The sequence below is a fragment of the Eucalyptus grandis genome, chromosome 11 (genome assembly GCF_016545825.1).
Source record: "Eucalyptus grandis isolate ANBG69807.140 chromosome 11, ASM1654582v1, whole genome shotgun sequence".
In the NCBI taxonomy this organism is placed as follows: domain Eukaryota; kingdom Viridiplantae; phylum Streptophyta; class Magnoliopsida; order Myrtales; family Myrtaceae; genus Eucalyptus; species Eucalyptus grandis.
Genome location: NC_052622.1, coordinates 12056557 through 12125097, shown reverse-complemented (window position 1 = coordinate 12125097; position 68541 = coordinate 12056557). Strand labels below are relative to the sequence as shown.

The following is a 68541-nucleotide window of genomic DNA, read 5'->3' as shown; positions in this document are numbered from 1 at the left end:
TCTCTTTTTGAGGGTTCATTTTTGGCCGAGGGAGAAAGGGACCAAGCAAGGGAGAGCGACAGAGAGAGGGAAAGCAAAGAGGGGTTCTGGTTTTTCTGTAGATTTTGGGCTGAGAGAGAGATGAGCTCGAGCTCGAGGGAGAGAGACCGAGAAGGAGAGTTTCGTGCGACTGAGGGAGAGCGGGAGAGGTTCAGCCGTGCATGGGCTCGGTTAGAGAGTGAGATCGAGAGAGAGACCAAGGGAGTGAGAGAGTGAGTAGTCCGCTCCGTCTGTGTGAGAAAGAAGTACGAGACTTGCGTCGCCGGAGGCCAGCCCATCGACCACCGCCCGCCACAGCACTGCGCCGGCCCAGGTAGGCCTTTCCTCATCTATGCGTGCCTTCTTTTGGGCACGCGGGGTCTGAGTTCGCGGTCGTTCAGCTTATGTGAACTCCGGCCCTGCCGGTTCTTCGTTGACGTTGATGTGTATTCTGGTATGCTTGTTGTGTGCTAGTATACCTATAAAGAGTCTCGGTTCGGGCTTAAGCAGGGGTGAGCACTTGGGAACTGGAGAACCGAACCGGACCCTCTCGTTTTCTGCCTCTGCCCATCGCCGACGCCGCTTGCCTTCGACTCCGCCAACGACGCCGTTTGCCCTCAATGCCGCCACTGGACACCAGTTTCCCTGCACTCGTCTCGCCCTTGCCTCCTGCTCCCTCGACGCCATCACCCCTCGCTTGCCTCGTTGCTCAGCTGCTCACCCCACGCCACCAGTGGACGCCGCATGTCCTCTCGGTGGCACCTTCGTGCACATATAATCTTCTTAATACAACAGTATACACTTGATGAATGACAGGAAAATGTAAGGTTAGATATCAATATCTAACCCACTGCACATTCTGGAATTCCCACTATCATATGTCACTTTTTGTAGCCTTTCTTCTCTAATTGGCTTGTTAACAACTTTCCCATCGATTGATGAATAGGGTGCCCAACTTGCTGCTGACAAAGTGCAGCAACTTTAGCGGCTTGCCGAACTTTGGCTGAAGAACTCACAAAATCATGATTTCCAGCTCCTAGAATACTGGCATTTAAGGTTTCTCCTCCTTCACACTTTTAATGTTTAATTTGTCTTATGTTATTCACGTGATGAGATGCTCATATTGGTTTTCCTGTTCAATAGGAGGGAAGCTGTACATAGTGAATGAGAAGAATTCTGAATTAAGGGTGAGTTTTTTTTGGTGCTTTTAACTCTTTTACACACTCAAAATGTTTATTTTCTGAGTGTGTTATAGTAATTGAGTTTGGTGACCTGCTGGCTAACTCATTGGTTGCTACTAGCTCATATTATCATCAGTCATAGATGTCTTAGAAGTCATCAATGTGACAACTCGCTTACATGTATAAACATGTTGCATCAGATGTCCTTGAATGGCCAATAGAAAATGTTAATTCCGGGACAGCAGATTGATTAATGTTAAGCTGTGTTCTTGTTGTCTAAATATCTACTATTACACCAGCAAAATTTTTTTTGGCAAAAAAAGAATTAACTAGTGAAGCTTTTGTTGTACGTCAAATATGTACAGTAGATAAAGAACAGAGAGAGTCCTCATTGGTTTGGCGAGAACAGAGAGAGTCCTCATTGGTTTTGCAAAATCATTAGTGGAGAAGCCAACTGCCTACTCACAATACATTTACCGTAATTTTTCATTGCAGTTCAGAGAAAATCTTGTACTTCAATCTCTCTTCAACTTTCTCATATCCTAATTTGTCTGCTGCAATAATGCCTCGAGTTGTTCTTTTCGTGTGAAGTTAGAAATGGCTGCAAATAGTTTATAGTTATGATGACAATTAATATCTTTTACTTTAGCAAAAGATCAGACTTCGAGGTTTAAGATGACATGTTTATGCTTTTGCTGTCTAATTTGGATTAAAAATGTTTTGATAGGGTTCGGAGTCTATATCCATATTGGATGGTCTAATTGCTGGTAATACGGAGAAAATTCCTCCATCACCAGCCTGTGGCTATAGAGTAAGTCTTTATTATCTAGTTATCTACAAGATAGCCATTATAACTATTAGCTCTATATATTTCTTTTATCACTTATACATCTTTGGAAACTTTTCCCAAGAATGGGAAGAAATTTAGCTCAATGAAAGATTTTGTGGCAACAAACAAAGGTTCTCCTATCAAGAAAAGGGCAGAACTAAGTCTCTTTGCTGTGAGGTCTTTGTGAAAAGGAAGATAACATATCCGAGTTTCCGGATGAAGTGAAGCTCTAATTCTTTGATTAGTTTGCTATTTGATGCGGGTAAATCAATAATCAGATTATCAAATTTACTAGTCCATGAAATAATACTCATCCATTATAAAAAATTTATCGGTTCTTTTTTAAAATTATCTTATGATGATCCTTTCACTTCATTGTAATATTTGCAAGATATTTGCGAGAGGAAAGTTTCTTAGAAGAAAGATCGGTTACCGGTTCGAAACCACCGCTTTGCAACATTGTCGAGAGATTCATGCGGCTCCATCGGAAAGCTTTGTTACTAAAGTTCTTTGAAGTCATTGGAAGCTGTAAAATTATCCTAATGTTTATTAATTTTGTCATATTCCTTTTATTTAAGCTGAAATTATTCATTTATTTGTTTGAATTAGATATCAATTACATCGAAGTCATGGAGATTCAACCCTTTGACAATCTTTTCAATGATTTGGTGGTGGAGATTCTTTCTTTGGTGGCGACTAACTCTATGGAAGACTTTTTCAATGCAAAAATAAGGTAATATTTTAATATATCCCTTAAGTCTTTTTCAATAAACTATGGCTAATTGAGTTTCTTTCGACAATTTGGTTAATAAAATTTCAAAATGATTAATAATTTATTTTAATTAAATAAGAAAAATGTGTCTAAGCTTTTTAAGAGTACAAACATTTTCCTTATAAAATCTCATTCTTGTCAATATTTTGCCTCTATAGTTACAAGATGTTTAACAAATTAGCCGAAGATAACTCCATATATCGATAAATATCGCTAGACAAAATAGAGCTGGTGCTCGGAAGAGGTTAATGCCTTTGTTAAGAGGTACACTAAATGCGATAACGTGAATGCTTTATTTATATCAAGATTGGTAAGTGTTTGATTACATGATTTATTCATTTAATCTTTTTTTACATAATTTTCTTCAAAACTAGAAATTGAAGATCAATAATTCATATATATTGCATTATGAATATATAAGTCTCGTGAAGGTTGAGTCGGGAGTGAAGCTTCTGGAGAGAGTTGCAGAATTGGGGCACCTTGGGGCTTTCTATATCGTTGGCCTCCTTTTTGTGTGCGAGAGTGGCGAGTCGAAGAAGAAGGAAAGAGTTGGATTGCTTTGAAAAGTCTACTCTACGGGACGATTGGTAGAATGCCGCAAGAAGTATCTAATTAGCATTCACAGCATGTGGTGGAATAATAAAATGATCTTTAGAGAAGACCTTCCTCGTTATGATTGTGAGATACAAGTTAAACAGTGCAAGAGGAGGGGATGGATGCATGATATTGACTATTAAGAATTATTTTTATCTTTCTCCCACTCTCGTCTCTTTAAGCAAATCTCTGGTGGTGGTCAGTAGTTAGGCAAGGCATCTACAGGCGTTTGCAATACTTGTATAGAATCAAACCTCTAGTGGTGGTGGTCAGTTGCCTAACTACTACCATCACCAGAGGTTTGCTTAAAGAGACGAGAGTAGGAGAGATCAAAATAATTCTTAATAGTTGATATCACGCATCGATCCCCTCCTTTTGCAGTGTTCAACTTGTATCTCACAATCATAACGACAAAGGTCTTCTTTAAAGATCATTTTGTTATTTTATCACATGCCGCGAATGCTAATTAGATACTTCTTACGGCATTCTACCGGTCACCCTCGCACACAAGGAGGAGGCCAACGATATAGGAAGCTCCAAAGTGCCCAAATTATGCAGTTCTCTCCAAAAGCTTCATTCCCGACTCAACCTTCATGAGACTTATATATTCATCATGCAATATATAAGAGTTATTGATCTTCAATTTCTAGCTTAAAAGAAAATTATGTAAAAAAAGATTGGATGGATAAATCATGTAATTAAACACTTACCGATCTTGATATATATAGAGCATCCGCGTTATCGCATTTAGTGCACTTCTTAATAAATGCATTAACCTCTTATCGGTGCCAGTTTTATTTTGTCTAGCAATATTTGTCGATATATGAAGTCCTCTTCGGCTAATTTGTTAAACATCTTGTAACTATAGAGGCAAAATATTGACAAGAATGAGTTTTCACGAGGAAAATGTTTGTACTCTTAAAAAGGTTAGATACATTTTTTTTGTTTAATTAAAATGAATGGTTAATCATTTTGAAATTATATTATCCAAATTGTAGAAAGAAACCCAATTAGCCTGGATTTGTTGAAAAAGATTTAAGGGGTATATTAAAATATTACATTATTTTTGCATTGAAAATGTCTTCTATGGAGTTAGCCGTCACCAAAGAAAGAATCTTCACAACCAAATCATTGGAAAGATTGTGAAATGGTTGAATCTCCATGACTTCAATGTAATCGATATCTAATTTAAATAAATAAATGAACAATTTTAGCTTAAATAAAAGGGATATGACAAAATTAATAGACACTAGGAACTAATTGTCTTCGTATGAAAACTAATAAAATTTTAAATTCAAAAACTTTGAAATTAGAAAGAATAAGAGTTCATTGAGGGAAGCTAGGCTCTAACCAAATTGAGCCTTTCTCGCCCATCTTCTTAATGCAACCTTAAAATGAGGCTAGATGCTTATGTATTTAAGAATTTCTTAAGTTAGGTAAATATATGCTTCTATATTGGTTGTAATTTTTTATTTGAGCTTTGTTCCAAGGATAAGAAAATTCAAGACTGTTCCTTAAGTTTTATCATTAATGGATCCACAAGAGGTGGGACCCCAACCTTCTCCTCTGTCTTTTTATTTATTTATAAAAAATCATGAAATTCTAGTAAAAAGAAAATTCAAAATAATTTTCGTTTTTATTTTTTATATTTAAATTTCTAGATATTATATATATAGAATATATTATTTTTATATATGTATATATATGTATATATACACATAAATATAAATAACTGAATTAATATAAATAATATATATTAATTCAGTATTATTTATATTTACACGTGTATATAACATACATATATATACAAATATACATATATGTATGTATATATACACTTGTATGTATACATACATATGTATATATACACATATATAAATAATATTAAATTAATATTGTTGTTGAGGCAACCTCAAATGAAGTTCCTGGAGCCCTTCAGATCCATCACTATACCCCCACTATATACTCTAATATGGAAGAGCATGTTATAAAGTGTTACTATTGTATAACTCAATGATCATATAATTATTATATGATCATTGAGTTGGGTTAATGCAATTAACCACACTTGGCTTGAATATGAACCCAATCTAGGTGATATATAATTTACAAAATTATTAAAACTTCATGAACCAAAAATTTCGAAATGGTTGGACTTGTGAAGGGATTTAAGTATAAATTTTATAAGATACACGTACCTTATTTATCTCAACAGCGAAACCAAAGAAAAATAAAAAGGATAAGAGTATGGGTGATCTCCGTGTGCGCAGGTAATTTCTATGTTTTTTTTTTTTATTTGTTCAATTTCTTATTAGAACTTTTCTTTTTTTTTGGCTAATGTGGTCTCCAAAGAATATGCTTTTTTTTTTGGTTCAAATCGGTGATTGCATGAAAGAGTAAATGTAAATACTGACTAGTCTTGGTGTGGTTGTATTATTTGAATATCCTAACAATTAAGGCTGATTTATAAAATTTAATCTGAAAAATTATTGAGTATGTTATATTATTTACGAAATTGACTTCTCCCGATTTACTATGTAAGTACTATAAAAGTACACCGCCATAACAGTAGGTAATTCAAACCAGTGCAATCCTTAGGAAGATTCTCATCAAGGCTAGATGCTTTCCTTTTTTTCTCTTTTGCTTCTTTTTAAAATTAAAATCCATACGAGTAGCTCATATTTAAAGGCAAGTTCTTTATGGGTCGGTAAGTGATGCATGCTAAGTGATTAAGTGGTGTATGCCTAAGCGGGAAGTCTTAGAAAATTCCTAAAGATTTTTAGGTTTTAGCCGAAACAGTACCTTTAAGATTTAGGCTCCGCGATGGCAGAGAAAAAAGGGTAATTGTCGCTAGTTAATCACAATACCTTTAGGTAATAACAAATTTTATAAAATAATCATGACAAATCACTATAAAAAGAAAAGAGTAAAAATCTCATTCATTAACCACTAAACTTTTAAAAGGTAAGTATGATGAATTTTTATGAAAGAATCCTGGAAAATTATAACAAATTATGATTTGGAATTCGTTTCTCAAGATCATAGAACTCAGAAGGAACTGGTAAAAAAGTTAGGGTCCGTGTATTTTTGCTCTTGACAAAAAAGAAATCCTTTTTTCTTTTTTTTTGCCATTTCAAAAATAGATCTAAGAATTTTCAGAAATTATAAGCCATTTTTTCTACTCGCTAAATTAAATAAACCAAGTATGCTCCTTTAATAATTTAAGGTAAGGGTACGTGAGAACAAGACACAAATGGAGGATCCAAGTCTCAAGTTCGACAATTGTGAATTAAGAATTAAATTATTGATGATGAGATTTGCAATAAATCTAAAATTATTATTCGATGCATATACATTAGATAAAAAAGCTAATATATAATGGCAAAGGCACCTAGTTCATTTGGAATTGTCGATGTTCGTGCCCTGAACTCAAAGACATTATCCTAAGAGTTTTCATCGCTGGACTCATCTCGACCTATATTTTGGTGGCCCAAATTTGGAGCTTCTTCAACTTGGTGCAATCTGGTGGCTGCTCCGACCCTGGAAAGGAACGAGAAATAAGCTTGCCGCGAAGCGAACAATAAATTGTAAGATAATGCATATCGAAATATAACCTCTTAGCATATTTTTTGTAGTTTAATATCAACGGAAAACTTACTTCATTCTCATTCTGCTTTCTGAGTCTGATATGACAATCTAGGAACAAATAAAACAGGTAATTTCATTAGGACAATAATGAAACACACGAAACTGAACATCAGCTTTTCGTGATTCTACTAAGATGTGTAATCACTTTGTAGTTAGTAAAAGTTATCAGTACTTTTTAATGCTAATTATTGCCCTTTTTATGATTGTTGCTACTTTGTTGTCAATTAGGTGTTTCATGCGTGTTGGTAATATTTAACACTATGGCCTTGCATATACTATTACTTGCTTGTTCTTTAAAAACTTAACTGTTCTGGCTAAATCGAAATAAAGTTAACCTAGCAAGTATATGCCTTGATTGTTGTTGTCAATGGTTGACAAGCTTCTTGACTGTAGACAAATCTCGCATTAGTTTTTCTCCTCATCAGTACCTTTACTTAGTGACTCTATTCTTTCTAGTTGATGATCTTTCCAAATTAGAATGCTTTTCAACCAATCTTTATGGATTTGTTTACATCGAATCCTACTTATCTGTCTTCTGCACCTTTTCAGTTTGAGATCAAGCCCATACCTTTCACAGTCTCATTTTAACTCAGGAATGTCAACAGATGTTGTTCGTTGCCTCATCATGTCATCAAGCATGCAAAACTAGGCATTGAGATTCTTCTGATTTTGGATTCTGTCTGTCTTGTTCTACTGTAATTTCTTTGAACTGTAGAATCTCTTTGTATGCTTCTGCCTTTATAGTCTCTGCATATCAGTAGATTGTATTAATGATAACTATAACATCTGCTTTCTTGTAGTGGTTGCATTCTGTCTGAACAATAGTGAAGTTCACATTTACAGACTTTCAGAAGACAAGTGGGAGCAAGCGCAAGCGCAAGCGCATATTCTCCAAAAGGTCATTATTGCAGTACTTCATCCTTAAAGAGTAAGTGACTTTGAATTCAAATGACTGAAACAGAGGGACGACAATATACTAAACAGTATTTATGTGAACACAGAAATAAAAGTTATAAACTATATTTACCGAAAGATAAGCAAAATTGCATTTGTGTTATCTGATTTCTTGTCTTCAGCGTGGTAATTCTCCTGCCATGTTTGTTTTTCTCCAAAACTAAAGAAATAGGACCAGAAGACACTCTATTTTAGTTTTCCCACTTTCCTATTGCTTGTCTCTTCTATTGTTCTTTTCTCTCTCCAGTTTATTGTATTGATGACTTCTTTCTCCACAATGTCAACTGTCATTTCCAAACAGTGATTTGATGACCACATATGACCAGCAAGCCAGAGTTCTAACTTAATCTCCACATTGTCTTCTTTCCCCTTGGATGTCAAGGAAATGAGCTGGTGAATGATGATGCACCTTTGAAATTTGATGTTGCTTGTTTTATCTTGCTAACAAAGCTTATCTCATCGACTAACAGATATCCAGCATTTAATGAAAGATTCTAGCATGCACCTCACTGATGTGTGTTGCCTTGAACATATAATAAGTACATGATGATGGTTCATTTTGTTCTTATCTTTGCTTGAGAATTTAATTTTGCATTCTACATAACAAGATTGAATGACTGAATTTTATGTTATGCTAATTAATAGTTTAAATGAAGAATTTTGTTCTTGGTGCTCACAATGGGGAATGCAATGTCACAACATGACCAAATATTTCTGGAATAGACTGGAGTGCTGGGTCAAACAGAATAGTAACAGTGTCCATGATCGAAATTTGTGAGTAAAATTACCTAATTGGAACCACCTTGTGTTCTGCCTCCCTTTTGCATATTTTCGAGTATCTAATGCATTTTTTTGTTCTTATGTAGATATGTATGGAATCATGAAGGATCAGAGTGGGTACCTACCTTGGTTATGCTCAGGCTAAACCGAGCTGTGGTTTGCGTTCAATGGAGCCCAATCATTGAGTTTGAATACAGGATGATGTTGAATGTTGCCTGTCAAAGACTTCTTAGAGTATTTACATTGTATTGAAGAAGAATAAAATTCTGTTGCAATTGCTAGAAGAATTTGGTTCAGTCAATTGTTCTTAAAATGGCACTTGAGCTGTTAGACTCCAGGGAGCCATTTATAAATGTGAAGTACCAATAAGTTTCTGCATGAATTATAATTCCTCTAATGGGTTTATTCTTCATCTTTCATAATATAGTTAAAAAATTGTATATAGTTTTATCTTACTTGTTCAGACCTCGTAGTTTAGCTGGTTTGTGGTTCTTTTTTTCTCTATAAGTAAAGAGAAATTCACAATGAGCCTTCAAGGGTGGCGACCTATATAGAAAAAGAGCTGAAAGCCAAAAGAAAGTTGAATGTACTTCAAGTTTAACCTCTTCCTATGTTTCCAACTCCGTAAATGTCCTTCTAATCCTCTCTCCCCTCCTCCTTCACATGTTAGAGATATTTTCACTATGGACTGCTAATTTATTCTGCTTGATTTCCTCTTGTCAAATGGACTGGGTATGATGAGTTAAAATACTCTCATTGGTTTCTTCTTTTTCCTGCAGAAAACAAATTTGTTGTTGGAACAAGATGGTATTAGCTTCTATTTCCAGGTTTTTCCTCTTCATCGTTTTTTTTATTTTATTTTTCAGTCTTATGTTGTGTTGGACATGTATTCTTCTGATGTGCTTTTTAGTAAGTCATCACTGACTGATTAGGGATTTATGGGGGATATGTTTTCCAAACTTGGGGGACAAGTTGGTTGTGTTCACTGAATTATGATGAAAGCTTTTAAATTTGGGTATGAGCATTGGTCAAGCATTGTCTGCTTGAAGTTGACCTAGGTCGTTTCTGAGTATGCGATACTCATGGATGAGCCTTATGCAGTTGTGGAAGCACATAATTTTGGGTATGAGCATTGGCCAAGCATTGTCTACTTGAAGTTGACCTAGGTCGTTTCTGAGTATGCTGAGTATGCGATACTCATGGATGAGCCTTATGTAGTTGTGGAAACACATATGAATGGCAAAATGCAGAAGTTCACGGTACGGACTTTGAAGAGCAACAAATAGTATTCTGGCAGGGTTGATGCTGTTGTACTGCTCATGTCTTCGCTGCAGTTTGGAGTGCAAACTCCAATGGAGACTTTGAAACAGTGCTGTTGCTACATATATGAATCAAATATCCCTCTTGCAGTAACTCCAAGAGTTTAGCATTGTGGAAATGAAAACTGGATTAGAAATTAACTAGTTACTGACATGCTCTATAACTTCGTAAAGAAATGAGATGGTTACATATAAAAAAGACAGGAGATTAGTACACTTAGTTTCTGCTTTAGCTCTTCGGGGGCAGTTATTGATGTATGTTCTGTTGTAGGTGGGTCAGTAAACTCATTAGGAAAAGACACAATTCATCGGTGACAAGTGTTGCTTGGCATCCTACCAGTATGAGTATGTCCTCTTTCTCACATTTTTGTGGTGTTGGACACTTGCTACAAAGCTTTGTATCTTTTTACTGGCTGCATCCATGAATGCCTTTGTTATTTATGGTCATGCCTTCTGCTTACAATTTATTTGGATTACTAATAGTCACTCTGTCTGTTTGAGTGAGAGTTCATGAATTTTTTAGGGCAGAATATGATCTTATTCTCCATATACCTGCATTTGAAAGCTGTTAGGAATGGTAACCATTTTCAGCAGGAAATAGTTAAAAATGCGCAGTGCAGTGCTGGAGAAATAGACATGAAGACAGTAAAATTGAAATGGTTCACTAGTAAGATTGTTATTCCCTGATGAGGATTTTGTATGACACGATATAATTCTGAGAATAGACTTTGTGATTTGGAACGGGAAAAAGAGTTGATGAGCCTTCAGTTAGTCATTGATTTAGGCATTTTCTTAAGTTAATTCATGTAGTCAAATGCTATTTGAAAAGAGTTTGAGATAGGATTTGAGACTCAAAGCAGGACAAGGGGATAAAGATGTACATGCTGACTCTTCTCCTTTCCTTTTTAATATTTAGGGCTGGCACTTTGATATAAATTATCTATTTATCTTTAGGTCTTGGCATCAAAGTCCACATTTGGCTACTCTCAAATTGATTGAGTTCTTGCAAAGCGAAGATCCAACCATCATCACCTAAAGCTTCCTTGATATTTTTGGGCTCAATTTGAGACAAAAATCCATATTTGGGAATTGATCAATGTGAGGAACTAAGGCAACATGTCCATCTTCATTTCTGAACGAGGAACTGTTCCCATCTTTAGTCCAATGCCACTGAGTAAGAGTTCCATAGAATGGCTAGCATTAAAATCATTCCTTTTTTAGGACGTTATTCTGACAACAGTAGCTGTAGAAGCAATTGTTATAGAACTAGTAGGATTGCTGGCTTCCGCAGAGTCTGCTTCTACATAGTCTACATTTCCAAAAGCAGTTTCTCCAGATTCTGCATATATAGAATTTGCTTCTGCAACAACATGATCTTGGGCAGGGATTAGATTTCTCAAGGAATCATCAAAGGCGACAAGAATATACTCTTCAAGCGTTTTGGTTCTTTCGTTGTATAAACTAAATGCTTCACGTAAAATAGCATCGTCAAACCTTCCCACATGATCGCTAGCACTACTATCACGGAACGATTCAAAGTGCCGATGGCTTCTAATGCACGAAATGCTAAAGCCCATTCTCCTTTTGAACTTTTTAGTAAGTTTAGGAAATGCATGCAAAGCACCATTGTTATGAGCTAGGAAAAAAGAGCCAAGTAAATCTAAAATAAATCTAAACCTGCTTTTTCTTATGCAAGCAGTCTCCAAATGGAAATATTAACCTTGTTATAAAATAATTAAACTTGCTAAAGATTAAAAAAAGTTACACGTGTCATTTTCTGTCATTTTCCAAAATCTAGTTGTATGATTAACTTTTAAACCAGTAATGTACAGAATAAAACCCCTCCATTGGCTTTCTATTTACTATTTTAGGACGATGGAGGTGTCCCACTATATTTTTTTCATGGACTTAACATCCTAGTTGGCACAAAGATTTTATGAATAGCTTTCATTCATTTATATTGAGCTGTGGCTGCTTCTCTTTACATAGTTGAATAAACATCATATGAATAAAGTAAGACTTAGTAAAGTCATTGTTTAGGCTTAAATCTTTTACTATAAATCCAAAGATTTGGTTGTTGTGCACCAAGACGGTCCCATTGTACTTAGAAAAGTTACTAAGAATACCGAATATGCAGTGATATAAGCTATGGCACAGATTGCAGTGATGCATCGCTGCATTGTTGCCAAGGCAGTTGGAATTTCTTCCGCCTGATATGAATTGTGAGATTTGACACTCCAAAGGGACATTATTTGTTAGATGTTAAGCTTTGAGATGGATATGATATGCTATCTTGATACCTTTGGGAAGAACTTGCATATGGTCGAAACGTTGATCCTCTTGATTCTCATTCAAGCTATTTAGCCTGTAACTTTGACTTAACCAGGATTCCTATTGTTCATTGCACATTAGCGTCCCCACTATTACTATCTCTTTGACTTCCAAAACCAGAATTCCTAAACCTCTTTGTCCATAGTAGGCTAGATTATTGACTTGAGGAATAAGTTTGCAACCTTGTTTCGAGCAAACATCTTAGTAATCTCATATTGAGATCCTCACTTGATTGTATTCCTGAGGTACCTAGATAATGTTCCATCTCGTTTCTGGCAAGCTTGTAACTTCCCTCTTAGTTCAAATTCTCTAGCTACTGATTTTTGTGTGAAACGATTAAGTAGAGTTTGCCATAGATCCATGATGATACAAGTTGATTGGTTCATAGTTTTAGCTTCATGACCTTCAACCTCAATCTGCAATGTTCGAGTAGGTGGTGGAGTTTCACCGTTGATGAAGCCAAAAAGCTCTTGACTTGGTGCAAGAATCCGTGGAATTGTGCCTGCCAAAGAAGGAAGTTGTCTTCAGCTAACTTTATCGCGACAAAGTTGGAAATATTAACATGGGTTGGGAAAGGGTATTTCTGTGTTCAGGTAGGCTCGATACCACATGAAGATGAGTAGAATGAACAGAAGAAGAAGATGAAAATGAATGAAGAGTTTTGGATTCTCTCTTCTCTGTACGAAGGAAAGAAGAAACATTCATATGAGAGCTTATATCCCGCTTGCTCTGTTTCTCTTATTTATATTGCATGATCTAAACAAAGAAGAAACAAAACTAAAACATAGAACTAATGGAGAAAAGGTCAAACCAATTAAAGTTCTTAATCTGTTTATTCTGTTCCATTCATAATTGGACATGTGGAGTGGAAGTTGTGCCACCGACTCCATTCCTCCTAGTTGAACCAGTAACATCATGTACACATCATGTACACGTGTGGATCTTCATTGTAGTAGCAAAATCTTCATCCATTTTCTTTGATGAAACAGCAACATGGGACCATAAACCATAATTGGTCCCATCCAACTTTATTGAAATATGTGGAGTAGATGACTCATTCAGTGGTGTGGTGTTTGATTCTAGGTTTGATTCTGGCTGAAAATCTCATTCATCCCTCAAATCCTCCAAAATAGCAGTTGCATGATTAAAGGTCTCTCCTTGCCATATGAGGCACCGCATCATCTTGGTGTTGGAAGTAACTTTGGTTGGTAACAACTAACATTGGAGAGGCAGCATCACAATAATTGGAACAACTAGCTGTTAGGTCTCTTGTTGGTCCGATCAAATTTGATTTAGGTGGATTTCAGAATCTCCTAAGAACAAGTAGGAAGAAGAAAAGGAAAAGAAAAATGAGAACAATGAAGACATATTTCTAGGGGCAAATTTTCTTCTACTTTTTTTTCATCCTTGTACATGTATAAATTTATAATACAAAATATAAGAATAACAAAAGGATAAGGAGGATTATAATACGATTACAATTTTCTACTTTATCTTTGAGTATATTTAATTTTCCTATTTTCTCTCTAAGTATCTTTGATTGAATCAATTAAGATAAAGGTATCCATCTCCAACACTTAGCACTTCTTCATTCTTCTTTGGAACTCCTCGCCAATATTTCCTTTTCCCTAATTTTGTTGGATGAATAGGGAATGGAGTTTTATAATTTATGTTTCATGTTATGTGTTCAAACTTTTTATAGTCTATAATTGCATATAACTGTTATTTTTGGCAGTTAAGAATTTTGGTCGTTCATCTTTAATTTTGAATCTCACAACCCTATATGATTTTGTTTTAAAAAAGAACCTAAAAAAGGAAAAAAAAAAAAAAACAAGTTCTTGGGTAGACCTTGCAGTTGGATTGAAAAAATAGAGTAGGTTCTAGAACCAATTCCAAGTAATCAGGTAGGTTTTACGATTTAGGATTCAAAAATTGGGTTCCAGCTCTTAAACAAACTTACCGATCATGGAACCCATCACTCCTTTACCAAAGTTAGCCTTTAGGCATGATGTAAAGAATCCCTCTCTCTGCGTCAATGGAAGGAGCTTTCCTTTTATTATTAAAAAAAAAAAAAAACACATGATTTAGGAATAGTGAAGTTTTTATTTAAGTTCATTGTAAGTATTTAAATTTTAGGACAAACTAACAAAGATGACGGCGTGTCTTTAGCTTTCATGATTAATAATAATAACAAAGCTCAGAAATTATAATTTAATTGTCCTGCAATTAACTTATTCTTTTTGACTCAAGAGCACGATAAGAATTAGCCCGGAATCTGGAGAGGAACTAGCATAATTACAAAGTTGGGAAATTATAGTTTAATTTTCTTGCAATTAAGTTCTTCTTTTCGACTCAGGAGCAAGACAACAATTAGTTTGTCATGGTATCGATTTCAGTGTCACTAATCCAAATACTGAGCATCTATTATTTGGGAATGGATTTTAAAACTAAAGGACGAGATTATCTATTTTGATTTGATGAAACTAGAGGGTGTTTGTATTTATAAACAAATTTACTTTAGCTCATCCGACATTTCTGACCAAGCCACACGTTTATGCTAAATGTGGGAGGAACATGAGTTGGATGTACTTTTCTTAAACATGCACATGCTAAGAGAATGAGAATCGACGGCTTGACTTTAATTTAATTTCATGGATCTGGAAAAGAAGAATGAAAGAAAATGGAGGGGTGCTCGGGCCAGATAAAAAGAGGGCGAGGGGAGGAGAGGGAGGGGCGTCTTTTTAAAGAAAACCATATCACAGAGAGCGGAGGAAAACTGGAGAGAGGGAGACAGGCGATCTTGTTCTAAGAGTGACTGAAATTCACATTGCCCGTGCTCGCTCGACTGGAGGTACTCGGCCAAAAGGAGGTTCGGTCGTTGTTGCATTATTGCAGAAGAATGAGCATAAAAGCCCCGATCACCGTTGGTTGATTTTTAGCGAAGAGGTACAAAACACTCTTCCCGAAATCTTTGATTGTGAAAATTTTAAGTGAATGGACGTGAAACATGTCGTTTAGGGCTCCTATGATCACAAAATCTGGCTAACGTACTCTGAAGAAAAAGAAACAAGTCGCAGGGAAGAGAAAGGCCATCTGGAAAGAAGTAGGAAGAAAAAGAGATAATGCAGCAGAAAAGGACAAAAGAGTGAGGAAGACAAAAGGAGGAGAGAATAAAAGAAATTAAGAAAAACATTAACAAAAATTAAAAAGGTTGAAATTTTTCGATTTTTTTTTTTAATCTGAGGTTGGTTGGATCCGGGTAGACGGATCGGGTCACTGGGTCACATCAGGCAAAAGGTCCGAAATCATTCCCGAATATAATAATAATATTATTAATAAATGTATAAATAAAAAATTCAAAAAAATTCAAAAATTGGTAAAATATTTTAAAAATTTTAGAAAATTCGAAAATCAATAAATAATTAGATTTCAGAAAAGCTTTAAAAAATTAAAATTATTTTTTTAAATGGAAAGCGCATTTAAAATTTAAAAATTCGGAAAATTAAAAATTTGAAAATTTCTTAAAAATTTAGAAAATTCGAAATATTATTAAAATTTTTTAGAAGATTCAGAAAAATCTTTAAAAATTGGAAAATCAGAAACTAAAAAAATAATTTTAAAAATTTTAATTTAGAAAAAAATCAAAATAAATAAATAAATAAATTAGAAAATCGCTAAAAAAATTAAAATCTAAAAAAATCTGGTCTTTAAAAAATTATTAAATAATTCAATTTTTTTTAAAGTCCGAGAAAATGTTTGGGTCACGTATGGCTACACAAACAAACAAACAAAAACAAACAAACAAAGTGAACGCCCAACAATTTCTCCTCCCCCTCTTCCTTTTTTTTTTTTTCATTTCAAATCACTAGGGCCAAAATTATTTAAGAACAATGTTTCTTTTTATTTTGAAAAGGTTAATAAATATTTACATTAACATTAGGAATATCTTTTAAGTGATGATACTTTCATACTTATTATTTTATTTTAGGAGTAAATTTTCTTCGAAACATATTGCTTCCTTTCTAAAGAAATCTGGGAAAGAGTTTAGGGGCAATGCTAAATTCTCACCCGGTCAAAGCCCGCCTATTAATAGTGTAAGCTATTTTAAATAGTGATTTGTAAGCTATTTTATTTTAAATAGTGATTTGTAGGTATCTAATATTAAAAATGCGCATCTGGGGAGATTGAGGAGGAGCCAGGGAGAGCCAGCCAGTCGGAACCCATTTATATGCCAAAAAATGGTGTGTGATACCAAGTTTTTGTTGTAAAAAAAGTTTTAGAGTAACAACACCATTGGGAATAAGAATAAGGTAAAGATGTGAGTTTTCTTGGTGTCATAATTTTCTTTTGAGATAAATGTGTCTTGAGGTAAGGTATAATTTAAGGTTTTTGGTATTTGAACTAGACATGTACTATACTAAAATTAAGTATATAATGCCAGGCACACAAGGAAAAAGGAGACAGGGAAAAAGAAAAAGAAAGAGAGGCCATGTGAAAATACCACTCTAAGGGGTGGCAAATATTGGACTTACCAAAAGAGTGAATCACTCTTTGTTCAAGCCTGTTGCTCTTTTTTCATTTATTCTCTTTAGGCTTCTAAGTTAATAAATATCCTTAACTATGAAGACAAATCCATAAATGATAGACCAGGCTTCAGTCTTAGCCCAAGCCACAGCCAAGTCAAGTCAACGATTTCACCCTTCACCACAATCACATCACAAAAAAAAAAAAAAAAGGAAATGGAAATTCGACTTTTTGTCCTTCCAAAATTCGGGAAACATGGGAAACATAAAAAAGCCGGGCCAAGGAAATTCGACTTTTTGTCTTAGAAAATTCTGGAAAAAAAATAAAAGTCCAGAAGAAGAAAGCGGAACACAGGAGCTTTAGAAGTTGAATCGTTTGTCTCTCTCCTCCTCTCTCACTCTTTATCCTCCCTTCCTTTCACTTTCATAACCTTTCACTCTCATAGCCCAGGATATTTCCTAAAAATAAAATTTTCAATTAATAAATTCATATAATTGACCCCATACATTTTTAATAGGTTCCATTTTTTCCTAAATGCTTACCTGGAAAATTTGATTTAGCCTATGGAATTCCCTTCTTTTTATCCAAAAACACAATAATAGAAGTTTATAATCTAATTTATTTATTTTTAAAAATCCGAGTCTATTTTTTTTAAATCCATTATTAATTTCTTCTTTTTTTTTGTTTTTTAAAAATAAAAATAATTAAAATTTCCATTTTTTATAAATAATTAAAGATTCGTTTTTAATAATAAAAATAATTTAAAATTAAAAATATTATTAAAATGAGTAAAAAATAGTTTGTAGAAAATAATTTGTACGTAACATTTTAATTTTGAAAATATTTTTTAAGAAAAGGTTTTCAAAAACCAAGAAAAAACTCTTTTTCTTATAAAATTAATTTTTAAAAAATCTACTTTTTATCTTTATTTTGAAAATATCAAGTTTTTTTCCTCTAGCGACATAATTCCATTTCATAATTCCGTTTTTACTCGTACTCCTACTCGTACGGAGAGATACTCTCAGCTAGGAGAGAGAGGGTGGCAGAGAGCGGCGCACAAAGAGACAGGGAGAGGGGGAGGGGGACGCAGAGTTTGTGACGCAATGGTAGTGATAGGACATACATGTAGTTAATGGTTTTGGTTTGTATTGGAAAGCTTTTTGCTTTGCTATCCTGGCTCCTTTTGTCACCCATCTCTTGTTTGACTGATTGATGGGTTGATGATTACTTCTTGTCATGTTCATGTCCTCTATTCATGTCCTCCGTGGAACTCTTCAATATAGTATCACCATCTATCTATCACTAATGTATATATATTAGGGTGAAGATACTTAATTAGAAATTTTTGCAATTTCAATGACCACATGAGAAAAACAATACATTGGACTACCCATTATCATAATAAAATTCATATCATTTATAAAAGCTCAAATATTGTAAACACACTAATGTTGGCAACATTAAATGTGATCATGGGAGAGTTTTTTTTTCTTCTTTGTTGAAAATGAAAAGAAAAGCAAAACCAAGAAAGTTCTAGGCTTTTTGGGTTCTTCAATTAGCTAGTTCCATTTCATCAAGTTCATCCATCACATCAATCACAAAAAAAAAAAATACATTTTTCTAAGAAGTCTCACTTAGCTCTATTATAGTAACATTCATATTATTTAAATTTATAATTCCTGGGATATTATTTATAAAGTAAAATTCATATTATTTATAATTGCTCCGGTCATTATGCAAGGAGTTTTTTTTTTTTTTCTTTATTGAAAATGAAAAGAAAAGCAAAATGAAAAAGTGACTATGCCATTTGGGTTTCGGTCATAGCCGGAATTGTATTTTCAATTGTTACACTAATTATTTGTAACATCACCTTTCTGAAAATTTTCAGACTCCGATCAATATTTGATTGGGCCGGACGTGGCGGGAGCCGGCCCACCTTATATTTTCTGCGCCCCTCCACGAAAAAATTAAGTCATATAACAGGGATTCTCTCTTCCGCCCTCTGTCTCCATTATCTAACAATGAAAAAGGGGGTTTGTGTGGGATTAAGCTTCTCCGAACCTCTCTCCATAAGAATCTGCTGTTATCCGCTTCTCCAGTCATCGTCAGTGTCCTCATTTTGCTAATTCATCATGGCAATGGCAATGGCAATGTTGCGGTGGAGGATCGCAATCCAGAAATTGACAGCGCCTGCGCCTCGCCAATGGGCCGGTTCGGCCAGTAGCTCGCTCTCTCCTCTCCCCCCTCTTTTCTTCTGCCACAATCTTCCGCCCACGTTTCCTCCTTTCTCCTTCGCGACCCAGCTCCCCTCCACCGTTGCGCACTACTCTGGTGCGCCTGAGCCCAACCAGACGAGACATAGGTCTCAGGTGAGTGTTACGAAGGTTCTGAGCTCTAAAATTTGGATTTGGAATGAATTTGGAAGAGGAAAATGAAGCGAACTGACACTCGGAAAATTCAGTTGTTGCACTTGGGCTTGATAGACCTGTTTTGTTGCCCACAAAATGTGGCAGTGAAAGAGAATCCAACCCTAATTTGTCAGGGTATGGTATAATCTGTTCTCGTTCAATGCTTAAGCCAGTTACTTTTTCTATTCATGCTAATTGAGGATGGATTGGGGTTTTGCTTGCATCGTTTTATGCCTTAGAACTTTGGGTATTTTTAGATTCCGAAGGTGTGTCTTATATGAATTCTTTTCTTTGCAAATTTATTCTCACGCTTTATTGGCTTAGTGTTCCCTCCCCCAAGCAAAAAGTTTGGTGAACGTCACGAGCATTACGAATTAGTGGATGATGATAGTTTTTTATAGGTTGGGTGATACTTGTTTTGTTTGGACTCTACAACTCCCTTCACAATATCTTACCTCTTTATCCCATAGGTTTTATAGATTTTCTAGCTTAATGCTGTAATTCTAATTCGCATCTCCTCCTCTCCTCCTCCAGACATATATTTTGTGGCAGATTCTTGTAATGGAAGTCAATGTCTTGAGTGTACATTAAATGCTCTTTTGATCACTATCACGGGTGCTCTTTAATGGTCCATCCAAGGCGTATCCTTTACGTCATGTGCAGGCATAGGCATGTCTTTCTGCATGCAATCTGTTTCCAGTTTTGATCGCTATAACTTATGAGGTGTCTGGTTTAGACCAAATTTTATGTGGGCATTAATCTGTTTGCTACATCCTTTTGCATCTCTTTTTTTAACTTTTAACTTTTAACTTTTAACTGGACTCAACATATATCCATATATGGATCTCACTTCAGTTGTTTATTAGGATGCTAATGTGCCTGACCACTCTCCCCAACAAGAGTATTTTCATGGTCGGCTTCCATGAAAATCAATGTGAGGTGATTATCATGTAATAATTAGGAGGCCTAATCCATGCCAAGGAAATGCAGAATAATATCCTTTTAGACTCTACATATATCCCTATGGATCTCACTTGAGTTGTTTATTAGGTCGCTAATATGCGTGAGGAAGAACAAGAACAAGAGTATGTTGGTGGTTACCCAGTAAAGGTATTGCCTTCTTTTCCCTTCCATGCATCTATTCCATTGTTGATTTTATGGGCTTCAACGAAATCCTCCACGCATTTATTGCCAAGGAAATGCAGAACAATATACTTTTGAGCAGCAGAGACCACTTCATCAACTCACTTACGTTGTTGCATTTTTAGTTAGGAGTATTTTTAGGAGTTGATGACTTTTATGGAGTTGCCCTAGTCGCCATCTTGAATTGCAGTTTTTGGATGGTCTGGATATACAAAGCATTATTTCTCTACTTTACTTTAGTTTGCCCTCTTTAAATTCCATTACTTCTCTCTTCTCTAGTGTTTTCCCCTGATAATGCGTTGGAAAGAGCGTTCATCTGAGGAAATTAGAGAGATATGCAGGGCAGTATCATTGGTAAGATTTATTGCTTTGGATCTCATTGAAAATATCTCGAGTGCTTCTTGCATGTGGTATAGTGGACCATCAGAGAGAAGTCATTACACTTCGCGAAATTCCTGGTTTTCTGCATTAGGAGATGGAATATGCTGAGGAGACATTGGACCATTTTTACCGAGAAATGAGCAAGGAAGTCGAGACAATTCTTCACGAGGGAGACCCGTGAGTATTCTCTCTATTTTTGGAGGTTGCGTGGAATTGATCTGTCCTCTGTGGAGGATGACACCAGAGTCAAGACCTAGTTGCTTTCAATTTTTCATTCTGCAGTTTTGATTACTTTAACATCCGGTTGTAGGAGGCTACCCGAGGAACTCTCCAGGAGAGTGGTGGTCACATGCGTGTCCGAGGACCCTCCCTGGAGGTACTACACCCCAGGGAGAACTGGACGTGTACGTGTACGTGCTCCGGAGGAAACAGAGGAAACAGGGGTCTGGAGCGAGTGCTGCAAAGAGTGCTGCAAAGGTTCGAGTTTAAAATTTGGAATTGGGAGAAGGAAAATGAAGGGAAAAGGAAATGAGACTTGGAAAATCGAGTTACTTGCATTTGGGCTTGATGATCTGTTTGGTTGCCCACAAAATGTGGCAGTGAAAGAGAATCGACCATAGTTTATTGTCAGATTATTTTTAATGTTGGTGCCCTAAATGTAATAAGATGGCTTTGGTTGCAGGAATCATGTAGAGAACTAGAAGTAGAGCTTTATATGACTTACTCGCCGGAACTGGAGGTGTTTCTCTCTTCATGCTAATTTAAGATGGATCATGTTGAGGGGTTTCGCTTGCACTGTGCATTGTTCTATCTTCAGAACGACCTTGATTGCGGTTCCTGTTTTGAGTGCAGGTGGCAGCTGCTCTTTGGCCTAGTGATGACTTTCCGTTTGGAGAGGACAGGATGCTACATAAATGGAAGGTGTGTCTTATATGAATGTTGGGCTTGTTTCTTTACAAAAATTTATCTCACAAGCAAAAAGTTTGATCACAAGCATTGAGTGGACCATGATGGTTTTCAAAAGGTCGTGTGGTGCTTGTTTTGTTTCTTGTTTTGTTTGGCCTTCACAATATCCTACCTTTTTATCCCATAGATTTTCTAGCTTAACACTCTAATTCTAATTCACATCTTGTGGGTTTTCCTTCTGAAGAAGCACCAGAATCGAGTAGAGTACTCCGGGAGAAGAGTATTTTGACATATTTTGTGGCAAATTTTTTTCATGGGAGAGGATGTCTTCAGTGTACATCACATGCTCTTTTGATCGGTATCATTTGATACAAATCTAAAGGATCAATTTGATTTCATCTCCATCCCTGGGTGATTTCTAATGGTCAATCCAAGGGAGCTTGGCATGTTGTTCTGCAATCTGTTTCCAACTTTGATCGCTACAACCCATGAGGTGTCCTGTTTAAGACCAAATTTTATGTCAGCATTAGTCCCTCTGCTAGATCCTTTTGTATCCCCTTTCTTTTGTATCTCCTTTAACTGGACTGTTATTTATTAGGTTGTTAATTTGTATCTCAAGATATATCCTTTTGGATCTCACTTATGTTATTTATTAGGTTGTTAATAAGTTTGTGCTCTCTAGCCAAGATGAAGATGTATGTGCTGTAGCGGAAGAAGAAGCAAGGAAGTGGGCTGGCTGGTTGATTGCCCAGAACAAGTATTGCCTTCTTTTCCCTTCCTCCTTTTAAGGTGTTCTGTTGCTGTTTTAAGTGATAGCTGTAGAGACCGTCTGGACCATCGGCATCAATGATTGATACTCATAAATCAATGGGAGAGATGCTTATTATTAATAGTTAGGGGTAATTCATTCTCCATACATTCATTTCCAAAGAAATGTAGAACAATGCCCCTTTTGAGCAGCACAGCATGAGCGCTTCGTTTTGGGAGGCCAACTACGTGGATTTCCCACACTAGAGGAAGGCCAAGAATCCGAAAGTCAATTTAACTCACACATATCTTTCTCGCTTTTGTTTATACTGTTTATTTTTTCTCCTTTTTTGGGGTACTGGCTGATTGTCCCCTGCAAGTGTTGCCTTCTTTTCCCTTCCTTCCCTAAGGTGTTCTTATCTTCTAAGTGACGGCTGTAGAGAGCCTCTAAGAAATCAGTGTGAGAGGTGCTTATTATGTAATAGTTATGGGTGTGATTCATTCTCCATGCATATTTATGAGGAAATGCAGCACAGTATCCAGCGGAGACAACTTCATTCTCCATCCATATTTCTGAAGAAATCAAGGCGAAGGATGTTGATTTCCTAGGCTAGAGGAGCTAGAGGATGGCTGAGAGTCCAAAAGTCAATGTTGTTGATAGACTTCTATGGACATTGTGAATCTTCATAGATGATTACCATATTTGACTTGAATTGACTTGAATTGCAGTTTCTTAGATGCTCCGTATATACAAAGCATTAGTTATGGGTTTACTTTAAATTCCATTGCTTCCCTCTTTGACTTTGCTCTTCCACTGCCACAGGTTAGCCGGTAAGGACATGGGCAAGGACACGGACACGAGCAATGCAACTCTGGGAAAAGTCTAAGTTAATTGTTGGTAAGAATTATTGCATTAGATCTCATTGAAAAATATTGGGAGTGCTTCTTGCATGTGGTATGGTGGACTATTAGTTTGAATAATTGATGGTTTATAAATCCTTAATCGTGTCATTTAATCGTGTCATGATCTTTTCTTTTTTTCTTTTTCTGCATGTGATGTTTATGTTATAACTTGTTTTGTTGCTTTTGTTAGGGAGCGGATTAATGCTTTGGGTGGCCATCCCATCCGGTTTCTACTTTAGATGGAAGAAATGAAATGGGAAAAATTCTGTTGGATAAACCTTTGTTGGATAACCTTTGTGACCATGGATGGAAATTGTGCATGATCAATTTATTTAGTGACTTCTATCCCTGGCATGGCATGTAATTTTGGTAACAAGATTCTGGTATTCAAGGTAGATTGTCAGGTGTCAGTCGGGAGTAGGTGGATATATTCTTATAATTCGGTTGGCAGTACTTGTTTTCTGATCTGGACGTGGGAGGTGGTGTTCCTGGAGTGGATGCTTGTGCTGCTGCGGATTGAATGAGATGGGAAAAGATTAGGAAGGTAGAAATTATGGGAGGATTCTCCTTGAAGTTTAAAATTAGAACAAGTAGTACTCCTCAAAGGAGGATTGCCAAATGCCAAGGTTAGTGATGGTGACTAGACTTGTTGAATGGACGGGCAAGGTACGCATAATGAGGAATGCAGCACGGTGTGTAGTAACGCCTGTGTAGTGGTAGGCGCCTGTTGCGGCATGGTGGGTGGACCAATCGTGGCGCCTCTTGAGCTGTGCCTCTTGAGTTGGTCTGAAGCTAAGCATGCAATATAATAAAGTTTATAATGGTTTATTGGGCTACACCATTGAATAATCGGACTATGTTAGGTGGTTTGCTTCCAACTTAGAATCTCCTCCTACTTACTTTCCTACTTACTTCATAAAAGGCCCTAAAAAGCAAATCCGAAATATAAATTAAGTATGATAAACTTCAAATCTCTTTGATTCTCTTTCCTATTTTAAACTTATAATGTAATCCATCTTCATCAGCTTAAAATATGTAAGGTAATCTACCTATATTAGATGAGGTTTAGTCCTTTTTGGGTGAAGCATGCCAAGTAATCTAGGTCGGCATGTGTCCTGTTCGTGTTCGTGTGTGAGCGACCACCGACATCAGAGACATCAGTGACATCAGCGGCGTGTGGGAGGGGCAGTTACTGCACGTGACACGTGTGCCCGTGCCCGGATGGGGATGGGCGATTGTCGCATGCGTGTGCTCCTGCTGTTGCTGCCCGTTTACAAATACTTGTTTACAAGTACTTGTGTTTCTTGGTACCATTGTTGTTTTAAGGATAAAGTAGAAAGTTCTTTATCATAATGACTATTACTATTCTGCTTTCAGTATGGAGTAGAATATGCTGCAGAGCATGTCCTTCCATTACTTATACCGTTTCTCACTGTGCAACACAGTTAATGTCCAAAACTTTGCGCAACAAGTGAGTGTCGAAAACTTTGCGAAAAGGAAGTGATGGAGGGCGATGACAACCAGGAGGTGGGCTTGGAAGCATAATAGCTCACTGGTCTAGCTAGCTCCATGGCACCGAAAAATGTATCACTGAAGAGACCTTGAAAGCTGTTTTTTCAAGTGTCAGTATCAGGTAAAAAAACCTGCTCTGGGGCTAAGATCCTGTCTGAATGAGTAAGAGCTCGAACTTGAAGACTAAGTTTGTAAAGGATATATTGAGGTATAGCTTTAGTATCGGCACTCTCCCTCTTGCTCTCTTCTGCCGATGTATGATCATTTTGTTTATTCTGTTATGTTTATCTTGTTATGTTTATAACATGTCACATGAATATGCAAGATAAACCAGGAGGCTTCTCTTGGTGATTCTTTTCTGGTACTAAAGTCTTAAGTCATCTTCGGTTCCAACAGCTAAGTAAGCATGTATGTTTCGTGGGCTTATGAGATATATTAGATCCACATTTTAACATTAACTATGCAAAATAAAGAAAAATCACCAATTAACAGGCCGGACAATTAAATTGTATGGTAACCCCTGTTAATTTGGCATTCAATTTGGCAGGAGAAAGAATAGGCTGGTATTTGAAGAGTTAGAGAGGTCACAACCACGAAGGAAGTGGAATTAATTAGCCCAAACCACCCTTATTGTGTTATTGTGTCTCCTCTGTATGTGCACCGTATGTGCACCTGCACTTGGGATCCTTGCTTGCTTTACAGAGACAAGCTTGCCTTCGCGCGCGACCTCTCTAAATAAATAAACAAAAATAATTTAACTAAACAAAATAATTCTCATCTTACCTACTTATGCCCCATTTTTAATGACACTATGCATGGTAAAACTTTCAAACTTTCGATTATTCATCTTAGATTTATCCATCTTATCTTAGATTTTCATTTACAAAAAGAAAAGAAAAGAAAGAGATTATGAATGGGAGTTACTAGAATTGAAGAATAAGCATAATTTTATCTTACTTTTATCTTATATATTAGCTAGACATGATTAGGGATTGAGCACAAATTTCTTTCTTACATTAATTATCTAATTCCTCCCAAATAACTTTATAACTATTCTTAAGAACGCAAAGCTATAATGGATACAATGACTAGAAAATTCTCTCAATAATGCCCAAAATTCACTTTTACATAGATAATTATGGATTAGTCTCCTTTTGTTGTTTAACATTCTCCTCATCCACCTTATATTTATCACATGAAGAGAGCACACATCAACCATCGTTAATACATTAATACACCTTCAAGACTTTCTTTTTGTGGCTTTTTTGGTTGCAAAGCCGTTTTACATTCAAATTAAAAAGATTTTCTCATCAGTAATGTCACAAGCTCTCATACATATAATCACTCAACGTGCCGAGGCTTTTTTGCAGATTCTGGAATTGGATTTCAAAGGCTTCAAGCCTTTTAACTCATTTAGAGTTATTTACAAACTTTGGAGAACTGTTTCAATTTAAAATGTTTTTCTTTGTATTAATATATTTTAAGGGAAGGCACAAAAAAAAAAAAACATAAAAGAAATTGGGCAAATTACATTGATCATGAATATTTAGTTTGATTTTTAATTTATTAGCTAGCGTGCCAATTATCTTACAATCATGTCCTTGGAACTGATTTCAATTAAAATTTTCCACAAAAATATGTGATATAAAATAATAAATATTAAAAATTGCAAAATTGTCCACTTCGGCATAAATCAACAAAAAGTTTAGGAATAAATTTATAAAATTGAGGTACACCATTATTGTTGTTGTGAAAAATTCTTAAGGGTCTTCTGAGGCTAGGCCTGAGAAACGTACTTCTACTATTGTCGAATGTAGAATGGTTGCTGCATTTATCCAAGGATATAGGGGATGACTTCTTCCTCTTCTTTCTGCTCTTCGTGTGCTAAGCAAGATTGTGGTCATTTTATTATTGTCATTGCATTAATTTTTTGTGCTATAGATTATGATATACATTTGATTATAATAGTTACTAATACTAAAATGCCCCAGTGGGCGGGGGTGGGTAGATTGGTGCAAATAGCTTACATCAATTAGCAGCTTTCTTTGTTACCCTTCTACCCGTAAGTTCAATTCAATGTATTTATATATGTTAATGTCTGTGGGCTATTAATTATAGCTACTATCATGCATGACAATTACGACTCAGTAAGGCAATGCTAAAGGATTTTCTCAAGTATGGCCACAAGAAGAAAGCGACTTGTGATGTCGACCGGTCTACTTTGTAAGTGCCTGTCTTGGCCTGGCTTTCTTTCTGGTTGTTTGCCCTTGGAGTGGAATCGAATGACTATATGAGAGAACATGAACATGAACATCTTCAGAGTGTCAATGAGTTGATACAACGGGGAGTAGACCCTACATATATACAAGTATTGAGGACATACACCATATCCGTAGAGCTCAATGGTAGAGACTACCCTATGATAGCAATCCTCTCACTCTCAATACAAGACCGGAATGTCTTAGCTTAGCTGTAGCAGGAGTCCTCACATATCTAACTACATTTCATTTCGGATAAGTGCAATATCTCTTAAAATTAAGTATGTAAACAGTGCACCCCATATGTATTGCCATTCAAAATCAAAAATCCTAAACCCTTCTATTGTGGATATCTTTTTTTCTATTCCCCAGTCATGAATACATTTCTCCACCATTTTTCCCTCTACCATTTTTCCCTCTGTGACTATGCATTACGGACTATGCATTACCACAAAATTGACCTGACTATGATTCTTTTATGCAAACTCCACGTGTTAGTTGTGAGTATAATCCTAAATTTAAACTTACGAAAGGAAGCTTTCAAACAAGCTTTCAAATAAGCTTTTTCACTCAAATACTAGCCACCGTAAATCTTGAAAGTTGTTGGAAAAGAGGCTGTAATTCGGTCACCATGGAAGCTGTAGGTTCTTGATCAAACTTTTCATGAGGATACTTTTTGTACTTTTTAAAGTGCTTCTACTATACACATATTCAACCCCGCAATGAATGCACTTCATCCTAATCGTTTTTCTGTGTTTTCTCATCTATAATTCTCGAAAAATTATCCTGAGTGGGAGCTGTTGCAAATTCTACTTCATCAGCTTCATGGAATGGCCGACTTGTCTTGATCCATGACCAGAGCAAATCATAAGAATCTTCACATCAGCTTTGGAGAAATTAATAAGTAAACAAGGAAAAATGTGAGACATTATTCGGTAAGACAATAAGCTTTAACGGTGAGGACATTGTTAGGGAGTGGGGCAGCAACTTTTGAATGGAAGTAAAAAACTGAGAAAAGAACAAACTAAACATATTAGCATTGTATTAACTAGCAATCATTCTTGTATGAACAACTTCCTGCCCGCTTTGTGGTCATGAAAGTCATGGTCCCTCTCTCCTCTCTCCCTCCGATTCCCCAAGTCCTCAAGTTGTGAAAGTCTCTCCGCCCTGCTCCTTCCCTCTGACCAGGGTTGGCCAGCAATGCTCCTTCCCTCTAACCGGGGTTGCCCAACAACTGTTGCTGCACGATCGGGATCACACGAAATACTGTTGCGATTGAGAGAGAAAGAGAGAGTGAATGGAAGAGGGAAGGGAAAGGGGAGATAGAGTGATTGAGATCCATGAAGAATTTAAAGTTATAGCACTCAGAAAAATGTAGAAAGCAGTTGATCATAAATAATAGAATATTACGTAGTGATGATATGATTTATATTGCTTTAACCGTACATCACACTTCCCCTGTTACTTTTCAAAAAGAACAAGTGTCCCATGAAAGAAAGCATTTCAAAACTCCAATTTGTGTTGTAAAACCCCATGAAAAGGTAATCCATCTCTTCCTTTAAAAAACCAATTACATATATAAATGAAGCCACGAAAAAAACACTCAAATTAAGGATTTGAGCATTATTGGTGTGTTTGTAGCAATTTGAATCCTCACATGTAATGACAAAAAATATATTTTCTTCTCCAATGAATAGCCACATAGCGTTCAATTGTTAAACAAAGAATGTATATGCATTCAATCTATGTTTTAACGGAAGAAGACTCGGCTGTATGAGAATCAAACTCCCAAAAGCAGTTTATATTTAGCAAATTTTAGGGCTCAAGCATGGCATGACTGTAACTTAAAAGCACTGGCAGAACTTTAAGAAAGTGCATGAGAAGAAAGAAAGATACCTATTTTCTTCCAACTCTTGCCATTATAAACTGCAACAGCATTTCTCAATGTCTCATCTTGAATAAGGTAGAAAATAATTAGAAAATGCTACATTCCCCAGAACCAAAAGAAGCAAACATGCTCTACAATGAGGTACAGGCTCAGTAATTCCCAAGATGGAGTTTCCGATGATTCAGTCTAAGCAATGCTAGTTTCATGCTTCCCTTGATTAGATAAACCCTTTGCCCGCCTGATAGGTCCTTTTGTCCTCCTTTGTCCTCCTGAAGAGAAGATTGCAAAGTTAACTGACTAGCAAAAATATGCCCTTTAGTAATCTTAGGAGAGGAACAAGTAAATCTCCTCATTTAATCAGCATCGAAGGAATGCAATTGCAATAGACAGCAACAAGAGCAAAGAAACAAGGATAGAAAGTGCTGCACGACTTGACAATTCTGCAGAAGAGTAGCAAGGTGTGGTAAAGTTTAGCAAGCCATACCAGTGAGAAGGAGAAGTAGTGGCCGGGCTGGACACAACAGGAGATTTGAGAGTAGCACTGGCACTGCGGAGAAGAGGGGGCAGCCGGGGGGGAGGCGCAGGTTTTTTTATTAGTAATATCTCAAAACCGGATCCAACCGGTCCAGTTCCCGGGTGGGTCTTCACTCAGACCCGAACCAGACCGGTTCTAACCGGTTCCCAAAATGGGAACCAGTTTTTCGGTTAAACCCGATCCGGTTGCTCACCCCTAACCCTATCCGTATCTCCTAACTCCTCTACCACCAACATCTTACATCTTTAACTTAATCTCTAAGTGCACCACGGACTCTCTCTCTCTCTCTCTCTCTCTCTCTCTCTCTCTCTCTCTCTCAGTGTTCCAGTAATAATATTTTAATATTTTTTCAAAGTATTTATTAATTTATTTCTTTTATTTTTTTTTTTTTTCCCCTTCTTCTTCCCCAAAATGGCCAGGCGTGTAGGGTGGACATGGGAGGACATGAGCCTCACAAGGCCCGACCTTGTGGCCCGACCTTGCCGCCTTGCCGCCGTACTAGGCTTGACGCCTCATTTGGTGAGGTTAGGCCTTGCCCATAACCGATGAGAATAAATAATTCAAAAAAAATATTAAAATATTATGCGAGGAGGACCTAATTAAAATTATAAAAAGTTTAACACTAAATTGACACTAAATCAAAAGTTTTAAACTGAATTGCCATCAATAAAAATAAAAAGAGTAAATTGGCACCTAAACTAAATTGGCACCAAGTTATAAAATGTTTAAAAGGTTTAAGACTAAGGAGCAAGTAAGGTTTATTAGAAGGAGAAAAAAAGGAAGGCTTTGTTGAAAATGTCAATAAAATGCTAGTGAATTAAACGATGAGGAGATGGTGTGTTATCGATTGAGGGCTGCCCGGAGTGGGCGAGAGGACAAGAGCTTGTCATGCCCCACATTTCCATACTCCCCATATTATTTTGTTAAGCACTTTTCTTTTTGGCCGTAAGCATTCCATTTCATTATTTTGTGAGATTTTAATTGATATCGACGTAGAGAGAGAGAGAGAGAGAGAAGGGAGAGAAGGGCTAGGGTTTTGGAAGGAGGAAGCATAAAACACGGTTACCAGTTAACTTGGTTTACTGCAAGCAATCCAACAATGAACCCCTAACTTTACCGCAAGCAAGCAATGCAACAAAGAATAACTTAGTTTAGCTCTAGCTTCCCAATTTTTTTACTTATAAATAAAAATGCAAAGGACACGATTGCCCAAACATTTTGATATTTTCAAAGGGAGTAGTTGGAAATATTTTGAGGTCAAATGATTATCTCTAATAAAAAAAATTTAGGCTGATTCATGCACAAAGACCGGCACACGACGATAAGTAGTCTTAACTACAAATTGTTATAAGAAACTAGAAACAAAAAGATAAGTCCACCATAACTAGAGGCATCCCCCAACTTCTTCTCTGTTCCTCTTAATTTTTAAATAATGCAGTAAGTTTAGATTCCTTATGCGTGTCATTTGTCAAGATGCCTTCTTTCCTTTCCTACTTGAGGCATCCCCCAACTTCTTCTCTGTTCCTCTTAATTTTTAAATAATGCAGTAAGTTTAGATTCCATACGCAGTAATTTTTAAGTTTAGATTCCATATGCCTGTCATTTGTCAAGATGCCTTCTACTTGGAAAAAGGAAAGCTCCAAAATCTAATAAATTATTTTCATAATCTAGGATAGATCCTATCCTATCAACAAATGCCCCACAAGCCCTGTTGTCATCACATCGCGCTTTACAAGTTGGCAGTTGGTCGAGAATTCATTCCGTCTCTTCTTTTTGATTTTTTGTTGGGTCCAGATACTCATCTTGAAAGAGTTGAGACAAAAGTAAGAACAAGATTCATTTTCCTTATTATCATTTTTCTTGTTTTGAAGATGACCCAGTAATGAATGCCATGATGGACTCTGACGGGGGAAACAACGAGCGGGGTGGGGCTGGGCTTTATGACCTAGGCGAGACAAGAGGAAGCTTTGCAAAATGAAGGAGCCGACGGCTTTTGAGGTTTGTCCAAGGAAATCAACTGCGGCTGGCTAGCTAAATCAGCCATTAGCTAGCCTCCACTAAAGTTGCCCGACCTTAGGGTGAAGGTGGCGGTGGCTCACCAACCGCTCATCAATGGCACGTAATTTGGTCTTCATGTTAATGGAGAAGAGCTCATGGTCCTCGACTCCTCTAATATCGAGTTGAACTTCATGTGCATTAGATTAATTCCTCTTTCCATTTCTTTAGTCCATTCCGTACACAAGGCTGTGGGTCTTTTGAGTTTTGAGGGGTCATGGGCAATAACTCTTAGTGAAAGAAGAAGAAGAAGATATTAATTAAAAAAAGAAAAGCACTTTTATGTTATGCATGTAGTGAGTACATGATTTTTTAAAATAGTTTTATAAGGTTATAAGTAACATTTTCGATTCATATACTAATTTTCTTGATTTTCAAAAACATGAAAGATCATATTTTTTTTTACCAAAAAAAAAGATCATAAATTTTTTCCTATTTTTTAATTTAAAAAAAAATATTAAAAAAAAACAGAAGAAGACTATAAGTAGAAGATAAAACCAAAAATAAAGTTGCCCCACACACAGCTAACAACTCAACGGTCTCAAAAAAGATGAAATACAAGTTGAGTATAGCCATTATTTTTTTTTATAATTTTGAGGGTGTTTGTTTTTCCCTCCACAAAAGAAAAACCACGTGGAGAAAACTTTCTCAGGACATGGCCATGAGCGTTCGTGAATGTAACAAAAGACAATGAAAGAACTCGATGAGGTAGAAAGAAAATTAAAGTACAAAGTACATATGCATATAGTTATTTCCTCGATGATGAGGTATCGATGAGGTAGAAAGAAAATTTTAAAAAATAATTATTATTGTTAACCAAGGAAAATAATTTGTGGTAAAGTCAAGATACACTTGGACAAAAAAAATTTCTGGAACGTATTAATATGCTAGACCCATAAACTCCAATGCTCAAATTGGAGCAAAAGCAATTTGCTTAGCTTTACATCATACATCTATTTGGTAGGCTTGCATATATTGAGTACATCTAATAATACATGAATGTGACATTGGATCTATAAGTTTTTGAATGTCATCAATTTTTGATCCAGCAAACTTGTAAGTGGATCATATAATTAGACACTAAATGAATCAATGGATTTTACAATAATTTTTCTAATCAATCTAATTCCGGAGCGAGTCATGAGATTGGCCCAAGATATTTACGTTTTTCTCATCCCTACTTATTAAACATACTAATTTGAATTGATGAATATTCTAATTTCGATAATTAATAATATATAATTAATTAATACTACTTATTTATTCATTTATTCAACAATGTTATGATAATTGAGAACAATAACTAACCCAATAGCTGCTAATAGCTATAACAAAAATGGAGAAAATATCTCATTTTAATTGTCAACTATAAAAAATCTTAAAATATTACGAAATTTATATTAGTTGCATCGAGGATGAGTTCGAGACCCATAAGGTCCCTAACCATAAGTGATCAATCCATAGATACCAATTAAAAATAAATAGGTACTCAAAATAAGTACATGTTCGAGTATGATTGACCATCTCCTTATTAATTTTGATTAATTTCAATATGAACAAGAATTCAAGCATATTCAATTATATAACAAGGATAAAGCAAACGAATAGATTGATATTTGGTAATCAGAATAAAGAATTTATATTATACACATGAATAGTTTTGAAATATTTTTGAAGATAAATGGATTTGATAATAGAAAACAAAGTTGAATTTTGATTGCTATTAATAGTTAAAAGATTTATCATTGACGAGCAACTAAAAAGAATTATGGAAATGATTTCAAATAGAAGATCAAGATTTGTTGATAAATGAACTCCGATTTGTTGACTATTACCTGTCAAATATCCGGCTTGACTTTGTTTTTCAGATAATCCTGTACCAAGACAATCCTATACCAAGACCCATCTAAAAAGGTAGTCATTATTGAAATCAAAATGCTCGTACAAACCAACAAAGTAAAAGATTCAAATAGAATTAATATCGTTTATAGCTCCTACATAAATAAGGAGCTGCCAAGCCCTTACAAAATGAGAGTTTGATAGAATATTAAATAAGGATATAGAATCCCAAGGAAAAGGCAGAATAAATTGGATTGGTAAGTAATACCACTCCTATACTTCCTAATGTAAGACCTCATCCAAAAAAACTAAAAGAAAATCATGTATTGGTCTAGGCAACTTCATTATTATATGTAAAAGAGAAATTAATTGAAATGTTTTCCATGATTTTATTGACTCGACAAGAAATGTTTTTACAATATGCTCCTAATTGCATTTAATTCAAATGAATGGATTTAAAATGGGTCTAGGTCCAATTAGAGGACCAACATAATATGGTTTTCTCTTTACCCAAAAGATTTACACCGAAGAAAAGGCTAATTTAGCTCAAAACTCAAATTAGTATATTCTATTTTCAATCTAACTTTAATCGTACTTTTTACCAACTAATCAACAGTTAATTGGAATTTTTAGTTATTGACCAACAAAAAAAAATAAAGAACTCATTCCTGTAGATTAGATCAAATTGAACCCTACTAATTGGTGGAGATTCCTCTTTAATCAAAAATCAAAGGGTTTTCACATTTTTTTATTTTATTATTATTTGAGGCGAATTCGAAATTGTTCTTATTATATAATTGTTAATTACTTACATTGGTAAACGGCCAAAAGTGATTTGATTATAATTCAATTCGTCACATATGTAGAAAGTTCATACTCTTGGGTCATTGATAAACAATTTATTAGACAATACTCAATACATTTGCCACAAAAAATACAAATTTTGCAAGCTTTCTTTTGTATACCGGTTTCCAATTTCCCATCAACAATAGGGAGATGAATAGGATACACAAAAACATACTTCACAAGCAATGCCTTTATCAAATTCAAAATATTCAAAATGGATTTGGCCAATGTAATTAATTTTTCATAAGGATATTTAGTGTAGGTAAGGTAATCATGAACCTTGACCAATGTACCTTGGAGCTCCTACTGTAATTCATGCCCCCAGGTACTATAGGGAACATATCATAGAATATTTGTTTCTTTCTCTTATTTGATATTTCAGAGAAGCACGAGAATATCCTAGTCCTTTTTCTTTCCTTTACAATGAAAGGAGTTGGAAAGAAGTTGTTAATAATAGATTACCGAGAGAAATGGGTAAAAGAAATTTCCATCCAAGATTTAATAATTGGTCTATTCTTAGTCTAGGTAAAGTCCATCTTGTTGTGATAGAAATAAACAAGAAGAAATAAGTTTTAGCTAATGTAATAAAAATACCAATTGTCGTTCCAAAGACTCTACCTACTTTATTTATTTCAAATAGCTCAGGAACGAATATGTAAGGAATAGAGATATTCCAACCCCCTAAGTAAAGAACTGTTACGTGAAACTAATAGGTTTAGGTAGGAAGCAACTTAAAATAACCCAAATTTGAAATTGTACACATGTATAGAAAGAGAAGACCATTTTTTTCAGAGGATTTTATAATAAAGAATTTATAGAATTTGAAATTTATACATTGGAGTGATAAGTGCAAAACCAAAACTTGGTAAAAAAATTAATATAAAAATTAAAAAAATTAAAAAAATTAAATTTAAAACTAAATTTATTTAAAACATTTAAAAAATTAAAAAAAAATAAAGAAGAAGAAGAAGAAGCCGCCTCCTCCCCGCATAATTTTTCGGCTGATAAAGGGATGCAATGGTTAATTTTCTAAAAGAATGATACTGACCATGAAGTTTCGTTGTTGAGTATAATAAACAATCCATTAATTAATCAAATGAATGATTTAATGAAGATATAGTAGATGTTAATCAACTGAGGGGCTTCTTTATTAATAGTTAAAAATAAGCAAAAAAAAAAAAACTTTTTCTCAAAAATTTAAAGTAGTAAAGTTCCAGAAAATGTGATAAATTTATATGTAGATTAGGGAGTCAATTATTAAGTATTATGAAAGTTGCTAGAGTTCTGCATTTAAAAAAATCAAAGTGCCTGAATCTGCTATTTTGGAAATGTAGTGTTGGAATTCATTTATTAAACTTTAGATGCATAAATTGATTGGTTGGCGTCTAAGGAAGCCAAGCCCAAGAACATTGTGAAATGCATAACCGACAGGTGTATCGTTAAGAGTTCTTCAAATGTACCAAGAATCCACGGACATGCATAAAATTATTAGGCTAATAAAAAATTTATTATTTTATCGACTTACAAAATTTATAGCCTAAGATTAAAGTTTGTTTTGCTAAAACTGTTATCAGTCTATTACTCTAATTGCCGGTTCAGTTGCACATACAATTTTATATAATAAAACACATGTATTCGGAATTTTTACCAAGATTGTATGCGAAAAACGCCTTGTTCAAAGTTTTCAATTCTCTATCCTTGATATACGCATAACATGGATCAATATATGAATAACAGCTACCTTTTCTGGACTAAGATTTTGAGAAAAAACACATGAGAGAATAAGCAAAGCACACGGTATAAACAACTAGCATATGAGTAAGTTTGCCTATAGGAGTGTCCTAACTTTCTCAGAGTTGAGCTACCAACGAAAAAAGGTAATGGATTACCAATCGCAATTTGGTACTCAATTAAACATAAAACTTTTTTACCATTTGAAATCATCACCAATCAATTAGGGTCGATTAAAAGACTTAATCTAATGCCCTTTTAGTAGCTTGTCTATTGATTTTCAAAAAATATTTTTTGCAAGCAATCTTAGAGATTTTAAATTTAAGCCACCAACATGCACGGGGTGATCAAGCGAATTTAAAACTCAATAACAAAAGCAAGAAATAAATTGCTAGATATAGGGCAAGGACATAAATACCTTAAGTAAGCAAAAGCCCATTAATTGCAATGCATCAAATATTCTACAAGATTTTACTAGAAAATGTATGCATGTCCTAAGTATGACTTGTAAATGATTATGTAAATGTAAGGGAAAAGTGCCAAAAAAGTCTTAAAACTATGGCATTAGTACCAATTAAATCCTAAACATTTGAATTTGATTAATTCAATCATAAACATTTTGACATTGGTATCAATTTAATCCATTCAGCTAAGGCAATTCCTAATAAATTCTTTTTCTTTTTCTTTTTATTTATTTTCCTTTTCTTTTCTTTTTAATTTTTTAATATTTATATTTTAATTTAAATGTTTTAAATAAATTTAATTTAATTAATTTCTATATTAATTTTTTACCAAGTCAGCCACTTGGGTGTACTTTTGTCATTTTAGGTAAGGCTCGACCATAATAATATATTAAAAAAAAAAAAAAAAAACATAGATCGCTCTCTATATGTCCAACAATATAATTACACTTACTTCACTTATATGGTGTACTTAATTTATTTTTTTTTTTTATGAATCATAAAAACTTTTAACTTTTTTTTTTTTTAAATTTATTAAAGGTTTCTCAATCAAAAACGATGTTTGCTTATGCCAAATAGTAAGGTTTGTTGAACATCATTGTCATTGATACATAATGGTTGAGTGTCTAAGTGCTAATTATATATTATTTTTTTTGTGATTTATTGCTTAATGATTCAGCCGTAAGTTATTTAGTTAAGTTATTTAGTCAGAACATATATCACCTTACAACTAACCAAAGTAGCACAATTTAAAAACAAAAGGGGTTCTTTTTCATTTGTTGTAGGTAACTTTAGCGTATGCAAGAACATTGGGAAGAAGAAGTTTTACCTCTTCGAACTAAACCAACTGAAACATTACCTCCCAAAAGAAGTAGCTTTTTGGCAAATACCATGAAGTTTTCTCATAATTTCAACTCCAGTAATCCAATTAACTTTTAGCCGCATAACACTGAAAAAATTGTCAAAGACTTTTTCTTCTTAAAAGCTGATCCGATGTTCTTTACAATCTTGATGAGTTTTCCTCCTCTATTCATCAGAAGCCCGAATGCTGCAGCAAGTTTTGCGCTGTGATAGAACAAGAAATCCCTTTTCTGATGTTCTCCGACTTCATGAAGAACGAAACTTGAAAGCTCTCTAGCATTCTGAAATTAGAATATCCAACCCACTATAGATGTTCTTGGCTTGTAAATGATATAGTCTCATTCTGATGCATGACCCAACTCTGTGAAGGCTGTTTCTGAAACCCTTTCACCCTCATTTTTTTCGTCACTGTTCGCCATCTTCCAGATGCAGAGTACAGAGTTGCAACAAGCACATAGGTAGAAGGATCTTGCGGTTCCATCAAAAGTAAATGCTTTATAACTCTTTTAACGACAATTGCACTGGATTGGACTCTACGTCCGTCAAGCAAAGCTTGCTAGACTAAAGCCTCTGGTTCAAATGGCATATTGCTGAATATTTTCTCTGCAAGCTCAAGAAGTCCCCAGAATCCTAAAATACCAACAAAGGCTGCTGCATAATGCTCCTGTGAAGGTTCTATATTAAATTCTGTTCGCATGGATGAAAAGAATCCACAACCTTCATCAACTAAACGCATTTTAGTATATTTATAAGCTGATATAACTAGAAAGATTCTGCCAGGCTTTATCCCTGCATCCTGTAAGTTTGAACAGACAGTGAGGGCATCATCTCCCCGATGTATAATGAACCACGCACGCAATCAAGCCATTCGATGAAACTACATCATGTGCAGGCATATTGTTAAAGACATTTTCAGCAGCATTAATATTCCAATCAATGCATTTGCTACTCTAAATCTGAAAATAATCCAGATTTAAGAGCATGTGAATCTGCTCACCCATCTTATCAGACCCTAAAGTTCCACAAACACAGAGAATTGAAATTGATGCAACTTCATCACGCTCCGGCTCCCTTCTTCTACTTTACAACGGCAAAATAGCCATATTGCCTCATCCGGCAGGCCATTACATTGATACCCACACATATCATGGAAGCGTTAATGATAGAGCTATCTCACTCAAAAGCCCACCGTTTGAACATCTTTCCAGCATCCACCATCCTCCCACAGCGAGTTCACATAAGTAGGAGGCCACACTTGGTAATAAACCCTTGCAACTGTTCAAAGCAGTAGTCAAGGGGTAGTCAGCTTCCACCATACTAATAAATAAATCTAGCACTTCAAAAGCTTTGCCATGAGGCCATACATCGCAAGAAACACAATTCTTATTATATCAATCAACCCAAACTCTGCATAGGCTCTAATCATCTGTGTCCAAGTGATAACATCCCTCGTGGCCATCTTCTCAAACAAGGCCTCCACATCGTCTATGGTTCCGCATTTTATGTAAAATCTGATAAGTGCAGTCTCCATTCCAATTCTGATGGCATGACCATGAATTTCCTTTACTCTAATTAAACTATTAGTCTCAGCACATTATCAATTTGGTCCATTGGCTGAAAAGATTCAAATGCTCTTTCGTATTGGGCCTTCACCAATCCCGAAACTACAGTATTCCTCGAAGCAATGTGTCTCTTAGGCAATTGGTCAAGCAATTCAAAGAACAGAATCCAGACACTCGCATTTAAGTGCATTAGAAACAAAGAGGCTTTCTAAATAACCCGGGGCAGCCACCAAAGCATGGACTTGCAAACCAGCTCCAGTTCAGTAAGCCGTGTCCACGATACTCATTTTGCTGAGTACCTGAACTCATCAATCCCAAGAAAGCCTCCGCTGCTTCGAGTCCTCAGTCCGCCTTAGCGAGACCAGAGACGACGGCCGTATAAGAAACCACATTGGGATGCGACAGCCCATCGAAGACGCCGTAAGCGTGCGAGGTGCAGCCAAGTTTGAGGCAGGCCACGATGAGCGCATTGCCCAGACTGGGATTTTTCTCAAGCTTGAGGACGAGAGCCTGCACCTCGCCGTATCTTTATGGAGAAGCGAAGCAAGTCAAAGCAGTCGTCAGCATGAGAAATATTGACATGTAAATTCATAAATATTTTTCATCACATTTATTTAAAATTCCAACAAAATTTAATTTTTTTACTGGAAAAGAAAAATTAATGCTTTTGACATGATATTAACTCTAAATTAACAATCTCTTTTGCAAACCCCAAGTTTTCCCATTTAAGACCACCATGTTTTAACAATTATTATATGTTTTTGTGCTTATGTTATTCGATACTGATTTTTTTCCTTTTGTTATACCATGTATACATATATGGTACCTTTTGCTCAATTATTGGGCATGCTAAAAAGACATATAGATATGATGATTCTAGAATATGAAACTTGGAAAAGGAGTAAATGCAAATTCCATTACCATCAATGGTAAAATATGATACACACATTTTCCCTTTACTTGTCCATTGTTTTTAGTGTTGTTTCTTAAATTTTAAATTTTGAGATTTCACCGACTTTTGTCAAATTGATTAAACCATTCAATTGAATATCCATCATCTGCAGATCTATTGACCATGGAGCAATTATGAACTATACGTCTTATGTGTCCCCAAAGCACGCCACTGCAAGAGTGAAGGATGGCTTGTTTCAGAGTTGTTCTTTTTTTAAGAAAAAGCCTCGTTTCTGGGCTTAATGGACAAGCCTTGTTTCTGGCGGTAGCAGTAAGTTAGGTGCCCATGGTAACACTCACCACTCCAATTTCTTTTGTTCCCCAAAGAAAGAAAAAAATGGTTCAACTAATTAAAGGAGGGAGAAATAGATTTGGATAGTTTCTTGTTCCCCTTCTTTTTTTTTTCTCTTTCTTTTTCCTCACCTCACCGCCGCTCTTGCATCCTATCGTATCCTCCTTGTCGTCCCCCTGCCCACCGCCAGCCTGCCTGCCACCGCCAGCCGACTGCGGGCCATGGGTTGTAGTGGGCTTCTCTCTAGAGAAGGAGCAAGAAGAGAGGGAAAAAGAAAAATCTAAAAAATTAATTAAAAATTATAAGAAACTTTAAGTTAGCCTATTTTTTTTTTTCTATTCTAATTTCCAGAGATTACCAAAATTTTTGCCGGGAAATGAAAAGACTATCTTTAAAAAAAGATTCCGGAACACGCCTTAATATCCTCATCTATATAGACAAATTCATAATAAACCCAAAGCATAAAAGACCAGAGTCGCGCCCAAGCCAAGCAAAAGGCAAATCACCCGGAACAAGCTCACTTTAATCATCTTGAAAGATTAATATAGAAGATCTTGGGACTAGCTCTTAAAGAAATAAGGTATCATGGTCTACATAGTAGCATAGTAGTTGCTTTATAGTCAAATCGATTTGACTACTATGGATGAAGGATAACTAATGGATAATTGCCCTCCCAATATTCCTAGTAAGCAAAATATCAATAACACTGTCCAACCCATAATCCTAAAATAGCTTGGCCAAGAAAATGAATAAAAAAATACAACTACTACAAGCAAGTAAAATAGCTGTTCAACTGGTATTAACAGACTGCTGAATGAATATGCCATGATACAAAATTCGGTCTCCTAGCTTCCAAAATGGTGATCACGCTGCCGATTTAAGCTTAGAAGTCAGAATCCACACATCCGTTCCTAGTTGTCAAAGAAGATTTAAAACTTGAAGGCTAGTAAGATTTGAAGTTGAAATAAACATGCAAAATCCCTCTTTCAAAAGTGTATCTGAAGCCCTTCTTTGTGTGAATATTCCCATTCTTTACACACAATCCTAAACCAAACAATGTGAATCATATGGCAGCCAAAAGGTTTTACATATGCGTAAAAGTGATTTTCTGATCAAGTAGACCCAACAATGTCCTCATATGGGGCGAGCGTGGAGTCGGATGATACCCGTCTCTGTGCTATTCCCATCCTTTTCAATTGTGTGTGTTGGGGGGCTCACACGGTTGGAAGATTTTGGTTTTCTTGGTCGATGCTTATCATGCCACCAATAAGCCCCAATCCACATGGATAAATTCAAGTATGAGGTTGTCTGAGCAAAAAATATAAATCAAATAAGTCAAAACCAAAGTCGAGAAAATTGATGACATGAAGCACGAGTCCATTCCACCTCTCGCAACATTGCCAAAACTGCATCACCTTCCTCCATGGTTCCCATGGCTTTGGTGGCCTTCATTTCAAAATTATCTTCCGATGGAGCTGGCTTTGACACTATTGCTCCTTGCATCCGTCTCTGTTGTTCTTCTAGCACCTAAGTTCTTTATCTTTTCCGTCTCTGTTATATACCGGAGACCTCTGGTTAGATGCACAACCTTACTCAGTTTGCACTATGTTTGCACTAAGCAACAGTCTGGTCTGCAGGGAGAAAGGAATTTTCCAATGCAGCCCTGTCCTCTTCAGGGTCAACGTTCCCTTGAGTTTCATCACCATGCAGAAGTTGCCCCGGGAAAATGATCCAGCCCCCTCTTCTGACTCCATCATCTCAATGGTTCCGGCTACATGGATCCTTCATCTAAACATCAAAACCATAGGAATTGTAACTTAGTACCCACTCAACTGAAAGCGAAGCCGAAACAAGATTTCTATAGAAAAGTTATTAGTCGACAGAGTTAGGCACACCTTCTTGTATATAGGACTGAGGACACTAGCAGTTTCTGGATTATCAATGACATCCACAGACGTTGAAGATGCTTGCGCAAAATTTTCTCATGAAATTCTTTCTTGAAAGCCTATGTTTCATTCAGTCAAAGTATAATTACCTTTGCCTTGTCTATGTGGATGCAATTGAAGATAACTTCCCAAAACTTCATGACCTTATAGCTGTGCCGGTATGCAATTGAGTCTCAACACCAGCATACCAGCATGTATTCTCGGTTGGTCTTCTTATGCGGATAATCCCCACATCTGCTTGGATGCTAGAGTACGTATCCCCTTCTTCTGCAAGCAACTCAGCAGGAGGCTCCTCCCCACACCCTCTGGCTCGATAAAGTGCATCCTTTTTCCTGGCTTCTGCCAGCTCCCAAAGTGCGTGCTCGGTAAGATAAAGAGATAAGAATCTGCAGACCCAGAAGTTCAACTTTTCCTATGCTACTCTGAATAATTCACCCTTTTAGACACTACTTTCAGGTAACATCCTCGCACTGCTCAAAGACCAAAAGACCATGTTAAGCGTCAATGATCTCTTAGAGCTCATGTAGCAATTCCATGACTAGCATAGATACCAAAATCAAGGATGCTGAGAAGTGAGCCATATAATGACGATTAGAGACTAAATGAAAGATCTCTAGACCATTCGCATGAAAATATAAAATATATATAAAAAAAAAAAAAAGCATATTAGCTTCCAAGACTCAACATATGTCGGTGTCTCGTGTCCAAATAGAGATGCATTTTGATGTCACCGTGAAGCTCTTCCATTTCTTTCGCTGTTAAGCCCCGAATCAAATGCAAGGGCCTAGACAGCTAAGCTACCATAATAATAAGCCTCTCCAAATTTAACTTATCAAAAAATTATGTTGAATACTTCCCATTATATACATTTCTTTGGAGATAACTACAGGGATATTTATACACCATAGTTTTAACAATAAATGCACTTCATGGCCAATTAAAGCACAAGTCGTATGGTCAACAGTTTATGCCACCTCCTATCGACCACTGAAGTCGAGTAACAAACTGCTGAATCAAATCCCAAAGTGAAAAAGATGCACTCCAAAGCAGCTAAATTGTCTGATTGAAATAAAATAAAATATTTGGAGGTTATTTGAGGAACTTTTATCCACACTTCTTTTGTGGCTTAGGACTTTCAACCCAACAAGTTGTTTAGCACCGAAGCCACATAAAGAGAAGCTAGGGCCAGAAGCAGCCCCCTATTCCCAAGCTTGTGATGAGACTTGACTTCCAAGCGGATGCCAAATTACCCCATAAATTGCAAGATATGTTTTTTTTTTTTATCTTCCTTTTTGTCGTGTCTTAGGAAATGCAACAATCTCAAAAGTTTCAGCTCCTAATTCCTCAATCCAATGAAAGTCAAAGTGAGGGAAAAGAGGAGGATGGAAAATAGGCTCAAGGCTAAAATTCAATTTAGAAAGTAGCAGCAGCCAAGTCAAAGGCAGCTCAAACAAGCTCTTCTCAATTCAAATCCAAGTAAAATTAAACACGATCTTCCAGCAAAGTGAAAAATCTATCCATCCAATCTTCCATATAAAAGAGATGCTGCCATTAGATGCTAATGAAGAAACTTTATACGATGATAGGAAATAAAACCATGTAAAATATATTCGGTTACTATAAGAGGAAAAGGTACATCGGAATAACATGGACTGTCGGACACTACATGTTGAAAGATCATGGATGACAAAGAGTATGCTGGATTATCCTTAAAGGAGAATCCATCCCCCGACATTTCCAGGTCAGCCACGAGGATGGTATAAAAAATAGGAAACTGGCCATGGGACAGTATACATAGCCCTACACATAGCAGATTGATTAAGAGGAAAGACAAGAACTTCTCATTCATGGAACAAAATAAAAATCTCAAGCAAAATCTAGAGATCGCATCATTGGAACGGGTCCATGCTTCTGTCAACTAAATGATATTATGCTTTCGAGTCCTCCAAATTCACCGCATCAAACAATTTTAATCTCAATTCTGATGCCTAAGTCCATTTGATCTTCGAGTGTCAAATTTGTCCACAAAAAGATAATTCACCGATTAAAGCAACCGAGCAAAATAAATTTGGCTTAACGAAGGTAAACAGACTGGAAATTTCATGACAAGATATACCCACCAGTTCCTCATGCAGAACGCAAAGAAGACAAAAAAAAAAACAAAACTTGACAAAAGGACCTCGAAGAACCGCAATACGCCAGGCTAGGGTTACGCCAACATCAATTCATGCAGTCAAAGAAGCCTGAGGAAACATGGATGGACACGACAGGGTTCGGCGAAATTTACCCGCCGGGACGTGGTTGAGCGCGATGCCGGTGCTGGAGAGCGCGTTCTGGATCGAGCTAGGGATCCGATTGGTGTCACCGTAGGTGGGATGGAGACAAAATCTTGGGAAATGATAGCAGCTGAAGAGGTGATGCACCGCTTAAAACGGACGTTTTGCCTTGCACTGCAAGAAAACCTCTCTCTCTTTTCTCACGGTCACGGCAAAGCTGAAGAGATGAATGCACTGCAAAAGCCGGGCATCTTCCCCACGCACCCCGATGCACCGCAAGAATCGTCCTTTTTATCCGCAACACTTTTTATCCACAACCCAGCATCAAGAATTGGCTCCGGCTCTTTTCTCTCCCTAGAGTTTTTAACCCACCTGCCTCGAATTCAAGAAATGCAGAAAGAAAGCCTTCTCTTTCATCGTCACTGATGGTCTCCTTCCGGCGTAGAGAAATTTTGGGGAATGAGGACGTGGGACAAAAAAAAATTAGCTAAAAGTAATTTTCATTTAAATAATGATAAATTTTAATTATTATAGAAGATAATAGATTTTTTTAAATGCATTAATTATAATTTTTTATGTTAAAGTATCAGTTTTTTTTTTTGTCAGTCCTACTCTATTCCTATGCTACACTCACTCGCAAACTTGTGCCCTGCCTCTTGTAGGGCATGGGAGTCGCAACCCACTCTCGAAACTTACGCGTCCCTATCCCCATCCCCCTTGAGAAGGTGGGGATTTGAACCCCTCACCTCCCCCTTCCATGTTGGAAGGGTGGCCACTGAGGCGAACCCCCAGTGATTGTTAAAGTATCAGTTCAATCTATAATTTTTTTGTTAAAGTATGTTCTCATTAATTATTAAGTATTAATATGTAATATATTTATTAATATTATTAGTGCAAATTCATTAAATTTTTTTATTATTTATTTACCGTGCTTTGGAGTTTGGTCCCAATGTCATTCGCTCTTCTCGCTCCTGTTTCCTTTCTCATGGAGCAGCAGAGGGTGGCTGCTGGGTGGGGCCATGCTCATCCCTCGGCTTCTTGGACCGCCGGTTCCTCTTCCTTTCTTCTCCCCCGCTCTAATTTTCTGCAAAACTTCCCTATTTTTTGGGACCTCTATTTTCAATTTATTTTCCAAACACCTTTCTAATTTGCTGAGACTGGAGAGGAGCTAGCCTCCCAATATTAGCAAAATAAAACGTTCCAAAATAGCTTGACGAGAAAATTAATAAAAAAATACAATTACTGGTCGTACGTAAAAAAAAAAAAAATTTAGCTCTAATTTTGGTGAAATGGTAGCTCTGTTGGTTTGGTTACCACAACCACTCCAACTCCATCAACCTCCACTGCCACGGTCAAACCACGGTCAAACCACACCTCAGGGGGTCTCCTGGGGGGGGTCTCCGTCTAAGGTGGATTAACCACCTAGTTTAGTTCTTTAAACTCTTGTAAAGTCAATGTAGGCAAACCTACAATTAAAATATCACTATTCCCACGTTAATCACACAAAGAGAAATGAGGCAAGCAAATCTTAAGAATAAACCACCCTCTATCCCATTTTCACAGTTTCTTCAATGAAATATAACTACTGCTTATAATAATAATAATCAAACTTAGCTTCTTCAATGAAATATAACTACTGCTTATAATAATAATCAAAAGAAAATTCAACAAGCTCAAGCTTCACCAGGAGGAGGACCATCAAATAGAAAAGGTAAAGGGAGGCACCATACAATTGAAAAAGTTAGAAAATATAACTAATGTAGGAGAGTTAAGGTAGAGCGCGAGAGCGGAGAGAGGAGAGAGAGAAAGGAGGAACTTCAAGTTTTCTCCCAATTAAATTCGACTTTTTGGTCGTTCGAAAAATTTCCGAAAAGCCACAAAAAGTGGGGAAGGAAATTCAACTTCTTGTCTTACAAAATTCCGAAAAAAAAATCCCGAAGAAAGCGTTAGACACGCCCAACAATGGGTGAGCAGTTAGTAGGGTTCCCGTTCCCGAGGGTCCGGTTCTTCCCGGTTCTAAAGTTCTGGTTCCGTTCCTTTTTCTTGGAACCGGAACCGGAAGGGAGCTGGTTAGAGTTAAAAAAAAAAAAAAAAAGGAGGCTAGCCGCACATGATTTCCCCTTCCTCTTTCTTTTGACGATCACGTCACTCCTCCCTCCCTCCCCTTTTTCGGCCCCCCAAAAAAACTTTTTTTCTTCCCTACTAGTACTCACCACACCACCTCTTGGCCTGAACCACCACCACCCACCGCTTGTCCAACGAGCCGTCTCGCCGTTTAGCCCGACGAGCTGTTGTGCCGCCCCTCGCCACCGCTGCCGTTCCCAAGCCACCGTCACCACCTCTTGCCGCCACTCGCTTCGCCGTCCGGGCCGTCGTTGCTCTGAACCGCCACTGCCTCCGCCAGAACCGAGCTCTTCCCCTTGGCCGTGGGTTGAGTTGCGACTGCTGCCGTCTTCGCCGCGCCGTCCGTGCCACCGTTGGTGCCGTGAGACTCATGTCTTTGTCGCCGTCGCTGGACCTCCCTTGACACTGCCACTCGACGCTGTCACCCCTCGCTCGCCTCGTCGCTCAGCCGCTTGCCGTCGACGCCGCCGTTGGACGCCGCTCGTCCCCCGGGTGGAGGCTGCTCGCCACTTGCCTATCCGGTCGGGGGCGACGCAGGACGCCTTGAAGACTCCGGCCCGAGCCTACCGGCTAATGGATGACGAGACAGTAGGTTTTCCTCCGCATTTTTTCCCTTTTCAGTTCTTTTCCTCTGCATTTTTGCTACTTGAGGAACACCCACAGTTGCTCAACCTTCATTATTATGCAACCCCGTAAGGGTAGTTATTAATCACCAAATTATACTATAAAACTATTTATTTAGTTGTTATTATTAGGATGTAAAAGATTCACATTGCTGTGTTGCAGGTACATGGAAGACCAACTAGACCAACTATTGAATTGAATTATTTGGGCTTCCGGATATTCCCCTACCCCAACTAGGAAAACTTTCCTTGCCTTACCTTTCCTTACCGAACTCTCATTTGCTTTACTTTCACACTTTCCATTCTAAAAGAATCCAAATATATTCATTTCTCAGGAGATTGATTGATTTATTTGAAGGCAATTTGAAGGCAATGTATGCATAATTGGAGTACTTGGCAGATTACCTAGATGAGCTCACATTGGTCAACTATGAGTTCCTCGGTTTTCTTCATTCTTCCTTCTCTCTTGCATTTCTTTTCTTTCATGGCCACAAGCGCACTTGATTATTTATTATTTTATCTGGGCTTACCTTTTACTTTCTTTACCTTTTAATTTCTGCAGAATCCAAACATTTTATAAGGCATCTCACTCCTTGCAATCCAATGCAAAAGAATGCTATACGCATCAAGTATTGGCAGCAAAAGGTATACTAAGCTCAACACCTGTGACAGCCCCCAACAGCTCACCCCTAGATCACCCCTAGATGAAAGGTTAGATGAAAGGTTAGCTATGCGGGGCTTGTGGGGGCTTGCTTACTTGAGTCTAGCCATTAAGTCCATAATTATTTTGTTTTGTTTCAAGAAATGATTTCCATTTGTAAGTAAACAAGTAAAGAAGAGTAAACTAGTTTGGCATGCTGGATAGGTTTAACAACCTAAACTTATGGATCACCATTATCTTCTTGATTATTAAAGATCATTATTTTATTTTATTTTTTTAAGGATTGAATCCACTTATTTCTCCCGTTAGTCAAGTTGGTTGGTTAGCTTCCTTCATCCGTTGGTCAGGTACGTCAGGTCAGGTAGGTAGGAGAAATCTCATTTTTGTACGCCATTATATTTCTCTCCTAATAGTTATTAATCATTTTATTTTTTTACTTTATGAGTTTATTTTGATTTAAAACCAAAAGTAAAAGTAAAAGGTTAATTATTTTGAATAATTTTTTTGAATAAATTGCCCTACCCAATGTTCTACATTGGTATAGCTTCCTTGGGATAAAGCTTTTTTTGTAAGTAAACTAAATTCTCTCCCTTATTTTGATTAATGTAAAAGGTTAATTATTTTGAATTGATTTTTTTGGGTAAATTTAAGGAGACTAAACAAGCTATTGCCGACATTGGTAGAGCTTACTTGGGATAAAACTCAAGTTTGTTTTTTTCTAAGAAATTCTCTCCCCAATAATTAATAATTATTTTAATTATCTTATTTTTTATTTTATGAATTTATTTTCATTACTAAACATGTCTTTTGCCAAGCTATGCCACACCCAATGTTCTACATTCGTAGAGCTTACTTGGGATAAAACTCAAGTTTTTTTTTAGTAAACTAAATTCTCTCCCTAATAATTATAATTATTTTATTATATGAATTTATTTTCATTATTAAACATGTCTTTATTACTAAACATGTCTTTTGCCAAGCTATGCCCTACTACCGTAGAGCTTACTTGGGATAAAACTCAAGTTTGTTTTTTTCTTAGTAAACTAAATTCTCTCCCTAATAATTATTAATTATTTAATTATATTTAATTATTTTATTTTCATTACTAAACATGTCTTTTGCCAAGCTATAAACGTCCTACACTCATAGAGAGAGAGAGAGAGTTTGAGAGAGAGAGAGAGAGAGAGAGAGAGAGAGAGATAAAACTCAAGTTTGTTTTTTATTAGAGAGAGAGAGAGGATAAAGAGAGAGAGAGAGAGCTTACTTAGGGATAAAACTCAAGTTTGTTTTTTTCTAATACTGTAGGTCCAAATTTTGTATACTTGCTTTTTTTCATATGCAATTCTATCTTATTAGGAATATTTTTTTTTTCAGGAAGCATATTAGTGCCTTTTTTTTGGTCAGAAAATTATGATTTGTCTCTTTTTTTTTTGGTCGAATAAGATGCCCGCGCCCTACGCTTTATAATAAGGAAGGAGCGCAGTGCGTGGGTCCACAGAAGGGAACCTAATATCTTTACGCTAGCCCAGGTCTGGGTCGGTCTCGAAAACGACGACGTGCGCATCGAGGAGACACTTACCGTCAAGGTAGCATCTAAAGCCCTATAAATAGGACCCTCAACCCCCCGATCGAGGTACATATCTTGATTTCTTCAACCGCCGTCATCAAATTTCTCTCTCGGCCTTGGCCTCTCTCGCCTTATGGGATCTCTCTCTTTTTCAAGGGTGTTTCTCTGGATTCTCTTCTTCGGAATGCCAATTTGTTTTGATCGAAGCTTTTTGCTTGGAAGATGCCATCGTGCTTGCTTGCGATGTCATCAAATTTCTCGAAAAAGAGGCACTGCACTTACCTTCAAGTAGCATCTAAAGCCCTATAAATTGGACCCTCAACCCCCGATGTCGATTTCTTCCACCGCCGTCATCAAATTTCTCTCTCGGCGAAGATCTGTCTTTTTCAAGGGTATTTTTTCTTCTTCTTCGCATCGGAATGCCAATTGTTTTGGTAAGCTTGCTTAGAAGATGCCATCGATTGCGCCTACTTGCGGGCCTCATCTGCTTTCCTGGACGTGGACCTAGATATACCTAACTTATCACCTTATACCCTTTATCACCTTATACCTAAGGGGTATCGGGGGATTTTTAATTAAGATATGACAATTATAAATATGATTAGACTCTTATGATCCATTCATAATGAAATCCCAAATGCACTAACACTCCAACACTCGTGATTATTACACTCGTGCTTATTGTATGATCAATTTGGCTGAATCGAGAATAATAACCAATGGTTTAATTTGTTTCTATAGAACAATGTCATTGGGAGATTTCCGAGATTGCTGTATGCTCATTCGGTTTTCCTCTTTCTTTCTATGTGGGGCAAGTACAGTGGCATACTTCCGACTTTTTACCTCATTCTATCTACCCAGTTCTCATTAAACGTCATTAATATGGAAAAAGTAGCCCCAACTCCAATCAAAACCTGTGAATTCAATTATTTGAATTAAATATCATAAGGAAAAAAAAAAAAGAAACCAAAAATTGAAAAAAAAGAAACCAAAAATTGAAAGAAAAAAGGTGGGAGAGCGTGGGGAGATCGTGTTGATCCGCGAAACACCATTTTTTCATCTTGATTTCCTTTCAACTTTCTTGACCGGAGCTCTCTCTCTTTCCTCTCTTTCTTACTGTCAATCACGGGCAAGAAAACGATCCTCCTTTTCCACATTCTTTCCACATTCTTGGTAAACAACATCCAAAACAAAGAAAAGACAGAACAAGGGAGGAGGGGAAGAAAATTAAAAAAGAGAGAGCGAGAGAGAAGACATCCCCCCCAACCTCTCTGGTCAGTCTCCCTCTCCTTCTCTCTAGCCTGTCTTCTTCTTCTTCTTCTTCTTCTTCTTCTTCTTCTTGCTCTCTGACCTCCGCTTGTCTTGTCTTGTCTAGCCTCCGCTTGTCTGGCCACCACTTGTCTTACTAATAGCGACCTCTTGTCTTACTAAAGTTTCAATTTTTCCCAAAATTAGCAATCCACATCATGTTGAGATTTAGCTTAGGTCTGTTTTACATTGTGTTGAGATTTTCTTAACTAACCGGCATCAGGAAATCAAAATTTCAGATAAGGAGGCTTTATGCCCTGTGGACCTATGGGCTTGGCTACCCTCTATGGGCTTGGCGGTATTGGAAGGTTGGTAGTAGGACTCCATATTTACTTACCGCTTTATTGAATTTAAATAAAATAAAATAAAAAAATAAAAAGATTCCGTAAATGAGGCGATTCCTCCAGTAGGTGAGAATTAAATCTTGAATAGAATATTCTATGTCTTTGCTCATAATAAGTTTCTTAGAAAAAAAAAAAAAAAAAGAAAGTTAATGAAACTTTGAATAATTCAAAAAAGATAATATGATCAACTTGAAATCTTTGAAATAAAGGATGAAGAAGCTACGGTCTATTTAAGATGAAAAACTAAAGGTTGAGTTTAAGAAATCCCGATGCTGTACTACTTAGAAATAGAACATTGGTCATGGGCATGGGCATGGACATTTAGTCTCCGTGTTAGAAATTGATTCAAGGGTTAAGGAAGCAATTCATATTATTAGTTGGAATGAACCTTGAAGCAATTCAACCACCGACCACGTGGCTCTGTTGGTAGGCTCCTAGACTTCCATTGAGGAGGTTCAAGGGTTAAGTTGCGGGGAGGCAACTTGGTGACTTACCCGGGATGCGTGGGTAGTGGTTTCCTACATGTCTCCCTAGGGGTTTACTCCCAGAATGAGGTTACCAAAAAAAAAAAAAAAAAAAAAAATTAGTTGGAATGAACCTTGAAGCAATTCATATTATTAGTTGGAATGAACCTTATATCATCTGTGACAATTTAATTTGTTTTAATACTAAACTTTGCCCTTCTTTGCCTTTCCTATTTTATTTTGTTTGAATAGCTAGAGATGTTTATTTTGATCATCATACTTGTCTTATTTTTAAAAAGACCAAAATACATTTAATTTTTTTAGCATTTATATATTTGATTTTTTAGCATTATTTTGGCATTTAAATAAATAATAAGGAGGGAAAAATCCCCTGGGCTCTGGTTGCTGGTAGCATTTTCCCAAGTTTTGAATTAATTTTTTGGGTAAATATAAACATGCCCATGCCCATTCCCATGCCGTGCCCAGGATTGATTAACAAGAGGGAAAAACAACAAACTAATAACTAAGAGTAGACCATTTCAATCTTAAATAAATCTTAAATAAATAGACCATATCAATCTTAAATAGACCAAGGTTTTAGACTAGTTGGTAACTTATCATTGTTTGATTAATCTTATTAATCTAGTGTTGAATAATCTTGTAAGTAGGCCATTATACTCCTCTCTCTCTCTCTCTCCCTAATTTTTTGGGTAAATTTTGCAAGGCAGCTCTCCTTCCTCTCCGCTATGTAATTATAATTACATACCTAATTGCTATCTAATTATACGTAGGCGACAAAAAGGAGCTATCTCCTACTTTCCCCCTCTCCTTGCGCGCCTCTCTCTGCCTCACTCTCTCTCTCCTAGCCGCCGGGAGTATCTCTCCGTGCTCGTACTAGCAAGAGCCTCACAAGACTTTGTCCCTCTTGTCCCTCCATCTCTGCGCGCCTCTCTCTCTCTCTCTCTGCCTCACTTCACTCTCTCTCTCCTAGCCGAGAGGGAGTATCTCTCCGTGCTCGTACGAGCAGGAGCCGTCACCAGCCCTCACCAAAGTGTCCCTCCCTTGACCCTCACCACACTATAGTGTGGTCCCTCCCTCTGTGGCCTCGAGCGAGCACTCGAGAGCACCAGCCCTACCATCACCAAACTGTCCCTCCCTCTATGACCTCTCTCTCTCACTCTCTTTTTCTGTTTCTTCCTTTTTCTTCTTTCCTTTTTCTTCTTTCTTGCTCAGCCGGAGTCTACTAGAGCCAGAGCCTCTAATTGGGCGAGCAAGCCTCTCATCGGGTCGGGGTAAGAGCTAAAAAATTATAGATATTTTTAAAAAAGAAAAATTAATTTTATAAGAAAATGAGTTTGTTTTTTGGTTTTTGAAAACCTTTTCTTAAAAAATCTTTTCAAAATCAAACTATTACCTACAAACTATTTTTTTACTCATTTTAATAATATATTTAATTTTTAATTATTTTTATTATTAAAAACGAATCTTTAATTATTTCAAAAAGAAATTTAATTATTTTTATTTCAAAAAGAAGAAAAAATAAGAAAATTAATAATGGATTTAGAAAAAAATAATAATCCGATTTTAAAAATAAATTAAATTAGATTATAAACTCTCCTCTCACTTTTCAACCTTTCTTTTATTTTCTTTTCTTTCTTTTCTTTCTTTCTCTCTCTCTCTTCTTCTTTTTTTCTTCCTCTCTCTCCGGGCATGGGCATTGGAATGGGAATGGGCATGGGAGACCAAAAAATTAATTCAAAATAGTTACTCCTTTTTTTTTGTTCTTGTTTACTTCTCTCCCTAATTAGTTATTTTAGTTATTCTATCTTTTTATTTGATGAATTTATTTTACTTCTCTCCTAATTAATTTTTTTGGTAAATTTAAGGAGATGCCCCCAATGTTCTAAGTAGAGCCTTCCAATAAAACTCAAGTAAAGTAAAGATTTATTTTGATTAAACAATAGACCAAACTAAAGGTTTTTCATCCTTTGCATTATTCATAATTTGTATGGTTAACTTTTTTATTTTTTATTTTGAGGAACTTATTCTCCTGAGGGTTAGTTGAGGGTTAGCTATGTGGGGCTTGCTCGTTGGTCAAGGTAAGTTACATAGACCATTGCCATTATGAAAATCCTATAATTATTTTGTTTTGTTTGAAGAATTTATTTGATTTTGATCGAATTATATGCATAGTTTTATTAAGTGTAAGTAAAGAAGAGTAATGGTCTTTATTTTGATTACTTCTCTCCCTAATTACTTTTTTTTATTTTTTTATTTGATGAATTTATTTTGATTAATAAGTCGACAAATGTAAACCCAAAGTAAAGGGGACTAAACATAACATTAAACTCAAGTTTTCTAGTTTGTTTATTTAGAATGGATAGATTTATTTTGATTAAAGAAGAGGGAAAAACAAACTAAACTAAGAGACTAGACTAAATAGACCATTTCATCTTAAATAGACCATAGATCACCATCATTATCTCATTTGGATTATTAAAGATCATTAAATTTTATTTTTTTTTTGGAACTTATCACGAATCCACTTATTTCTCCCATAATTATTTTGTTTTGTTTCAATAATTATGATAGTTTCTCTTTATTTTTATTTTGATTAATCTGGTTTTTTTCTCTCCCTAATTTGATTATTTTATTTTTTTATTTGATGAATTTATTTTGATTAATAAGTAGACCAAAAGTAAACCAAACTAAACTATTTTGAATTAATTTTTTTGGATAAATTTAAGGAGACTAAACATGCCATGCCCAAATAAAACTCAAGTTTTTTTCTAAGTAAAGAGATTTATTTTGATTAAAACTAAACTAAGAGACTAAACTAAATACACCAACCGTTTTTCATCCTTTTTCAAGCTGGGATCACCATTATCTTTGCATTATTCAAGTATCATTAACTTTTTTTTTTTTTTGAGGAAGAATCAACTTATTTCTCCCTGGTTACTTAAGTGTAGAGCAGGGATTTTTCCATAATTATTTTTTTTTTGCATAGTTTTTGTTAGTAAAGAATAGTAATGCTTAGTGTTCATAGTTTCTCTTCTTCTTCTTTTATTACTTCTCTCCCTAATTAGTTGTTTTATTTTTTTATTTGATGAATATTCCTTCTCCTAATTAATTATTTTATTTTTTATTTGAATTAATTTTGATTAATAAGTGAACAAAAGTAAACCAAAAGTAAAGGGGACTAAGGCTGCGAAAATTCAAAGGATTTGCAAAAGCCCTAAGGAGAAAAATAAAGTCTCTAATTAATATTAGTTTTTTTAAAAAAATTTTTTAAATTGAAAAAAATAATGTATGCAAATTTGTAAATATAATTTTTGACAATAATACTAAAAAAATCAAATACATATATAATTTTTTTAATTTTTATTTGCTTAAAATTGAAAAAAAATATGTATGCAACTTTTAAAATATAAATATAAATTTTGACAATGCTAAAAAATCAAATACATATATATATATATATATATATTTTAAAAAAAAAAAATACTATTTTTAATTTTTAATTTTTAATTTTTTAAATTAAAAAATAAGGTATGCACATTTTTAAATATAAATTTAAAATAAATGCTAAAAAATCAAATACATACATATATATAATTTTTTTTTAAAAGACTAAAGCCCGAATTTTTTAATTTTTATTTGTTTAAAATTGAAAAAAATGCAACTTTTTAAATATAAAATTTGATCAAATACATATATATATATATATATATATAAATTTTTCTTAAAATTAAATGTATATGCTAAAAAAATCATATATGTAAATATTTTTTTTTAAAAAGACCAAAATATATTTAATTTTTTTAGCATTTACATATATTTAATTTTTTTAACATTATTTTGGCATTTAAATAAATAATATGTAGGGAAAAATCAAAGTTATTCCCTAGGCTCTACTTCAAAATGGTTGGTTGCAGGTAGCATTTTCCCAAGTTCAGCATACTTACCAAACAAAGGCACCACCACCAAAGGCCCCTAAAGAGTAAATTACTTTGAATTAATTTTTTGGGTAAATATAGACATGCGATGCCCATTCCTTGCCCTCCCGTGGTGCCCAATGTTTAAGATGGGCCCAATGTTTAAAGTGGATTGATTAAACCGAAAAACAAACTAAACTAAGAGCACACTAAATATAGACAAACTAAACTAAGAGCACATGAAATATAGACAATTTCAAGCTTCCATTATTGGATTATTAAAGATTAGTAAAAAAAAAAAATTGGTAACTTATCATTCATAGTTTCTCTTTATTTGATTAGATTAATCTATTGTTTGATTAATCTAGTGTTGATTAATCTTGTTCTCTCCCTAATTAATTATTTAATTTTTTTATATGATGAATTTATTTTGATTAATAAGGGGAGGAAAGTAAGAAAGTAAATGAGGGAAGAAGAAGTAAACTATTTTGAATTAATTTTTTTTTTGGATAAATTTAAGGAGAGTAACCATGTCAATGTTGTAAGTGCCAAGGATTGGGATTTCCTTTTTGAAAAAAAACTTTATTTTGATTAAACAAGTAAAGGGAAAAAGAAGAGCTTGAGACCATTTATTTTGATCATCATTATCTTATTTATCTTATTTGGATTATTAAAAAAATTTGTATGAGCTGGAGGGTTAGTTCATGGTTCATGGTGAGCTTTAGTTCATGATGAGCTTTGGTGATTTTTGGATTGGGGGTAATGCATAGTTAGTAAACTTGTTTAATAGTTTCTCAATTTGCTATTGGTGGCTTGGAATTGTTATAGCGTGTGGTGGCTTGGCGTGGGGATTTAAGCAATGCGGTTAAATTAGGTGGGGTCACAACTGGACCAAAGTAAACCAAGGTGGTGAAGCAAGAGGAAGAAGAAGAAGTTTGAATTAATTTTTTTTGGGTAAATTTAAGAAGTGCCAATGTGGAGTTATACCTAATTATACCTAATTGCTAGGGCCAGAGCAAAGCAAAAAAGCTTTCGAATAGTCCTACCACCATAACTATAACTACATGTCCTACTACATGCCCTGTCCTACCCCAGTGTGCGTCCCCCTCTCCCTCTCGTGCCTCTCTCTAGCCTCGCTCTCTCTCTCCTAGCCACTCTCTCAGTATCTCTCCATACCTGTACCAGCACACGACAATGCAGCAAAATTAGTCTTTTTTTTTCCATTTCTTCCTCTCTTTTTTTCAGTCATCTTTTCCTTTTTTTTCCTTTCTTGCTCGGCGGAGGAGTCTCGCCTATATGACTTAAAGAAATTATATTTTTAAAGAATAGATATTTTTAAAAAGAAAAAATTAATTTTATAAGAAAAAGAGTTTGTTTTTGGTTTTTGGAAAACATTTTCTTAAAAAATATTTTCAAAATCAAAGTATTACCTACAAAAAAATCTTTAATTATTTGTAATTATTTCTAAAAGAATTCGTTTAATTATTTTTATTTTAAAAAAATAAGAAAATTAATAATGGATTTAGAAAAAAAAAGAATCTCATTTAAAAATAAATAAATTAGATTATAAATTCAGCGATGTCTCTTGCTTGCTCTCTCTCGCTCGAAATACTCTTCCTCTTGCTCCTCTTGCTGAAGAAACTCTGTTGCTCATCATCAGAAACTCTCTTCCTCTCTTCCTGAGAATCCCCCTAAAAAATGACTTTCTTCTTCTACATGATTGGGAGTATGACTTGGAGAATGGCTCCTAGGGTGATCAGCCTCAGCCATCGCTTTCCTCTTCATCCTTCTTCTTCGCTGCTCTCTCCCATATCTCCCAACTTTCCTCCATTTCCTCATCGACCTCATTTCACTCATCCTTCTTGGTGGCTTTCTCCCAGATCTCCCACCTTTCCTCGACCTCATTTCACTCCTCCACCTCATTTGCTCACGAAGCTGATCCCACACCCACATCAAATGAGGGTACATCCAATGGGGATGAAGCCATTTCATCAAATGGGGGTGAGGCCGGCCCACCATTTTGCCCAATCTATAGTCGGAACCCTATATTTAACATCCAGATATCATTAATCACTGAAAAAGTAATAAAACTTGCTTTGACCCCCGGTTATTAAATAGAAAGATTTTGTAACATTTTCTTCACATTTTCTTCTTTCAGCGTTTCACCATACTTTTATTGGAGGTTATGCCATGCGAAAAGATCCATAAGTTGAGCAACGTGGAGGTGTCAATGCTCCAGGAGAAAACTAATCTTATCTTTAACAATTTTGAGTTAATGTTTCACGATCTTACCTATTTCTCATATGTGTGATAAAGGTCGTACGGAGCAAGAGACAAGTGAGTTCCTTTCATTTTTCCTATTATTCGCTTATTATGGTTGAAAATCTAAGTAGTCCTTAAAAATCTCTCAGTTTGATGTTCGATAACTTGTCCTTAAAAATCTGGGAGAGAGTAGCCTAAAAAATGTCTTTCTTCTGCTGCATGACAGGGAGTATGACTCGGAGAATAACTCCTAGGGTGATCAGCCTCAGCCATCGCTTTCCTCCTCATCCTTCATCTTCGCTGCTCTCTCCCACATCTCCCACTTTTCCTCCATTTCTTCCTCGACCTCATTTCACTCATCCTTCTTGGCTGCTCTCTCCCAGATCTCCCACCTTTCCTCGACCTCATTTCACCCCTCCACCTCATTTACTCACGAAGCTGATCCCACACTCACATCAAATGGAGGTACATCAAATGGGGATGAAGCCATTTCATCAAATTGGGGTGAGGCTGGCCCATCATTTTGCCCATTCTATAGTCGGAACCCTATATTTAACATCCAAATATCATTAATCATTGGGAAAGCAATCACTGGGCGGAAAGCAAAAGCAATCACTGAGACGAAAGGGAATGGGAATGGGATCACCTGGTAGTGCAATATCAGTATCTTAGGAACAGTACACGACACTGAGGTAAGGCAACTTACTTGGCATAGATTGATTTAAGACTAGCTAACCTAAATTTTATTTCAGACATCATGGCAAGAAGTGAAAGAGATTATTATTACTATGAAAGAGTGAATATAATGTAGGATCTCACTAGTGAATTTTATGTGGCTGTCTAGGAGGCCAAAAAGTTTGGAGCAGATGTTATATACAGAGATATGAATGAAAAAGTAATAAAACTTGCTTTGGCCCCATGTTATTAAAGAGAATGATTCTGTGACATTTTCTTCTTTTAACATTTCACCAAACTTTTATTGGAGGTTATGCCATGCGAAGAGATCCAGAAGTTGACCGAGTTGGGTAACGTGGAGGTGTCAACGCTCCAAGAGAAAGCTCATCTTATCTTTAATAATTTTGAGTTAATATTTGTTGATCTTTACCTATTTCCCGTATTTGTGACAAAGGTCGTACGTAGGGCAAGAGACAAGTAAGTTCCTTTCCTATTTCCTATTATTCGTTTATTATGGTTGGAAATCTAACTTGTCCTTAAAAGTCTCTCAAATTGATGTTCGATAACTTTTTCAAAAAAATCTAGGAGAAAGCAGCCTAAAAAATGTCTTTCTTCTTCTGAATGACTGGGAATATGATTCGGAGAATGACTCCCAGAGTGATCAACCTCAGCCATCGCTTTCCTCCTCATCCTTCTTCTTCATTGCTCTCTCCCACATCTCCCACATTTCCTCCCTTTCCTCCTCGACCTCATTTCACTCATCCTTTTTGACTGCTCTCTCCCAGATCTCCCACCATTCCTCGACCTCATTTCACTCATCCACTTCATTTGCTCACAAAGCTTATCTCCACACTCACATCAAATGGGGGTACATCAAATGGGGATGAAGCCATTTCATCAAATTGGGGTGAGACCGGCTCATCATTTTGCCCATTCTATAGTTGGAACCCTATATTTAACATCCAAATATCATTAATCATTGGGAAAGAACCACTAAACGGAAAGGGAATGAGAATAAGATCACCCGGTAGTGCAATATCAGTATCTTAGAAACAGTAAATGACACTGAGGTAATGCTACCTACTTGACATAGATTGATTTGAGATTAGCTAACATAAATTTTGTTTCAGACATCAATGCAAGATGTGAAAGAGATTATAGCGGTGTATTTCTTGAGTTGGCGATGCTCGATGGAGTGAATATAATGCAGGATACCTTTAGTGAATTTTATGTGGTTGTCCAGGAGGCCAAAAAGTGTAGAGCAGACGTTATATACGGAGATATGAATGAAAAAGTAATAAAACTTGATTTGGCCCCATGTTATTAAATATAATGATTCTGTGACATTTTCTTCACATTTTCTTCTTTCAACATTTCACCAAACTTTTATTGGAGGTTATGCCATGCGAAGAGATCCAGAAGTTGAGCGAGTTGAGCAACGTTGAGGTGTCAACGCTCCAGGAGAAAGCTAATATTATTTTTAACAATTTTGACTTAATGTTTCACGATCTTTCCTATTTCCCGTATTTGTGACAAAGGTCGTATGCGGGGCAAGAGACAGGTGAGTTCCTTTCCTTTTTCCTATTATTCGCTTATTATGGTTGAAAATCTAACTTGTCCTTAAAAATCTCTCAAATTGATGTTCGATAACTTTTCCTTAAAAATCTGGGAGAAAGCAGTCTAAAAAATGTCTTTCTTCTTCTATATGACTAGGAGTATGATTCGGAGAATAACTCCCAGGGTGATCAACCTCAGCCATCGCTTTCCTCCTCATCCTTCTTCTTCGTTGCTCTCTCCCACATCTCCCACATTTCCTCCCTTTCCTCCTCAACCTCATTTCACTCATTCTTCTTGGCTGGTCTCTCCCAAATCTCCCACCTTTCCTCGGCCTCATTTCACCCCTCCACCTCATTTGCTCACAAAGCTGATCCCACACCCACATCAAATAGGGATACATCAAATGGGGATGAACCCATCTATTCAAATTGGGGTGAGGCCGGCCCATCATTTTGCCCATTCTATAGTCGGAACCCTATATTTAACATCTAAATATCATTAATTATTGGGAAAGAATCACTGGACGGAAAGGGAATGGGAATGCGATCACCCAGTGGTGGAATATCAGTATCTTAGGAACAGTACACGACACTGAGGTAAGGCTACTTACTTGGCATGGATTGAGTTGAGACTAGCTAACATAAATTTTGTTTCAAACATCAAGGCAAGAGATGAAAGAGATTATTGCTACTATGAAAGCGAGCGGTGTATTTCTTGAGTTGGCGATGCCTGATGGAGTGAATATAATGCAGGATCCCTCCAGTGAATTTTATGTGGCTGTCCAGGAGGCCAAAAAGTGTGGAGCAGACGTTATATAGGGAGATATGAATGAGAAAGTAATAAAACTTGCTTTGACCCCATGTTATTAAATAGAATGATTCTGTGACAATTTCCTCACATTTTCTTCTTTCAACATTTCACCAAACTTTCATTGGGGGTTATGCTATGCGAAGAGATCCATAAGTTGAGCGAGTTGAGTAACGTGGAGGTGTTAACGCTCCAAGAAAAAGCTCATCTTATCTTTAACATTTTTAAGTTAATATTTGTCGATCTTTACCTATTTCCCGTATTTGTGACAAAGGTCGTACGTAGGGAAAGAAACAAGTAAGTTCCTTTCCTTTTTCCTATTATTCGCTTATTATGGTTGAAAATCTAACTTGTCCTTAAAAATCTCTCAAATTGATGTTCGATAACTTTTCCTAAAAAATCTGGGAGAAAGCAGCCTAAAAAATGTCTTTCTTCTTCTGTATGACTGGGAGTATGATTCGGAGGATGACTCCCAGGGTGATCAACCTCAGCCATCGCTTTCCTCCTCATCCTTCTTCTTCGCTGCTCTCTCCCACATCTCCCACCTTTCCTCCTCCTCGACCTCATTTCACTCATCCTTCTTGGCTGCTCTCTCATTCTCCCACCTTTCCTCGACCTCATTTCACTCATCCACCTCATTTGCTCACAAAGCTGATCCCCACACCCACATCAAATGGGGGTACATCAAATGGGGATGAAGCCATTTCATCAAATTGGGGTGAGGCTGGCCCATCATTTTGCCCATTCTATAGTCGGAACCCTATATTTAACATCCAAATATCATTAATTATTAGGAAAGAATCACTGGACGGAAAGGGAACGGAAATAGGATCACCCGGTGGCGCAATATCAATATCTTACGAACAATACACAACACTGAGGTAATCCTACTTACTTGACATAGATTGATTTGAGACTAACTAACATAAATTTTGTTTCAGACATAAAGGCAAGAGTTGAAAGAGATTATTGCTACTATGAAACCGAGCGGTGTATTTCTTGAGTTGGCGATGCCCGATGGAGTGAATATAATGCAGGATCCCTTTAGTGAATTTTATGTGGCTGTCCAAGAGGCCAAAAAGTGTAGAGCAGACGTTATATACGGAGATATGAATGAAAAAGTAATAAAACTTGCTTTGGCTCCATGTTATTAAATAGAATGATTCTGTAACATTTTCTTCACATTTTCTTCTTTCAACATTTCACCAAAATTTTATTGGAGGTTATGCCATGCGAAAAGATCCAGAAGTTGAGCGAGTTGAGTAACGTGGAGGTATCAACGCTCCAAGAGAAAGCTCATCTTATCTTTAACAATTTTGAGTTAATGTTTGTTGATCTTTACCTATTTCCCGTATTTGTAACAAATGTCGTACGTAGGGCAAGAAACAAGTAAGTTCCTTTCCTTTTTCCTATTATTCGCTTATTATGATTGAAAATCTAACTTGTCCTTAAAAATCTCTCAAACTGATGTTCATTAACTTTTCCTTAAAAATCTGGGAGAAAGTAGCCTAAAAATGTCTATCTTCTTATGTATGACTCGGAGTATGATTCAGAGAATGACTCCCAGGGTGATCAACCTCAGCCATCGCTTTCCTCCTCATCCTTCTTCTTCGCTGCTCTCTCCCATCTCCCATCCCCATTTCCTCCTCGACCTCATTTCACTCATTCTTTTGGCTGCTCTCTCTCAGATCTCCCACCTTTCCTCGACCTCATTTCACTCATCCACCTCATTTGCTCACAAAGCTGATCCCCACACCGTCATCAAATGGGGGTACATCAAATGGGGATGAAGACATTTCATCAAATTAGGGTGAGGTCGGCCCATCATTTTGCCCATTCTATAGTCGAAACCCTATATTTAACATCCAAATATCATTAATCATTGGAAAGAATCACTGGACGGAAAGGGAATGAGAATGGGATCACCGGTGGTGCAATATCAGTATCTTAGGAACAGTACACGACACTGAGGTAAGGCTACTTACTTGGCATAGATTGAATTGAGATTAGCTAACATAAAAATTTTGTTTCAAACATCAAGGCAAGAGGTGAAAGAGATTATTGCTACTATGAAACCGAGCGGTGTATTTCTTGAGTTGGTGATGCCCAATGGAGTGAATATAATGCAGGATCCCTCTAGTGAATTTTATGTGGCTGTCCAGGAGGCCAAAAATTGTAGAGCAGACGTTATATACGGAGATATGAATGAAAAAGTAATAAAACTTGCTTTGGCCCCAAGTTATTAAATAGAATGATTCTGTGACATTTTCTTCACATTTTCTTCTTTCAACATTTCACCAAACTTTTATTGGAGGTTATGCCATGCGAAAAGATCCAGAAGTTGTGCGAGTTGAGTAACGTGGAGGTGTCAACGCTCCAAGAGAAAGCTCATCTTATTTTTAATAATTTTGAGTTAATGTTTGTCGATCTTTACCTATTTCCCGTATTTGTGACAAAGGTCGTACGTAGGGCAAGAAACAAGTAAGTTCCTTTCATTTTTCCTATTATTCGCTTATTATGATTGAAAATCTAACTTGTCCTTAAAAATCTTTCAAATTGATGTTCCATAATTTTTCCTTAAAAATCTGGGAGAAAGTAGCCTAAAAAAATGTATTTCTTCTTTTATATGACTCGGAGTATGATTCGGAGAATGACTCCCAGGGTGATCAACCTCAGCCATCGCTTTCCTCCTCATCCTTCTTCTTCGCTGCTCTCTCCCATATCTCCCACATTTCCTCCCTTTCCTCATCGACCTCATTTCACTCATCCACCTCATTTGCTCACAAAGCTGATCCCCACACCCACATCAAATGAGGGTACATCAAATAGGGATGAAGAAATTTCATCAAATTGGGGTGAGGTCGACCCATCATTTTGCCCATTCTATAGTCGGAACCCTATATTTAACATCCAAAGATCATTAATCAATGGGAAAGAATCACTGGATGGAAAGGGAATTAGGAATGGGATCACCCGGTGGTGCAATATCAGTATCTTAGGAACAATACACAACACTAGGTAAGGCTACTTACTTGGCATAGATTGAGTTGAGACTAGCTAACATAAATTTTGTTTCAAACATCAAGGCAAGAGGTGAAATAGATTATTGCTACTATGAAAGCGAGCGGTGTATTTCTTGAGTTGGCGATGCCCGATGGAGTGAATATAATGTAAGATCCCTCTAATGAATTTTATGTAGCTGTCCAGGAGGCCAAAAAGTGTGGAACAGATGTTATATACGGAGACGGCGATATGAATGAAAAAGTAATAAAACTTTCTTTGGCACAAGGTTATTAAATAGAATGATTCTGTGACATTTTCTTCACATTTTCTTATTTCAACATTTCACCAAACTTTTATTGGAGGTCATGCCATGCGAAGAGATCCAGAAGTTGAGCGAGTTGAGTAACGTGGAGGTGTCAACGCTCCAAGAGAAAGCTCCTATTATCTTTAACAATTTTGAGTTAATGTTTGTCGATCTTTACCTATTTCCCGTATTTGTGACAAAGGTCGTACGTAGGGCAAGAAACAAGTAAGTTCCTTTCCTTTTTCCCATTATTCGCTTATTATGATTGAAAATCTAACTTGTCCTTAAAAATCTCTCAGCTTGATGTTCCATAACTTGTCCTTAAAAATCTGGGAGAGAGCAGCCTAAAAAATGTATTTCTTATTCTACATGACTAGGAGTATGACTCGAAGAATGACTCCCAGGGTGATCAACCTCAGCCATCGCTTTCCTCCTCATCCTTCTTCTTCGCTGCTCTCTCCCACATCTCCCACATTTCCTCCTCGACCTCATTTCACTCATTCTTCTTGGCTGCTCTCTCTCAGATCTCCCACCTTTCCTCGACCTCATTTCACTCATCCACCTCATTTGCTCACAAAGCTGATCCCCACACCCACATCAAATGGGGGTACATCAAATAGGGATGAACCCATTTGATCAAATTGGGGTGAGGCCGGCACATCATTTTGCACATTATATAGTTGGAACCCTATATTTAACATCCAAATATCATTAATTATTAGGAAAGAATCACTGGACGGAAAGGGAATGAGAATGGGATCACTCGGTGGTGTAATATCAGTATCTTAGGAACAGTACACGACACTGAGGTAAGGCTACTTACTTGGCATAGATTGAGTTGAGACTAGTTAACATAAATTTTGTTTCAGACATCAAGGCAAGAGGTGAAAGAGATTATTGCTACTATGAAACCGAGCAGTGTATTTCTTGAGTTGGCGATGCCCGATGGAGTGAATATAATGCATGATCCCTCCAGTAAATTTTATGTGGCTGTCCAGGAGGCCAAAAAGTGTTGAGCAGACGTTATATACAGAGATATGAATGAAAAAGTAATAAAACTTGCTTTGGCCCCATTTTATTAAATAGAATGATTCTGTGACATTTTCTTCACATTTTCTTCTTTCAACATTTCACCAAACTTTTATTGGAGGTCATGCCATGCGAAGAGATACATAAGTTGTGCGAGTTGAGTAACGTGCAGGTGTCAACGCTCCAAGAGAAAGCTCATCTTATCTTTAACAATTTTGAGTTAATGTTTGTCGATCTTTACCTATTTCCCGTATTTGTGACAAAGGTCGTACGTAGGGCAAGAAACAAGTAAATTCCTTTCCTTTTTCCTATTATTCACTTATTATGATTGAAAATCTAACTTATCCTTAAAAATCTCTCAAATTGATTTTCGATAACTTTTCCTAAAAAATTTTGGGAGAAAGCAGCCTAAAAATATCTTTCTTCTTCTAAATGACTCGGAATATGATTCGAGAATGACTCCCAGGGGTGATCAACCTCAGCCATCGCTTTCCTCCTCATCCTTCTTCTTCGCTGCTCTCTCCCACATCTCCCACATTTCCTCCCTTTCCTCATCGACCTCATTTCACTCATCCTTCTTGGTTGCTCTCTCTAAATCTCCCACCTTTCCTCGATCATTTCACTCATCCACCTCATTTGCTCACAAAGCTGATCCCCACACCCACATCAAATGGGGTACATCAAATAGGGATGAAGACATTTCATCAAATTAGGGTGAGGTCGGCCCATCATTTTGCCCATTCTATAGTCGGAACCCTATATTTAACATCCAAATATCATTAATCATTGGGAAATAATCACTGGACGGAAAGGGAATAGGAATGGGATCACCCGGTGGTGCAATATCAGTATCTTAGGAACAGTACACGACACTGAGGTAAGGCTACTTACTTGGCATAGATTGAGTTGAGACTAGCTAACATAAATTTTGTTTCAGACATCAAGGCAAGATGTGAAAGAGATTATTGTTACTATGAAACCAAGCGGTGTATTTCTTGAGTTGGCGATGCCCGATGGAGTGAATATAATGCAGGATCCCTCTAATGAATTTTATGTAGCTGTCCAGGAGGCCAAAAAGTGTGGAACAGATGTTATATACGAAGACGGCGATATGAATGAAAAAGTAATAAAACTTGCTTTGGCCCAAGTTATTAAATAGAATGATTCTGTGACATATTCTTCATATTTTCTTCTTTCAACATTTCACTAAACTTTTATTGGAGGTTATGCCATGCGAAGAGATCCAGAAGTTGTGCGAGTTGAGTAACGTGGAGGTGTCAACGCTCCAAGAGAAAACTCATCTTATCTTTAACAATTTTGAGTTAATGTTTGTCGATCTTTACCTATTTCCGTATTTGTGACAAAGGTCGTACGTAGGGCAAGAAACAAGTAAGTTCCTTTCCTTTTTCCTATTATTCGCTTATTATGATTGAAAATCTAACTTGTCCTTAAAAATCTGTCAAATTGATGTTCAATAACTTTTCCTTAAAAATCTGGGAGAAAGTAGCCTAAAAAATGTATTTCTTCTTCTATATGACTCGGAGTATGATTCGGAGAATGACTCTCAGGGTGATCAACCTCAGCCATCGTTTTCCTCCTCATCCTTCTTCTTCGCTGCTCTCTCCCACATCTCCCACCTTTCCTCCCTTTCCTCCTCGACCTCATTTCACTTATCCTTCTTGGCTGCTCTCTCTCAGATCTCCCACCTTTCCTCGACCTCATTTCACTTATCCACCTCATTTGCTCACAAAGCTGATCCCCACACCCACATCAAATGAGGGTACATCAAATGGGGATGAAGCATTTTCATCAAATTGAGGTTAGGTCGGCCCATCATTTTGCCCATTTTATAGTCGGAATCCTATATTAAACATCCAAATATCATTAATCATTGGGAAAGAATCACTGGATGGAATGAGAATAGGAATGGGATCACCCGGTGGTGCAATATCAGTATCTTAGGAACAGTACACCACACTAAGGTAAGGTTACTTACTTGGCATAGATTGAGTTGAGACTAACTAACATAAATTTTGTTTCAGACATCAAGGCAAGAGGTGAAAGAGATTATTGCTACTATAAAACCGAGCGGTGTATTTCTTGAGTTGGCGATGCCCGATGGAGTGAATATAATGCAGGATCACTCTAGTGAATTTTATGTGGCTGTCTAGGAGGCCAAAAAGTGTAAAACAGACGTTATATACGGAGATATGAATGAAAAAGTAATAAAACTTGCTTTGGCTCCATGTTATTAAATAGAATGTTCTGTGACATTTTCTTTACATTTTCTTATTTCAACATTTCACCAAACATTTATTGGAAGTTATGCCATGCGAAGAGATCCAGAAGTTGAGCGAGTTGAGTAACGTGGAGGTGTCAATGCTCCAAGAGAAAGCTCATCTTATCTTTAACAATTTTGAGTTAATGTTTGTCGATTTTTACCTATTTCCCGTATTTGTGACAAAGGTCGTACGTAGGGCATGAAACAAGTAAGTTCCTTTCATTTTTCCTATTATTTGCTTATTATGATTTAAAATCTAACTTGTCCTTAAAAATCTCTCAAATTGATGTTCCGTAACTTTTCCTTAAAAATCTGGGAGAAAGCAGCCTAAAAAATGTCTTTCTTCTTCTATATGACTCGAGTATGATTTGGAGAATGACTCCCAGGGTGATCAACCTCAGCTATCGCTTTCCTCCTCATACTTCTTCTTCGCTACTCTCTCCCACATCTCCCACCTTTCCTCCCTTTCCTCCTCGACCTCATTTCACTCATTCTTCTTGGCTGCTCTCTCTCAGATCTCACACCTTTCCTCAACCTCATTTCACTCATCCACCTCATTTGCTCACAAAGCTGATCCTCACACACACATCAAATGGGGGTACATCAAATAGGGATGAAGCCATTTCATCAAATTGGGGTGAGGTCGGCCCATCATTTTGCCCATTTATAGTCGGAACCCTATATTTAACATCCAAATATCATTAATCATTGAGAAAGAATCACTGGACGGAAAGGGAATAGAAATGGGATCACCCGGTGGTGCAATATCAGTATCTTAGGAACAGTACACGACACTGAGGTAAGTTTACTTACTTGACATAGATTGATTTGAGAATAGCTAACATAAAGTTTTTTTTTAGACATCAAGGTAACAGGTGAAAGAGATTATTATTACTATGAAACCGAGCGGTATATTTCTTGAGTTGGCGATGCCCGATGGAGTGAATATAATACAGGATCCCTCTAGTGAATTTTATGTGGTTGTCCAGCAGGCCAAAAAGTGTGGAGCAGATGTTATATAAGGAGATATGAATGAAAAAGTAATAAAACTTGCTTTGGCCTCTTGTTATTAAATAGAATGATTCTATGTCATTTTCTCTACATTTTATTCTTTCAGTGTTTCACCAAACTTTTATTAGAGGTTAT

General features: G+C 36.4%; 2 long non-coding RNA genes across 2 annotated transcripts; one reads left to right on the top strand and one right to left on the bottom strand.

The window, feature by feature from the left end:
- Positions 1-8635: 8635 nt before the first annotated feature.
- Positions 8636-8954, top strand: LOC104424911. Its single transcript, XR_005547277.1, has 2 exons — positions 8636-8770; positions 8863-8954. It is a non-coding gene; the product is annotated as an uncharacterized LOC104424911 (long non-coding RNA).
- A 32841-nt stretch (positions 8955-41795) lies between these two features.
- Positions 41796-42291, bottom strand: LOC120290041. The gene is made up of 3 exons (XR_005547915.1): positions 42265-42291; positions 42125-42234; positions 41796-42017 (listed from the first exon to the last, which is right to left on the bottom strand). It is a non-coding gene; the product is annotated as an uncharacterized LOC120290041 (long non-coding RNA).
- Positions 42292-68541: the final 26250 nt, after the last annotated feature.